Consider the following 72,089-nt stretch of genomic DNA (forward strand, 5'->3'; position numbering starts at 1 on the left):
GGGTCGGTCCGGGTCACGAGAAGTGGGGGCAGAGCAGAGCAGCCCGCGTACTGCGGAGGACAGCCCCTGCATCTCCTCGAAACCCGGGGGACACGGTACACACCCGTTATCCAGCGGCCACGAAACCCTTCCTGCCCCCACCCGCCGTCGTGCCTCCAAGCGCGGTTAGCCCCAGCGCTAACTCACCGCCATCAGCAAGGGGTTTGGCACTGCTCGGAGTCTAATTCGACCAGCTGAAGAGGCAGGTTGAGTTTCAGCCCTCCTCCGCCTGAGCGGTCCAACGGCTGATTCAAGGATGGCTTGTTTAAGTCCGGGTTGTAACAGGCAACACAGGGTTGCCTAGCAACCGGAGGGAGGCGCGGTGCTTAGGAATCAAATAGCACCTCGCTCGATTCAGGGCTGCCTGCAGGGAACAGAGAAGGCTCTTTGGTGCAAACTAACGGTGGCAGCACCCCACCCGGTAGTGAAAACAGTATATCACGGCCATATGAACCCAGCGCAGGCATCCTCAGAGCACTTTGGAGACCGTGCAATGGGGCAACACCCCTAACTAGCGACAGTCAGGAGTCAAGCTAGGCAAGTTGGTGCATACAACAGGCGGCAGCACCCCACATTCACCAAACAGCTTGGCGCACCTAACTCGGAAGAGTCAGGAGTCAAGCTATGCAAGTTGGTGCATATAATAGGTGGCAGCACCCCGCATTTATCAAACCGCTTGGTGCGCACAGCAAGCGGCAACACCCCGCATTCAAACATCTTGGTGCACACAGTCAAGCGGCAGCCCCCCACTTTGGGTCTCTCCCTAGGAGTGCACAGGATGATGCAGAGAGGCAGTAAGTGGCAGCAGAAGGACCTGGAATAGCTGCTGAGGATGATCCACGCAGCATCACAGGAGCACAGGAGCAACTGGATGGACTGCTATGCGCTGGGCGGCGCCAATGACGAGGGGCAAGCGGTCAGCAACAACCAGGCACCAGACCCCCAGCCGCCAAGAGGATAAGAAAGGCACCAGCCAAGCTCGCGGGGTGCAGCCGCACCAAGTAAAACTTCCCAGAGGAAGGCCCGACAATCTGTAGCCAGCACGGCGGTGGCGGGACCAAGTGCGGGAACCAGGGACACAGAAGCAACCGGTGAGCATATCAGTGCAATTGTGCAGGAATATATAAAATCTATGACACCATTGCTGTTAAAAAGCTTAAGTGTAGGGGCAGCAGGAGCAGCAGCAGGGGAGTAGGTATCAGGGTTACCTTGGCACCTCATAGACCCACTGCAGGCATGGATACATGCGCTATTGGGACAAGGCGTGGCAGGGCCCAGGGGGGACGGTCGGGCACCATTGGTGGCTTGGGGGCCAATCCCATGGCATCCCCAGCGGCTGACCCCCTGCACACAGCCATCGCCAGGGCTGGCATCTATGACTACAAGGGCAACAGGCCTGGCATGCCTCATACCACTAGCAGTGAAGAAGAGAATATGGAGAAAAGAGTTTATAGATATCTTCTCCCTGTTGAAAATACAGCTAGAGGGACTCGACTTGACAACATGCTATATGAAGGACGATGATAAGAGGGAGAGGTGAAGGGAGTGCAAGGAAAGAAATTTCGATAACTGGTTAGAATCATTCAGAATCATGGCCTGCATCATAGTAGAGAAATGCTCGCGCTGCGCAGCCGACCTATGACTTTATGAAGCCAACATCCATAAGGCACAAAGGCAATTTCCAGGCTATGCCTGGCTAGAATATGATAAGGGTTTTTGGCTCAAAATGCAGACACACCCCGAGATGGAGTGGAACGAGGAAGACGTGCCTGGCTTCATCAATAAGATGATGGTGGCAAAGGAGGCCAAGTACTGGGCAGGGAGGAGCGAACAGCCCTTTCGGACACCCTTCCAGAAGGGGAGGGGGAGGCCTTTTCAAAGGTTCAGGCAGGCCAGCACGTGGAACCATCAACCACCAACGGGTCCCCGACAATATGCTGGAAGTTTGAGGCAAACGAGTGTACTTATGGAGCATCATGCAAGTTCCAGCACAAATGCACATCCTGTGGAAGAGGGCACCCAGCAGCAGCATGCAAGTGTAGAAAAGAACACAAGGGGGATAAGAAAGACACAAAGAAACAGTAAGGAGCCCACAAGGACCACGGGCGGAAACAGGGGGGCGTCTTACGGGCTCGCATGGTCACCGGTCAACACACACCAGTTACGCAAGCTAGCGTACAGATATCACTACAAAACAGACGCTGAGACGCTAGTTCATGGCTTTGAGGAATGTTCCCCTATACCATTCTCAGGCCCCATTCCACCTGGCAGCACCTGGAACCTAAAATCGGCATTACTACACCCAGGGGTGGTGACTAAGAAGTTGGAAAAGGAGAGGTCCCTGGGCAGAATTGAGGGCCCACTCCCCCGAAAGGTGCAAGGACATTTATTATTATTAGCGGGTTTATATAGCGCTATGAATAAACTCCCGGAGGAGTATCTCCGCGCTTGTGACAACCTACCGGAGAAACTTGTCAAATGGTGCGATCTGGTATGAGTCATGGGGATCTCAACAGAATGCGGCACCATCACAATCAAAGGGTAGTCCATTATGATCCCCTCAATTTGTTAAAGCTAACCACTGCAACTACTTTGAGACAAGCTGGCAGTTCTGCTGCCACTGGATCAAGAGTAGGCAAAAAGTAGCTGATGGGACGATTGGTGTCTCCATTACCTTGAATTACTACTGATAAGGCCCAACCATCTCTTTCGCGAAAAAGAGCACAACATCTTTCATATAGTCTGGCATTCCAAGAGTGGGTGCACTGCAAAGCACATGTTTAAGTTCCTGGAAGACTTTTATGATTTAATCATCCCATGGTACTGGGTGACGTCCACATGCAGCAGCCTAAACAAAGGCTTTGCCAAAAGAAAAATGTGCAGTATCCATTGTTGGCAGTAGCCAACCATTCCTAAAAACATCCTCACCCCTCTCTCCATAGTCGGGAAACTTCCTTTTAAGAACAGTTGCTATGCGATCATGACACACTCATCTCATTCCGTTGCCTATCTGATGTCCCATATATATGACTTGCTTTTGACAATATTGCAATTTTTCAGTCACAACATTGTGCCATTTTCAGCATATTGTGTCTTGTTTGCAAGTTTTTTGTCAATGAGGTGATCAGATATACAGAAATAAGATTTAGCTATAGAACAAGTGCAGGGACTCTAGGTCTGGTTTGAGAATATGATTACAATAAGATTGAATCTCTGTATATCCTGGTGAGGCACAACACCACACTAGGGTTTTCTCTTTGGAACCGAAACACAAAGATAAATTGACTCTCTTCATGTGACAGGGCCAAGAAGAATTCCTGACAAAGAGCAATGACCATGAACCCCTCTGCTTCTGGGAGAATCTAAAATAGAATCACAGCAGGGGTTTCAGAGGTCTTTCAGAGGTCATGAACGTCCCTCCAATTCTTGTTTGACTTAAGGCCAGGATTTGGGAATTACATCAGCTCCCGTTGACTTCCTTTAAGATTTCTTGTTCTATTATGCTTTCAATGACAGGGTCGATTCCTGCAATGGCCTCTGGGGTCATTTTGTACGGACAAGTCTGATGAAATACACAACTGAATCAAAGGATGATCTTTAAGGGCTTAGCACCTTTGCTCAGTCCAATCTCCTTTCCAGTGAAGTCCCAAACATCTTCTTTGTCTGTCTCTCTCATGGCTATTGGCAAATCCTCTGTTGTGAGCACTGGACATAACCTAATGACAGGCTTTGGGACTTCAATTTAAACTCCGCATCGGATGATTGGGTTTCAATTCCAGCCCCATCCTATGTACCATATATGACACAGTTGTGATTGCAAAGCAAGTCACGAGCTAGGAGATTTACAGGACTGGAGTCACAAATCACAAATTGGTGGACATCTCATATTTTTACTGAGACAGGGGCAGTTACTTGGTTAGTACACTGTTGATTTGTAATATCTAAAACTTGCACTTCCTTTCCCGAGAGGGGTAGTTCGGGGACCTCAACAGTTCTAATTGTTGATCAAGTGGCTCCTGTGTCTACTAGCAAAGATACAGGATGCCCGTTGCTCTCCTTCCACATATGGTGCTCTCTGATCCACTTCCAGGACTGCCCCAAGCAGGCACTCCTCCTGCCCACTCAGGCACCATCATTGATCCTGATCTATGGATGTTTTAAACATCTTATGGACTGGGCTTCTTTGCAGGATCATCAGAGTTTGGGGCACCCAGTAGGGTGGGTGTGGAGGCAGAACAACTCTGTATTGAATTAAAGTTATTGGGCAAAGCTCTGGATCTGGAAGATTTTTGTACCGACACAGGAGGTCTTGGTATTGGGAAAGGCTCTCCCTCTCCTGCTGATGGGAATCAATCACAATTCAATCTGGATTGTACCTAAACTCCCACTTCCAATGCCCTACCACATTGGAGATTTGGCATTGTGTAACCTTCCTTAAGGCTAGCGAATTACTTTAATGACAAAATTACCCGTATCCTGACCTCTCTCCCACCCCCCGGTCCCCCCAAGCCACACGGAAAACCGTCTATCCCTCGACCAGGCTGAAAGTAACCTACGCCCTATACTGCCGACATTCCGGCCAGTAACCTGCCTAGAGGTGGAACGAACCTTAACAAAAATGAAAAGCGGATCACCTTTGGATCCAGCACCAATCAGGTTCCTCAAAACCGTAGCCACAACCATCGTACCCACCGTCACGGAACTCATCAATAGTTCGCTCACCCACGGATCTGTCCCCGACAGCTGGAAGAGTGTGGTGGTGAAGGCACTTCAAAAAAAACCTCAGCTAGACCCAGCAGACTTGTCTAATTACCGTCCAATATCTCTACTCCCCGGTATCAGCAAAGTAACTGAGAAGTTGGTAAACACACAATTATCCCAGTTCCTTGAAACTAACAACTTGCTTAGACAATCCCAAACTGGTTTCTGCCCGGGCCATGGCACAGACACCGCACTTCTTGCCGTCATTCAGGAAGCGAGGCGCATACTGGATTCAGGAGGATCAGTGGCAGTGATCCTCCTGGATCTAAGCGCAGCCTTCGACACAGTCAACCACGGTGTCCTTCTGCATAGACTGGCGGATGCAGGACTTACCGGGACGGCACTCAGTTGGATTGAATCTTTCCTCACAGGGCGCACGTTCCAAGTGTGGGACGACAATCACCACTCATCCACCCTCCCACTCTCAAGCGGCGTCCCTCAGGGCTCCTCCCTGAGTCCGACGCTTTTTAATGTTTACATGGCCCCTCTTGAGGACGTAGTAACACCATTTAACATAAAAATGATAAGCTACGCTGACGACACCCAGTTGGTCGTCTCCTTGTCCCAACTGATTGACCACCCAGAAAACCTGACCAACTGCCTTACAGGAATTCATAACTGGATGAACAACTCATCATTAAAACTAAATGGGACAAAGACGGAGGTGATGCTCCTAGGAAAACAATGGACGACCATCCCCCCAGCACTCTGGCCCGACGTGTTCGGGGAAATTCCCCCCCCCCCCCCCCGAAACGTGAAATTAAGACACTCGGTGTGTGGCTCAAACCAGAGCTTACTATGAAAACACAAGCAACCAAAACTTCGGGTACCTGTTTCGGGCTCATGCGCACGACCCGCAAGATCCTCCCCTTACTGCCACCTACTTCCAGGAAACTGCTCATCCAGGGACTAGTATTGTCCCGCCTTGACTACAGTAATCTGGTCTACCTGGGAGCCCCTGAGGCCACACTAACGAAACTCCAGCGGACACAGAATGCGGCAGCACGCCTGCTCACTAACATCCCCTCCAGAATGTCCGCCAAACCGGCCCTTAAAGCTCTGCACTGGCTCCCTGTGCGCCAAAGGGTACAATTCAAAGCGATGTGCACGACACATAAGCTGATCAACGGATCTGGTCCGGCGATCCTCAGCAAAATGATAACCCCCTACACAGCAACCAGATCCCTACAATCCCAGAATGAGAACCTAGCTAGTATTCCTAGATTCAAAAGAACTCGCACAGGAGGACGTCAATTTTCCGTTCAAGCAGCTACAGGATGGAACGTTCTTCCCCGCTCCCTAAGACTTGAACCCAACTACTTGGCATTTCGCAAGAAATTAAAGACTCATTTATTTCCCAAATAGAGTCCCTATAATTGCCTCCCCCCCTCTCCCTTCCCCTCAACAGGATCACAAATCTTATAGCGCGGGGATGCCCTTGGGTCACCAGGCGCTTTAGAAATCGTTATTAAATTAAATTAAATTAAAAATTAAAATTAAGGCTGGGTTCTAATCTGTGTCCTTGGGACATAGCATTAAATCCTTTATACATTACACTCTGGGCTAGCTGAGTCTGGGCCATCATGAACTTTTCGTTAAGCCCCTTGCGTTTCACCTCTAATGTCTCGCAGCAATACTTTGTATACTGCAGAATCCCGTCAACCAATTTACTCTGCCAACAAAAGGACACCTTGAATAATTTGAATACTGATCCATGGTTTTCATTTACATACGAATGAAGCTATAAACCCTCCCATGTCTTCTGCTAATGGATCATTCAACCCACTGTGCTCCCTAAACATCTGCATCAATCTCTAGAAATAGGCATTCACTTATTTCTTAGGCTCTTTAGAGGTTCGGTAAACCTTAGGCCAATTAATCTCTCTGTGGGGAACCTTCGTCTTTAAATACCTTATGACTTCATCATATTTGATCCTAACAGGGGGTGAAGGTTTTTTTTCCCTGACACCTGAGGCAGTCCTTGTGTAGGCCACTCAACGACTCTCTTACATTCTGCCCACAAATCCTTTGGAACTGCTACCTCAAACAAGACATCCAGGTCTTCGCACAAACCCTTAGATATAGTACCAAGGTGCTCCATCTGAATGTACCACTTGTCTGGATTTTCTCCAAACGTTGGCAATGAGTTAGTAAAATAGAAAATATCATATTTGGACCATGCAAAATGTACATAGGCACATCCCTGTACTTTGCGTAAAAGAACTTTTTTTGGCATTTTGTCCTGTTAGTGAAAAAAATTTCAAACCACCATCATGTAAAGATGCTAAATTAGAAGGAAAACTAAAATGGAGACAAAATGTAATCCCTAAAACTATTCCATTCCCAAATATTTTCAATCAACTTCCTCACATGCGTTCTTAGCCCTCTCTGGTTCATCAACTGCAATTCTTTCTCATTCATTTCTAGCCATACATTCTGTTGCAAGGATATATCAATAGCACATTTGTCTACCACTTTCTCCATTTTGGCCTCGCTTGCCACTCTCACTGCTTCATTGCACATATAAAACAAATAATTTCCCCCATAAAGTCCCAAGTAGACTATACCCACACGTCCCTTCACAAGCTCCTCAAATTTCATTTTGAGCTGTTCTAAGTTTATCTTCAGGGTGATTTGACCTGCAGCTGTTTAGCTGACAGATAAATCCATGCTGGTCGTTTAACCTACCAATACTTCGGTAACTGCATTACCTTAGTGGTAAGGAACTATTGCCATAATGCCTGGACTAGGTGCAGGGTCTTGAGGTAAACTCAGAGACAAACTGCCCTTGGACAGAGCCAATGGATGCCTGGAATGGGAAAAGGATATTTGGCCAAGTCAGGGTTCTTATTACAACAGGGGCAGAGGTCTGATTAAAAGATGGAACTGTTGTTCTGGGGTGCGTGCACTTCTGAAAAAGTCCTGTGACTATTCACAGATGAAAATGGTGCAGTAGCATTTAGTTAATCCGCTGTTGCTGCGTTATATGGGGTGGTCTTGCATTAAGGCATTCTTCTGTTAGGGCATCTTCCTCCTGGTTCTTAGTGTCTGGCTCCTTCCTTGGCTTTCCCTTATTCTCTTCTTCCTTCTCTAGAATTGGATAGACTCCAACCATTTGAATGGCGTTCTCCTTTAACTCTCTCTGTTTTCCTTTTCTTGCTCTCTCCTGCATAAGTGAGCCTTACTGTGACTCTTTAGTTCAATTTTTTTTATTTCTTTTCAATTGCTGTTTGTTCCAAAAGACGTATTGCTTCAAACTGTGTAGTACTAGGTTGGGGTTTTAGATCATACATTCTCCTCCTTAAATACTTTATTCGAGGGTTATGGAAGGTTCCACTTCATGGAAATCGTAGCTCTCCTTCCTTGGATGTCTCTTATATCGGAAATACAGGATCATGTACCTTCTGTACCGCTTTTGGCTTTTTAGACTGGTAGAGGAGCTTACTACGGACTCCCTCTTTGATGCTTATTAAGGCCGCCGGCTTCTTAACACATGGCAAGTGCTACTCACTTCCTTTTCTTATGGATAGTGGATATCCCCTACTGAAGGCCGTATGCATGGACTGCTATCTAGCAAGTGATCCAGAAAAATATTGGGCCTCATTTATGAGGTGGTGCGTCACTTTTTTTGACGCACCAGCAGCGTAAAAAATGTGCCTTGTTGCACCATATTTACAAAGTGACGCATCTAGGTAGATGCGTCACTTTGTAAACCCCTGCGCTACATTATACCTGCGCCAGGTATAATGTATGCAGGGGGGCATTCTGATGCAGGAAAAGGTCATAGAAGTGACGCAGTGAAATCTATAACTTCTGCGCCACTTCTAGGTCACTTTTGCGCCACACAGATATGTCAGAAATACTGACGTATCTGTAACTCCTTGCGCAATGATGCGTCATACTGTAAATATGACGCATCATTGGTGTTGCAAGGAGGGCGCAATGAAAAGTGACGCATTGCTGTTTTCACGCAGCAATGCGTCATTTTTCATAAATGAGGCTCATTGTGTTTAACCATAATACGTAGATGGCCTGGGTATTCGTGTATGAGACTTTACTCGCATCTCTGTGGCGTTTTTCGTATGGATTTAGTGCAAGGATTTTTAGAAGAAATTGTACTATACCAGTGACCATTTGACTTACCTGCCTTGTTAAAGTCAAGATTGACAAAACACTTGTTGGCTGATTTTTCTCTTAAGGCGTTGTTTCTTCAAAATAACCCAACTTTAAATTGAAACGGGTTAGTGTTCATTGTGACGACAGACCATTGACTGGACTCATATATAACAACTGTGTTCTAACAAGATGTCACTAGTATAAAAATGATATGAAGCACATTGTCGTATGACTTAGTATCCAATACTGTTCTGGATAAAGTGACTTTCTTGAAGAGTGCTTGTTGCAGTTCCTATATAAGATCATATTTTACACATTAGTGTGACTAATGTGCAAGGGCAACATTGGGTAGTAGGCTGCCGGAACTATATTAACACCTTTGTATATTTATGTGTACACATTAAGCATTGGCATTTAGTGTTTCACACTGTAAAATTGCCTTTGGATACAAATGTTAATATGAAGTGCGATAATTCCCATACTTTTGGGCCAATAACACCCCATTCCATTTTTTCACATCTTTGGATGTATATTTGTGTCACTAGTTTATCCACATTTACGTGTGTAACCCTTTCTTTACTGTCATCTCCCTTGCTGGAGTACCTTCAGGAGGAAACATCTCTTCCCTGTTTGCATGCTTTTCTTTTTTGACAAGGGATTCCCCATTCTGACAATCTCTCACTCGCTCCTCACTACAACCTCTTACTTTTTCGCTCCAACAAACTCAGGGTCCATTCACCAGCACCAGCTCAACTCAGTCAAAGGTCACCTTATCACAGCTCCGTTACAGCATCTGTAAGCCAATCACTGCACAGGGCCTTGGTGATGCAATGCTCTGGTGCCTCCTGACTCAATTTGAGGAACCTCTCATTGAAAGTGTAAGAACATCATCAGATCTACAATAATTACCACTCCAACACACTTGACAATCAGAACCACATAATATGTGTTCTCCATTATCGTCCAATGCATTCCCTTTCTTACTACAACTCCCAACGTATACTGTTCCACTTTCACTTCATTTAGCACATAATCTCTATTGATACTCACAACATCGCTCATCTTCAGTCACTTCAGCTCTCTCCGGCTCCAGGATCAGAATGGGACGAGGTCAATTTAGATCTCGGGGCAAACAATCCAGACCATAAAGGTATCATTCAGTTCAACAGCCAATTAATCTATCAGTCTTATGGATCAGCGTCAATCAGAATCATCCTCTGCTACAAGATCTGTTGGCGCATGAATAAGTCCTCAAACGCTAAGCCTTTGGCCATGCCAACAACTTGAATAAGGAGCGGTGTAGTCCCGATATGGACTTTGATGCTCCCCGGCTGAAGCCTTCTCTGATTGATAGTTTATAAGGCTTTATTTCGATAAAACATATCTTAAAAAGCATAACAAGAACATCAACTTTGAATCCACAACTATAGGTCCACAACTGGTACAATACTCGAATGACAAGTTGGTTAAAAATAATGTACATGTGCCATTAAAAATTCTTTAAAAAAGTTTAGATATAAGAACACTGATTATACAATGTCATTAAGCCTTTTAGATCTGATGGACCAAACCCATCTTAAAAATTTTGACAGTCCGCATACAAACAGAGGCTGAGTATCTGACATCAGAATTCGCAGTGCTACAATGTGCTGTCTAGTGCCTGGTTCTCTACATATTGATTTTAACCAGCAGTTTTTCGGTGGTTTGTATGCCGGGCATTCAAATAGAATGTGGGCAACGGACTCTACTCTGGTTGTACAAATTGGGCAAAATGGTGAGGTTGGAAAGGGAATTTCCAGCGTGCAGTCAGTTCACCCACTGGAAGGGTTCCTACCCTGGATTTAAAATACAATGCCCGATCGATTGGCTTCATAATGCTATCACGTAGGGTTCCCGAACTGCCACATCCTTAATCCTCAGAAACTCAGCATTTACTCTACCCTGTTTTTGGTCAAAGCTACTTTTGCTGGGTACCCAGCTCCAGTAAATGTTCTTAAGAACGGCTTTGGGGGGAGCAGATCTTGATACCCAGGCATCCTCTAGCCCTAGCTCGCCTAGCAGGAATTTAACATCTTTGAGCCACCTGATTTTGGACCAACCCGGCCTGGACAGTACTTCCAACAACCCGTCCGCATAATTGGCTAATTCTGGGACTCGCCATAGACGGGCCCATAATAGTAGCGGTCAGATTTGTGCCTGGTCCTTGATTGAACGGCACCCCATGTCGAAGAGCAAAGGTAACGTGGGGGTACTCTGTGGGAGGGCCATCAGATCCTTCAAGAATGTATTCTCAGATCTGGATAGGTGGTCTAAATTACATGATCCCCATAGTTCTGCCCCATAAAGTGCCCCGCTAACTCCTCACGCCTTGTAGATATCTATGACCGGGGCGATTGGTTTAGTTGAGGAGGAGCGCTGTTCTTTAAGAAGTGCCCCCACTACCCTTTTGTGGCTTAGTAACATCTTCTGAGGGTGCGAATTCCACTGCATTGTGTCTGATAGGCAGATACCTGGGTAGTCAAATTCCGCAACCGTTTACAGGGGCACAAGGTTCAGGGCTGGTGGTCGTCCAAGTTTTTTAGGGGGGTTCAGCACCAGGTATTTGGTCTTGTCAGTATTAATTATAAGCCATCTGCAGGTACAGAAGGACTGAAACCTGTCCAAAAGACACTGTAGACCCACAGGGGACTTGTAAATGAGGAGGGTGTCATCAGCGAATAGGAGGGTTGGTATTCGCTTGCACGCCAGGGAGGGTGCATCAGATGGAATTTTCAGAAGGTGCTCCACCACTCCGTTCACATAAAGTGGGAAGAGAGTGGGGTGCAAGGACATAACCCTGGCAGACACCCCTATTCACTGGATTGTTATTGGTCTTTTGGCCCTGAGTTCCCCACCTCACCTGGGCGAAATTTCCAATATGGAGCCTCATCAGTATTGACAATATATAAGCGGGCATCCCCATTTCGTACAATACCCCCCACAGGCGATCCCTGGGCACTAGGTCAAAGGCAGTCTTTATGTCAAAAAAAGCAAGATAAAGACTACCTTTGCCTAGTACGATTATGTTTAGGTACAGTTCACATGGGTACACTGAAACATTCTGGTAAGAATGGCATGACAAACTATTGCGCCCCGGAATGTCAGGTTTTTTTGCGTTCTGGTGGCGCAATGTGCCAAAGCATATTTATAAGGCCGCTTAAAGCCATTTATAAATATGTGTCCCTTTCACACTGAGAATGCGACAGTGGTGTCAGGGAGGTGCAACAAAGAGAAATTAAAACATTTCTGATTGTGCTTACATTTTTCTATGTGTGCTTGTAGGAAGGTGGATACCTGACTATAGTTACCCCAGATTTTTTGCCTAGTGTTTAGGTGGTTTTCGACTTAGTTGGCCTGACCCCCTGTAATCAGGGCCCCAGGCTATCTGCTCTTTCTGTAAAATGGACTCCCTGTACCTTAGGTACATCTCCAATTGGATATTGGGTCACCTTATCAGCCCCTGTACAGTGTACTATAGGTACCCAGGGCATAGGTGCATCCAAGGCCCACCAGGGGCTGCAGCATATCTTTTGCCACCCCTGGCTGGCCATCCAAAATGACACAACTGGCTGATCACTCAGCTGGGGCAAGGTGGTGTAATCACCCCTTGCTTAGTTATAGTTTACCTATATCTACACCTATATCTGGACAGATATGCACCTGTAAGTCACTCCTATGGCAGTCCTTATCAATCCTGGAGGCAGAGTGCTTGGTTTTATGTGAGATGGTGCTCCAGCATGAGCTGAGCCTGTCTACAGCTTTCGGGACCAACTCCCTTAGCTGTTCCGTGATATTGCCAAACCATATACTCTTAAGTGCATTATAATCCTCGCGGTTACTTGCTAACTTTGGTTTGGCTTTATCAAAACATGTCGTGTAAGGTGTCATACACTTTGAAATACTACCCCCTTGCCAGTTCTGGCGACGTGGGTAGCATTCCACCCTTCTAGAGGGAGAAGACATGTTACTTTGCTTAAACACGGTTAAATCTAACCAGAGCCCCAGCATCACAAAATGGATGCTGCTGCCACAGACACAAGTCTGGCCTCCTGCTGCTGACCAAAACTCCGGCAGGGAAGGCCTGGACAAATGGTATCCTGTCACAGGGAGGTGTTACACCACACCAGATAGGAGATAGTGGATTGTAGCAGGGAGGGTTGAATGAAACTAGACACTGCCTGGGGCGCACAAGGCATCCCATGCATAGCCCAGTTCAAACTGGTGCTGGGGCACTCCAGCCCCAGCTCTGGCGTGAAACTGGACAAAGGGAAAGGGTGTAACCACCCCCTTCCTGGGTCCCACCCATAGGAGGGACCTAACAGGTGATCCAGCCCCTTGATTAGGAATAAAGGTAGGAGCTGTGCCAATGCAATTTATATCATCCTGACTGAAACTGTGAAATGAAACTCTGGACCCTTCGACATCCTACTCAACTTAGAAGACTGAAGAATCTCCCTTGTGGTCAAGGAGTGGCCACCCAGTGCAAGCAGGCACCATCAGCGCAACAAGACTTTCTTTGCCGTTGCTCCCGCCGGAGCTCGAACGACAAAGACTGACAAGACCTAGACTCCTAGACTTCCAACAGCCCGATCCACAGTCCTAGCAAAGCTTAGACCCGTGGAGGCGACGAGAGACGTGGGACCGGCCATCTTGAAAAGTCGACAAAGTGCTTCCAGCGCAGCCCCCGAGGTACTCTCGATGCTGTGCTTTGAGGTTTGAGAAGCCCCAGCTCCGAGCAGTCGGTGCTCTAAAGATCACTTCTCCACACTCTCCAAGTGCTACGTGGGGCCCTTTTGCCCTTTTCCTGCTCGACGCGTTGTCCGGTTGCTTGCCCATTGGCTAGTGGCCTCTGTGACGATGAAACCTCAAAACTACACTGCTGGTCTGGTTGCTTTAGACTGGCCCAAGCTCCCCTGAAAAGGAGCCATCGATCTGACCTTCCCGGTCTGATCAAGAAGACATCTTCGCATCCTGCATGGGTTGCCTTTGCCAAGGCTTAGTGACTCTGAATCAAATACCGATACCGCCGACAGCAAGAGCCTTTGTGGGAAAGCTTGTGTTCACCAGCTGGTCATCTCGATCCCTCCTGGTCCACATGGCAGCGGAGCCAAACACCTCGACATCACCTGATTGCAACCCGACATCGCCTGGTTCCTTCCTTGTTCCTCGCTGGTCACTGGCTAGTGACCTGAACATTGTCCCCTCTGCTTTCAGGTACTCTACATCTTCGATCCACCCTTGGATCCAACCGGACTCTTCTCTCCTGGCCGCCTGCAGCATCTTCATCTCCAGGCTCCATAGAACTTCACGACGAAACCCGACACACTTTGGCACCTATGCACCCGCTTCCTGTGGGTGAGGTAACAATATAACTCCGGTGCTCCTGTAGTGGCTTACACCTCTAGTGTCCTAGTTTCAAGTGGCTAAGTTCTAGTCCAGTCGGAAGCCTCCGAAACCTATAACTTTCAGATTTTTACGCACATTTGACACGTTTCTATTCCCTTGCCTGTAACCCTCCCTTGTCCTGTCCCCTCCTCAGACCAGGATCTGGCTTTCTAGCGCCGGGACGCCTCATTGCTGGGGCAGCTGTTGCGCTCTACCAAAACTATAGAATAGAATAGAATAGAATGGTAAACACGGTTGCCTATAGACTCTGCACCCGTATCCTGTGGGCCTCTCCAGACCTAACCTTCGTTAGTCCAGTGTAGGCCCAGCGATTCCCAAGGCCCTAGGCCTTTTCATTCTACGTGACATTCTACTTATGCCACTTTCTTAATATATGGTTTGAGTGGCCACCCGGCCTATCCATAATTGTGCAGTTTATTGTATGTTATACTGAGTTCTTTGTTTAACGCTTGTGCTCCTGTGCTCATAAAGAGTTAAGGGGATTATTCTAGAAATAATTACATATATTTTGTAATATATAACTTGTGTGGTGTCCTTTCATTTGGTATTTAAAAGGATTGCATATGGTAAAACAGCTGGCTTCACATGCCCTCTTGAGTTTAGCCTAATACTGCTTTTGTCCATGCTACCCCTAGGATAGCTGGTCTATAAGGTTGACTTACAACCAATCACCATAAGGGTCGTTTGGACTGGTGCAAGGTGCTCACTAGAATAGTGAACACCACATACCAGGCCAACTTCTCACATTGGTGGCAGCGGTGGGATTTGAGCTTGCTGTTGTTTTACCAATTGTAATGTTTGACAATATAATTTGAAAGATCACATCAAGTACCTTGGTACATATAAACACAGCTTAGCATACTTAAGTTCTACTGAACTTAGTGGTTGTAGACCAAAGGGCTTAGCACACCCTGACTACAACCTCTAGAGAGGTTCCAGTAGGAAAACAAATAGTGTAGGTAAGTGCATCACTTGCACCTCACTAGTCATGCCTGGCACAGGTGAACCCTCCAGTTCTCTACCTGTGGGTGACTCTCACAAAGCACCATCCAGTTATGAAAAACTCAGCCACAAGGACTTGACGGCCCTATGCCCTTCAAGGGGGCTGAAAAGGGGTCACAACCCCACCACCCCTATCCTCATAGCAATCCTAGACAAAGCTGATCTTGAGAAGGAATCTGCTTCAGGTCCTTCAAGTAAGATAGGAGAGGGAAACCCACCTGATAATTCTGATGCCCCAGAAGTTAATCCTGAAGAGGTAGACGAGGATGAGGATGGAAATGAGTCAGGAGATCAGGGGGAGGATGACCAGGTTCAAGTTAGAATGTTGCACCAGGCCAACTTAAGCCTACATGGAAATGGAGAAGGTGTCCACCTTTCCAGGCCCAATAGTAGACTTAACCCTGGCAATATAAGGGTTAGATCTCCTTCCAGGGAATCTAACCAGTCTAATGCCTCCAGGGGATCTCAAAAGGGAATGACTTCACCCCAGAGAAGAGAACATGAGGCTAGGATGATTGCTGTCCAACTCCAGATTGAAAAGGAAGAGGTAGCCCTGGCCCAAGCTAAACTTGCTTTAGCAAGGGAGCAAAAAATTGTGTGGATTAGATTCCACTGGTGGCAGCATTATCCCCAAGGATAAAGGCAGGTCCTATGATACTAGAAACCTGAGTTAAATTGTGCCCCCCTACAAAGATGGAGATGACATCCACAAATGGATGACTGCTCTGCAGAGTGTCTGCATGGTACAGCAGGTTCCCCAAGATCAGTGGGCAGCAATCTTGGGGCTCTCCTTTTCAGGAAAAGGGAGAGACGAGCTCCTCACTGTTAGACAGGAGGATGCAAAGAACTACACTGTCCTGAAGAGTGCTCTAATGGATAGGTTTGGCTTATCCACTGAACAGTACAGGTTAATGTTCAGAGACACCCAGAAGACACAGACTCAGGACTGGGCTGATTTTGTAGATTGTTCTACTAAGGCTCTGGAGGGTTGGTTGCATGGCAGCAAAGTACATGACTATACAGGATTGTAAAATTTGATTATGAGGGAGCAGATCCTTAGTAATTGTCAAAACAAGCTTTTACACCAGCACCTGGTGGACTCAGGTCTGACCTCTCCACAAGAATTAGGTAAGAGGGAAGACAAATGGGTCAGAACCAGGATTAGGCCTAGAAATCAGGGTAATGACCAGAAGAAGGAGTCTACCAAGCCTCAAGAAAAAGGTGGGGATACATCTAAAGACAAGACTTCCCCAGGGCCCCAAAACTCCAAGGATGGGGGTGGGTCCCAAGACACTTCCTCTATTCAGAAAAAGCCTTATTGTCATGCTTGTAAAAAGCCTGGCCATTGGAAGACTGACAGCAGTTGCCCTAATGCCAACAATAAGGAGAATATTCCTCCAGGTAATACTCCAACACATCCTGTTACTAATAGTAGTAATCCCCCAGGTGGTGGGAGCACCCCCAAAAATTTGTCTGGGTTTACTTGGGGAACACAGGTGGACTCTGGCCTGACCAGGTCCCCTACCACAGTTACTCTTGTCTGTGAAAATGGCATGGGGTTTGCCAACTTCACTGCTTGTCCCAACACTTTGGACAAGTACAGACAGGAGCCCCTCATCAATGGTCTGAAAGTTGAGGCCTATAGGGACACAGGGGCTAGCATCACTATGGTGACTGAGGGCCCGATTCACAGAACTAACTTAAGATAAAATCCTAAACTTACTACTTTTGGTATTCACAGAAGTTAGGATTTTGTCTTAAGTTTGTCTTAAGACAAACTTTAGACAGACTTAAGACAGACTTAAGTTCGGATTTTGTCTTAAGTCTGTCTTAAGTCTGTCTTAAGACAAACTTAAGACAAAATCCTAACTTCTGTGAATACCAAAAGTAATAAGTTTAGGATTTTGTCTTAAGTTAGTTCTGTGAATCGGGCCCCAGGAGCCTAGTCCCCTAAGGCAACTTTTACCTGGAGCCACATACCAGGTGGTCAACATTGATGGAGTGCAGAAAGACCATCCCATGGCAGTGGTAAATCTTAGCTGGGGAGGTGTCACTGGCCCCAAGAGAGTGGCAGTGTCATCAAACTTGCCTGTAGATTGTCTACTGGGGAATGATCTGGAAATCTCAGCCTGGGCTGAGGTGGAACAAGAAACCCATTCTAAAATGGTAAATCACCATGGAAAGGTTAGTGGGGCCGTGATGGCCACAGCCCCAATCCAAGATGTCCCCCCCGAACAGGTCAGGAGGGCTGTGCCAGTCTCAGCCCAATCTCAAGCAGATTCCTTCCCTGAACAAGTTGACAGGGCTGTGATGGTAACAGCCCATACCCAAACTGAGTCCCTTCCTGCAAAGGTTGGTGGGGCTGTGATGGCCCCAGCCCAAACTCAAACAGATTCATGTGTTGTGAAGCCTGAAACTATGGATCACTCCACACAAACAGAGAGCATTGAGGAGGAAGAGAAATCTCCCTCCCACCAGACTTTAGGAAAGGATCAGCCTCCTCAGGGAACTGATCCTACCCCAGGTAAAGGAACTGCCCCAGAGGTGGTTAGGCTTAGCCTGACCGAGCCCCTGATGTCAGTGGACCCTTCCCAGGTGGGACCCAGTCTGGAGCAGGTAACCTGCCCGTCTCTACCCTGCCTCAGTCAGCCCAGGGCTGTAGAGGTCAGGGAGGTCAGTGGTGGACCCCAAAGGGCCCGCTTTCCAAAAGAACCACCCTTATCAGCAGATTAGGGGCACCAAAGCTAGCAGCCCTAGCAAGGTGAAAAAGTTAAAAACTCCTCAGGGAACTCCCTTAAACTTAGTTAGGAGCCTCCCCCAGATGGATTTTGTTGGGCACAGCCAAACCTGGGACCCAAAGGCCCCAAACCTGAACTGTCCCTCCAATAAGCTAACAAAAGGGACCTAGCCTTCAGCTTTAGGTAGCCAGAGGTTTACCCTGAGAGCACAGTGCAACCCAGTCATGGAAAGAAAGGCATCCATGGTGGATAGTGATTGGAGGAAGCTGAGCCCTACATTAGTGGAGCCTCACTTCAATACTCCATTCCCACACCAGACTTTTACTTTGCCAAAACACACCACAGGTAGTGATTCCCTATGGTGGAGACCCTCTGATACCCCTAGGGTGAGGCATTGCTTACTGGAACATGAGACAGGGGGTAACCATGCTAGTGCAGGTAGTTCCTTATATGGCCACTTAGGCAATATAGGCTTACCTGGTCAAGGATAGCCTAATCTCCTTTCGTTTGGGGGGGGGGGGGGTTGTGTAGGAAGGTGGATACCTTACTATGGTTACCCCAGATTTTTTGCCTAGTGTTAAGCTGGTTTTCGACTTAGTTGGCCTGGGACCCTGCTAATCAGGGCCCCTGGCTATCTGCTCCTTCTGTAAAATGGACACCATGTACCCTAGGTACATCTCCAATTGGATATTTGGTCACCTTATCAGCCCCTGTACAGTGTACTATAGGTACCCAGGGCATAGGTGCATCCAAGGCCTACCAGGGGCTGCAGCATATCTTTTGCCACCCCTGACTGGCCATCCAAAATGACACAACTGGCTGATCACTCAGCTGGGGCAAGGTGGTGTAATCACCCCTTGCTAGGATATAGTATACCTATATCTACACCTATATCTGGACACATATGCACCTATAAGTCACTCCTATGGCTGACCTTATCAACCCTGGAGGCAGAGCACTTGGTTTTATGTGAGATGGTGCTCCAGCATGAGCTGAGCCTGTCTGCAGCTTTCGGGACCAACTCCCTTAGCTGTGCCGGGATATTGCCAAACCATATACTCTTAAGTGCATTATAATCCTCGCGGTTACTTGCTAACTTTGGTTTGGCTTTATCAAAACATGTCGTGTAAGGTGTCATACACATTGGAATACTATCCCCTCGCCAGTTCTGGTGACGGGGGTAGCATTCCACCCTTCTAGAGGGAGAAGACATGTTACTTTGCTTAAATGCGATTAAATCTAACCAGAGCCCCAGCATCACAAAATGGATGCTGCTGCCACAGACACAAGTCTGGCCTCCTGCTGCTGACCGAAACTCCAAACAAAACAGGTGATGGACAGAATGTGGATCAATGTCACACATTCACCCCAGTCCAAAGATCTGGGCCCAAATCCATCGTTTTTTTGCACTCCACACCACCCTGGGATAGACAATGGCGATATGCAAATCAGCTCTGACCCTGTGCCCCATGGGAACAGTCCAGTCCAAACTACAAAAGCCATGTCCTTCCCAGAACGGAATCAAGCATCCGAGGACCGGACCGGTTTCGAGGTAACACCTCTCATCAGCCCGGCTAGCTTGACTCCAGTGGTGTGGAGTGCCTGGGACCCACGTCTGAGCATCCCCAGCGCACTTATGGCGGCAATTGCAAACAAAACAGGTGATGGACAGAATGTGGATCAATGTCACACATTCACCCCAGTCCAAAGATCTGGGCCCAAATCCATCGTTTTTTTGCACTCCACACCACCCTGGGATAGACAATGGCGATATGCAAATCAGCTCTGACCCTGTGCCTGTGCCCCGAAACTCCGGCAGGGAACGCCTGGACAAATGGTATCCTGTCACAGGGAGGTGTTACACCACCCCAGACTGGAGATAGTGGATTGTAGCAGGGAGGGTTGAATGAAACTAGACACTGCCGGGGGCGCACAAGGCGTCCCATGCATAGCCCAGTTCAAACCGGTGCTGGGGCACTCCAGCCCCAGCTCTGGCACGAAACTGGACCACCCCCTTCCTGGGTCCCACCCATAGGAGGGACCTAGCAGGTGATCCAGCCCCTTGATTTGGTATAAATGTAGGAGCTGCGCCAATGCAATTTAGATCATCCTCACTGAAACTTTGAAATGAAACTCTGGACCCTTCGAAATCCTACTCAACGTAGAAGACTGAAGAATCTCCCTTGTGGTCAAGGAGTGGCCACCCTGTGCAAGCAGGCACCATCAGTGTGACAAGACTTTCTTTGCCGTTGCTCACGCCAGAGCTCGAACAACAGAGAGCAACAAGACCTGGACTCCCAGACTTCCAACAGCCCGATCCACAGTCCTAGCAAAGCTTAGACCCGTGGAGGTGACGAGAGACGTGGGACCGGCCATCTTGAAAAGTCAACAAAGTGCTTCCAGCGCAGCCCCCGAGGTACCCTCGATGCTGTGCTTTGGGGTTTGAGAAGCCCCAGCTCCGAGCAGCCTGTGCTCCAAAGATCTCCTCTCCACACTCTCCGAGTGCTACGTGGGGCCCTTTTGCCCTTTTCCTGCTCAACGCATTGTCCGGTCGCTTGCCCGTTGGCTAGTGGCTTCTGTGACGACGAAACCTCAAAACTACACTGCTGGTCTGGTTGCTCCAGACTGGCCCCAGCTCCCCTGAAAAAGAGCCATCGATCTGACCTTCCTGGTCTGATGGTATGCACCTGTTACAACGCATTCGTTACTCCGCACTACCATTACAACGCGACTTTTATAACGCATACCATTACAACGCATTGCGCTGGGGGGGGCGCTATAGGATAGGGAATAAGTATAATTTACTATCCAACACCTTCCCTAGGGTCCACGGGGACTGGAGTTAGAATAGTAAATTATACTTACCACTATCCAGCACCCCAAAGCGCTATGCGTTGTAATGGTATGCGTTGTAATGGTCGCGTTGTAATGGTAGGTAGTTGTAACGGTATGCGGAGTAACATGGTACATCCGGTCTGATCAAGAAGACATCTTTGCATCCTGCGTGGGTTGCCTTTGCCAAGGCTTAGTGACTCCGAATCGAGTACCGACCCCTCTGACAGCAAGAGCCTTCATGGGCAACTCGTGTTTACTAGCTGGTCATCCTCGATCCTTCCTGGTCCACGTGGCAGCGGAGACAACCACCTCGACATCACCTGATTGCAACCAACATCGCCTGGTTCCTTCCTGGTTCCTCGCTGGTCACTGGCTATTGACCTGAACATTGTCCTCTCTGCTTTCAGGTACTCTACATCTTCGATCCACACTTGGATCCAACCGGACTCTTCTCTCCTGGCCGCCTGCAGCATCTTTATCTCCAGGCTCCATAGAACTTCACGACAAAACCTGACACACTTTGGAACCTATGCACCGCTTCCTGTGGGTGAGGTAACGATATAACTCTGGTGCTCCTGTAGTGGTTTACACCTTTAGTGTCCTAGTTTCAAGTGGCTAAGTTCTAGTCCAGTCGGAAGCCTCCAAAACCTATAACTTTCTGATTTTTACGCACCATTGACTTGTATGGTAAACGCGGTTGCCTATAGACTCTGCACCCGTATCCTGTTGGCCTCTCCCGACCTAACCTTTGTTAGTCCAGTGTAGGCCCAGAGATTCCCAAGGCCCTAGGCCTATTCATTGTTCGTGACGTGGTACTTATACCACTTTCTTAATATATGGTTTGAGTGGCCACCCGGCCTATCCATAATTGTGCAGTTTATTGTATGTTATACTGTGTTCTTTGTTTAACGCTTGTGCTCCTGTGCTCATGAAGAGTTAAGGGGATTATTCTAGAAATAAATACATATATTTTGTAATATATAACTTGTGTGGTGTCAATTAATTTTGTACTCAATTATTATTTTATTATGATTTGGAATTCCATGGAATTCCACATAAAATACAGAATAAAAACAACTTTTTCATACAAAGCAAAAAGATAAAAAACTATTTCACAATTACACCTGTTGATACGATATAGTTAGCCTCGTAAATCTGGTTTACTAAAAACATCAGTTGTTAAAATACAAAAATTAATACCTCATTTTCACTAAATTTCAACTGCGAGGGTAAGTAATCTAATACGTCACATTGCAGGGCAAAAGTAACATATTAATCGGCTTTTAGTCTAAAAATCATCGGTTATCAACAAAGATAAACATTTCGATTTTTTTTTTTTTTTTTTTTAATAATTAGGAGATGATCTTGTCAAGAAGAAAATCGAAAATAGCAGCAATTATTTTCAACAGTACTAACTAAAGTGCTAATGCATTAATTAGAGTGCAAATGCTTTACTAGTACTTTGTAATGCAACATACATAGTTAATTAACATTCATACAAATATGATCTGAAGCAGTAAAAGTTGAATGGTATTATTATTTTTAACGGTCTATCAAAGTGCCAATAGTGCTTTAGTAAAATACTGATACAAAAAATGATTACACACAATATTGTTTAAAATATCAACAATTCACCCATACCCATTCATTTTTCTTTTAATAAACATTTTAAAATTCTTTAAAAAAGCAGAAAATTTTAAAACACATCAGTTCGGATGGGGAAAACATAAGAAAATTGCGGGCCTGTTCTTCCGTTGCAATGCTATACTTTAAAAAACCATGCCTTAAATATTTACGGCGAATTAGATGGAGTGCTGGACACACTATCAGAACATGATTAAGGTCTTGTACACCGCCATTGCATAGATTGCAGCGTCTTTCATTTTTGGGGATACCCTCCCAAGCACCTGTCACAATCCTCAAAGGCAGCATGTTCAATCTCAGTAATAAGAGCACTCGGCGTGCTCCATGATGCAGGTTCCAAAGTACATATGGCTGAGGTTTTTTGACAATAAAGCTCCCCATAATGCAATCCAGCCTTCCATTCGCATTACATGTTTGCTGATCTCTTCTACTTGAGATCAAATATATAGATTTTTTAATAATAAGCTTTAGAGCTGATTTATCTAAACGGAGTACTTCTTCAAAATCAAGATCATAAATACTTAAAGATTTTAAATAATTTCTAAAAATTACACTTTTCTTTAGCAGATTAACAAAAATTTCCTTATACAATGCAGCCCTTAATAGGTTCTCCTGCCCATTCAGCAAAGCCTTACACCACCGCAAACACGCTGCCATCGAAAGCACATATGTAGAAAGAAGGCCAAATTCAAGTCTAAGAGCTGCAATGGGCGCGGAATAATTTAGATTACATATTTGGCGCCAGATTTTTCCTTCCACCATCTCAAACATTGCCCACTCACCTTCATCTATTGTTTCAATTGCATAGTTTAGAGTCGGAGGAATCTTTATTTTATATACTGCAATAGTGTGAGAAAAATGTCTTTTTCCACATTGCAAGTAAAGGCGATTAATACCAGATGCTTGCGAGATGGCTTTAATTTTGCAATGGTCCAAATGTCTCTTAGCAGAGCACCTATTTGTAAAAAAATTTCCTAAGTACTGATAAAATGTTACTATTTCCATTCTTTCATCTCCTAAGAACCATTTCAAGTTTGGTCTAACCTTACAGCCACTATGACTGAAAATCATCACTTTGCTCTTCGAAATGTTTATCTTTAAAAAATAATCCTTAGTATACCTGACCAATTCCGTTAATCGCCTCTGGAGTCCAATTGGGGTTAGATCCATTAATATTGCATCGTCCGCATATAGCAAACAGCTTATTTTTAGATCTCCCACTTGTGGAGGATCCCCCTTACATTCCCCTAACCGGCTTGGTAGATCATTTATATAAATTGAAAAAAGCAATGGGGCTAATAGGCACCCTTGCTTCAGGCCTTTATTAATGAGAATTATTTTTGAAAGGCCCTGAGTCCCTCCTAGCAAGACTTGAGTCCATGTTGATGAGTGGAGTGCTATTATTACTCTTAACAAGTTCCCGGGTATTCCCATAGCAAGCAATTTCCTCCACAGCGTCCCTCGGTCCACCCTATCGAACGCTGTGGAGAAATCAATAAATGCAGTATACAATGGGGACCTCCGACCCACAGGATATTTATTGATCAGGGTCTGCAGGACAGATATATTGTCTAACGTACCACTGTTCTTCCGGAACCCTGCTTGTTCAAGAGGAATTAAATTATTTCCAAAAACCCACTCTTGAAGGTGTACCAAGATGCTTTTTGCAAATAGTTTTCCAGTTGCATCTAGAAGTGAAATTTGCCTGAAACTTGCCAGAGAGTTTTTTGGGCCCTTTTTATATAGCGGGACTTTAATACTTCCCTTCCAAGAGTAAGGGATGACCCCAAGATTGTAACAATGGGCAAACAGTGGTTGTAATAATTTTGCCCAATCGTCACAATCATTCTTTATGATGGCCACGGGGACATCATCTGGCCCCATTGCCCCAGAATATCTTGCCCCCTTAATATATCCTTCAATTTCCTTCGTTGATGGGGCTTCAACATCACCTACCAGTTGAGAGATTTTACTAAACCCGTCATCGTCTTCAGCCCCTGTATGTGTGGTGTCCTTTCATTTGGTATTTAAAAGGATTGCATATGGTAAAACAGCTGGCTTCACATGCCCTCTTGAGTTTATCCTAAGACTGCTTTTGTCCATGCTACCCGTAGGATAGCTGGTCTATAAGGTTAACTTACAACCAATCACAATAAGGGTCGTTTGGACTGGTGCAAGGTGCTGACTAGAATAGCGAACACCACATACCAGGCCGACTTCTCACAGTGCTGCATTTTGTGCAGGAAGGGTCCCTTCCTGCTTAAAATCAATCATCCCCGCAACGCAGGCACCCTTGCACCATGGTGCAAAGGTGCCTGCGTTGGTGCACAGCAGCCCATTGTGTGCCGGTGCAGGGGAATAGGACAGGAATACTCTGTGTCATATAGATACAGCACATTCCTGCCCTTTCCTTTTGCCATAGGGCAGAGCCGCAGGGAGGCCTGCGGCGCTGCCCTACGGCAAAAGCCCATAAATAAGGCCTCGGGTGTTTAAAGGCTTTATATAAAGAATTAATAGGCAAATTACAATAAACATGCCATAAGTAAAGTTAGCAGCAAAGCATACAATCATAAGCACAAAAAAAGCAGTACAGTTCTAAGTGAAATCCAACATATATCCACCTTCTAAGATCAGGGAAAAGGAGCTCTCTCTGGTTACATAAATTCATGGCCTTTGCAGGGCTTTAGAAAACGACTCACATACATTCTATAGGAATACATACTTCTCAGGATTTTGTAGCGAAAGGCTAGAAGAAATACGGTAATGCATAATACATTCGAGAATTTTCTCAGGATAGGAATACATTGAGATTCCGTCGTTCTCACAGCTTGCAGTTGAACGAGTGAACAGATACATTGTTTGAACAAGAATCAGAGATGATCTGATATGTCCTTGATAGAGTACGGTGAGAAACATCTCTGGGAACACACTCTGCCTAGTCATGCAAACATTGGTAATACTTTATTTATAATAAAAATCAGCAGTAGCCATCACATGGTTTACTGTGACTTTGAGGCAAGAATGGAGACCTAATGTTAGCGCAAACCAGCTTGCGATGTTCTTTGTTATTTGAAAATCAGCTCTCACATTGGCATAATGCAACATTTGAGAATGTTTGTAAATTTCTCTGATGTAATTAAAATTTCACCCAGACATACCCAACACAGTAATTACTGTGACCTAGGAAATAAAATGAATTTACTACAGGATAGAACTGCCACAGCCTGCCTAAATGTCATAGATAAACAATGATCTCGATCTTGCTTAAACATTGACTGTTCTCCTAGTTTTGAATCTTTACAAATAAACAAAATGAAATGTAGGGCCTCATTTGCTAGTTTTTGACACAGGGCACCAGTGCAAGTCACGTTTCTGCATTGCCCTGCTTCAAATGAAAAGTGCGGGGATGCGCTGTATCTATGAGATACGGCACATTCCTGTCCTCTTTCACTGCATTGGTACACAAATGGCTGCCTTACGTCAACGCAGGCACCGTTGCACCATGATCCAAAGGTGTCCGGGTTGTAGGAATGACTGTTTGTGTGCATAAAAATAATCAAATGGAGGCATTTTCCTCTTTCTATGTGTGCAATGAGGCTCACATGGAAAGACAAAAAACATTAGGAGAAATAAAGGTATTTTTCCTCATTACCCCACCCCCTAGGGAGGAGCATGCTTTTGACGCCTTCTCAGATTCATGCTATATTAATAATATGGGAATGTGTCAAAATCCATGGGCATTGATGGGAGCACCCAAAGCAACGCTCATGGCACGCCTCCCTGAAGCAGTGTGAGGCAACTCAGTGACTTGCATTGAGTTGCCTAACATCGGATCTACGATGCCATGAAAAGCCACCCAGGGTGGCTTTGCGTCTCTCGTAGATATGGGTGTGCACTCTGCACTGCTGCAGTAGCCAAAAAAAGTGATGCTCTGGCAGGGCACGGAGCTTGAAAACAAGCCCCTCGGTGTGTGCCCCAGAATTGCCTCCCAGCACCAGCCTCAAGACAAATGCTAATGAGAAAGGTTACCAAAGCAATATTCCTCTCATTAGAAGTGCTGGATCAAGCTTCCTTGTCATTCATTCCTTTTTTCTCCATTATTTTACTGTACTTGCTTATTATTGTTTCATTTTATATTGATAACATTTGTAATCCCTTTGTTTTTTCTACGAGAAAGCCTGCCTTCCCTATAGGTCTATGATTTTGTAATTACTCAGACATATTATTATTCTTACCTGTTAATGTATTCCTTTTGACGTGCTCTCACGCTCTGTATTGACACCTTGCTTTTTTCCCTAATAAAACTCTTTTTGAACTTAAAAGAAGTGCTGGATCACTTCAAGTAGGGCAGATCAAAAGTGACTCATGTGGAAACTTGAATTGTTTGGAGTTGGAGGAATACAAGAACATTGAAGTATAAAATATTTCACACAAATATAGAGGTGTTTCATTTAACCCTGAATGAGAAGAGAGGTGAAGAAAAAGCAGTGCAGCAAATGGTATAAAAAAAATAGCAAAACTACGAGGGTAATCAAAAGAGGATAGAATTAACTAAAACAAAAATTTGTAAATAAGTATACAGTAGTCAAAGTGGTATCCTGTATGAATGAATGAATGAAGGAACGAACAAAATAATGTATGGAGGATGGATGGATGGTTGGATGAATGAATGAATTCAATACTGCACGATGCCACCATAATGCTTCTTGGTGCTTAAGCAGAAAAATGTATTTGTAAAATTAACCACTTTGGGAAGTTAGACAGAAATTTAATACTATTCTAATTTTTTTCTAAGGGTAGATTACAAAATAAATGCCACCTCCATTTGGAGATATATATGCTCAGCGTGTGGCAGAAATAAACTGAGTAACGATATGTTTAATTCAGCATATCCAATAGAGCAACATTAGCTGTGCAAGATTAATTGGCAATATCTAATTTCCTAGGTCCTTTTTTTGTGATGAGGGGCTCCCCAACACCTATATTCACATAAACTACAATGGAGGTGGAGGAAGGAAAACATAACATTGTGCTTTGTCCTGGTGTCAAATCTAAAATACTGATATATCTCTGAGAGCATTAGAGGTAATAGTATAAAAATACAAATGAAACATAATTCACCTTGGAAGCCAAGCTCCAAGATTAGTTCCACATCAGCGTGCTTCGTCAAAGATAACCTAGTCCAAGTCAGAACTGACAGGAATCTAAGGTGTGGAAAGCAATGAGAGGGGAAATATGTGGGAAACCAGAAAAAAATGGAAAAAAACATTATAGCCTTATAGTCTGCAGTAGTGGGCTATACCAACCATTAAAGGCCTGCTCCAGTGATAAAGGCCAGAGCCGAAGATGGGAGCGGGACTTAAATGCCATCATTGCACAGCTGAGGAGGGCTGTAAAGTTATTAGAACATTCTGCCACTAGATGACAGAATGTTCTAACAAATAAAACAAAGGACTCACAGACCCTGAGGGATTGAAATTCCCTCAGCTTCCGTGAGCCCTTTGTTCACCAAAACAGCTTTGAAAAACATTGGAATTGTAAGTAATTGTATTGTAATTGCATTTATATAGTGATTACTACCCCTCACGAGGCGTCGAATCACATTTTTAGCAAGTAGCACACTACCCCAGACCCCATAAAGGATTAGTGGTGAATTAGTATAGTGAAATATGAAATTCGTTTAAGTGGTGGACATGTCAGTCTGTTATTTGGATTGAAAAGGACAGTGGAGGAATAGAAGGGAAGGATTTCGATTTTTTTGGGGAGCTCATAGTACTAGGAGGAGGTTTGGGATGAGTAATAAAGAGGTGGAGGGGTGAGTAAAAGGGAGGTGGAGGGGGAAGAGTCAGAGGGAGGGTTTGGAAAGGCTTGTTTTGGTGGATCGTAATTGTAAAGAAGACGTATGAGATAATGCAAGCAGGGGAAGAGCTTTGAAAGGGTTATTTCAGGGGTCATGGTAGTGGTATGGGGTTTGGGATGAATGAGAGAGTGGAGGTAATAGATATATTGATAAAGGTATAGGATGAGAAATAGGCTGGTGCATTGGAAAGAGTAGTAAAAAGAGGTTTGAGATGATTGAAAGCATTGACCTAGAGGATATATTGAGAGCAGTATAGGGTGAAAAAAAGGGTAGTGCATTGGATATGCTGAGTTAGAAAAAAAGTAATAAATAATAAAAAAGTAATGAATATATAGAACCAAAAGTAATAAAGACATAGATCCATAAGTACATGGAAGGTAGATAGATGCATCAAGGAAGATAGTATATGCACATTAAAGATGCATTAAATGAACTCTTGCTTTCAAGTGTTGGTGTACTTTAAATTAATTATTTTTTAAACATAAATATTTGTTTTGTAGATCAATAGTGAAACAATTGTAGATAAATAGTTATGATAAAAAGATTTGCTTATTAATGCAGTCACGTATATACATGCTAAAAAATAGAATAATGTAACTATCAGTAATATGTACATTTGTTAAGCAAAACTAATTAATATCTATATATATTATACATATATATATTTTTTTAAAACACACGTATTCTACACATTTATACAAAGCAATACACATATATAGGTACATATCTATAGTACAAATAAATGTTTATATACAGAGAGATATGCTGTATATGTGTTTGTGTATGGTGGTTATGTGGGGAAGAGCCAATTCTTGCGTAGTTTTCTGAAGATAAGGTGGTTTTGGTTTTGAGTTGAGTTTTGACTGTTGATGCTCTGGTCTTCTACCGACAATACGAGCCCAGAGTACTCCATTGTTTTCAATGGAGCTCCGAACATTCCAATGTGGAAAAAGGGGAATAATGAAAAACATTATTGGAAGTTGTGAAGAAGATTAGTATAATAAAATACAATTAGTAGAGGGGTACTCCGTTCTGTCCCATGACAAAGTACAACAGAGGAAATACCCATTTAAATTCAGGTTTTAATGAATAAGGGTCAAACAAGTTAGGGTCTGATTTAGAGGTCGTAAGACAGGATACTCCATCACAAACCATATAGATATCCTGTCCGCTGTATTACAAGTGCATTATAGTCTATGATACTTATAATACAGCAGAAATGTTGGGACACCTATGACATTTGCCCTAATTTGAATAATTGTTGCTTATCTGTTTATAATATTTACTATTATTATAAAACACAAGAGTAGTAGACAAATAATGCATAATACATAATCAGCATTAAAATGCAAATTATTGTGTGTGTATTGATTTCAAGGATAAGGGTACAGATCTATGTGAATGAGAGATTCTCCAACTGGTTTGTCTGACTCTAAAAACACATTTATCCATTTGAGGTTAACTCACTGAGGATTTTATGAAAACACCTGCCAGTTCTTCTTTTCTTTGAAAAAGGTTTAGCTACTTTTAGGGATTAGAGAATATAATGAGTGTGACCCCCCCCCCCAATAAATTGAGAGTTAATCAAGATCTTAGAAAATACAGAACTCTGATGGTACTCACAATCCCATAGTGCAGGGGAGGATGGTGTTTGGCAAAATATTGATTTAAAAATGTTGGTAGACCAAAATATCGGAAATTAAATATTGTGACACAAATATTATGATGCCAAAATATCGTTGACAAGATTATCGTTTTTTGAGGTAAGTAATGTCATTGAAAATAATATTGATGTTTTTAATATAATTTTCACTATTATTGTGGTTAAAACATTGTTTTTATTTATTTGAATGTGTTTAGGTTGATATAATATTTAATGTGTTACTGTTGTTTATTTAAATTTATCTAATTGCTTTTAAAATATAGATTGTAATTTTAAGTGAATTACAATTTTTTTTATAGTAATTTATAGTGTCTTAGTGGGTTGTTGGGTATCTAGGGTAGAGAGATAGTGTTAGGAGCTAATTAGGTAATACATATTTTGGAATTATTTAATACATTTTATTTAATTATATGATTGATATTTATTATGTAATTTATGTAGTACTGATTTGTTTTATTTATATGTTTTGATGGTTCATTTGAAGGTAATGAATTTGAACATCAGGGGATTAAGTGGAAGCATTCTGGCTTCTCTAACTGCAAGACCAAAAACGTTATTTATGTCATCTTGTGCCCATGTCACAAGATCTACATTGGGAAAGCGAACCAGCAAGTCAACCTACGCATCAGTCAGCATAGGTCTCGAATAAAAAGGAAAGTTGTAACTGCTCCCATGGTTGAACACTTCATGGAGAAATCCCATTCTGAATTAGAGTTCAAATGGTCGGTACTTTTCACAATTGGTACAGTACAGCGCCCAGCAGATGTTGAGAAGGCGTTACTACAAAAGGAAGCCTACCTGATTCTCAAATTTAATAGCACTCTCACAGGTTTGAATACTATGTCTGAATTATCAAGGATTTAACTTCGTTTTCGACAATAGCTTCCTTTGAATAATAAAACGACCCCAACCCCCCCCTTGTCTTGAATACAGTCCCCCTGTACACAAATAAGGTGGACACCCCCGTCTCATAAATATGTCTTCCAAAACTCAGCTCTAAATAATGGCGTTTGCTTGCCTTATCATTTAGTGCATTCTATTTTCTTGGCATCAACTCATAAACACAGGAGGTACGACATTGCAGGATTCTTCCAGTAATTATTCGTTGCCTTCAGTGTAAGGTATGGGACTACATATACCAGAATGCATTGAATCACACTCGCGTTTAAATTAGACAAAGATGGCACCCGCGATATGTCAGGCATTCGACTAGAAGCCTCACACTGGGGACATCGACCGCCCTGCCGCAGGTAAGAACAAGCTCCGCTTGCTCGCTTGTTAACTCTGAAAACAATCACTCGCGGTCCCCGCAATCATGCTGTGTTACATATTTTTTACACAGCGCGCCACGAACTAGGGAGAAAAAGTAAAAAGCCTCACATACAAATGCCTGGGCAACAGACACACGCCCTTAACCCAGGTAGGCCTGAGTCCGCCCTTATGAAATCATGTTGACATTACTGCGTCACACGCACTAGTATTGGTATTCAAAACTGTTCTGATTTTCCAGGTCGAGATAATCACGTAATTCACTGCCACAGATTGGAATCGTCTTTCCATCCCAGGATCAAGACGCAAGGTACGGCGTCACTCAAAACTATTCCTCATTCTCTGAGAAGCTATATCATCGCACAATACTAGCCTGTCGTTTTCTCAATTAGGAATCCAAGATTAGCGACCACAACCTCCTCCCTCTAAGAGCTGCCGGACGATGCACGCAGAGGTAGGTGGCATTCAATGACAATAAGATTCCCTTTTGATAGGAGAACATATCACCAAAATTCTAAAACAGTGTATGCTCTATTCATTCTACAATTTTAAAAAAAACCCGGGTGCCGTCCCCCAGGTCCACCACTCAAATCTAAGGAGCCTGATAATTACAGGTACAATTCCTCATAACCTGATTTATTAGAGGCATCCATTAGAGAACTTGGCTTTCAACAAAGTGTTGTTGTTGTTTTATGTTTCACACAGACAACTTACAAAGCCCTGATGAGGGTTCGAAAACGTGTCATTCGAACCTGAAACGCGTCGGCAATCCGCAAGAGCCAATCGTTGCATTAAGTGTCTCTGTTAAAAAGAAAAACACAGTTTGTGCTCTTGTTTTTCACTTAGCTTTGGTTGTCATGAAACAGGAATTAATTTGTTAACATTCATGAATTGATGTGTTAATGTGTATTGCTCTGTGTTTCCCTGTGTTGTATTGATTGTTTTTCTTTTTAATTTTGTACGAGTTGTTCAGTTATTGTGATGATTGGTAAAGTGCATCTTTTTCTGTTTCTAAAAGAAATTTCATTAAAAAAACAAAAATATGATTAATGGGTATAAATAAAATTACCTTTTCAGATGCTAATGATTTACACTTGTTCCTTTCCAAATAATTTTATAAATAATCACTATTTCAAGATTTCAGGTGTGGGCACTTCTCATTGTTTCTCATAGCCCAGTTATGTTGTCATCCAGACCAAAGATAATTAATGGCAAGCTGAGGGATATCGATATTTTGAGAATTAACTCCAAGGTAACCTTAACTTCTTCCCAAAATGTGATGATACTGGGGCAGTCCCAAAACATATGAATATCGGAGGCTGCTGGGAGGTGGCACTTGTTACACCACTTTCCTGGCTGGAATTTAGATAGCCTTTGGACGGAAAGATATGCTTGATGCACAATAAACAGGTGGTTACGCCTTAGCCATGCTGGCTTAACAGCTTTGTAGAGGAGACTAAAAGATCTAGACCATAGGTCCTCACCCTGTGCCCCCATGTCACTTCCCCACAACTCCATCAGGAGATTAAATTCGCTGTCTGCCTCCTCCATAATGGACCAGTACCAGAAGGCCACTTCCTTAACCCAGTTTGCCTTTCTACCAGATGTTTTTCCAGACAGCTGCACCTCCCAACCTGGTCGTTTTTGCTTAACTGCTCCGGGACCAAATGACCAGTTGTAAATATTTGAATCTTGATAGGGCTGGGCCGACCCTCAAAGAGCATCTCCCATTCTACCAGAGAACCTCCTGCCATCAGCTCTCCCAATCTTAGGATCCCTGCCTCTAGTAGGGGAACTGCGAGGCTATCTTTCAGACAGGGGGGGAGCCCAGGAGAGTCCCAGATTGGGGCGAGATTGGAAAAATATGCCAACCCAACTCTAGCTTTTATTTGAACCCAAACTTTCGCCAATGATTGTAAGATCTTTAGCCTCGCCTTTTTAAAGAACCTCTGGTGTCCAAACTTAAATAACAATCCGTCAAGTGGAAGGTTAACCCCGATTAACATGGCCTTAAACATTTTCCCGTTTGCGGTGTCTGCTGGGGTCTTCAGCAACATCCTGGAGTGAAACAGCTGAAATGCCCAGGCGTAGTATTCTAGGTCTGGCAATGCAAGCCCTCCCTTTTCCCTCCTCCGCCTTAACTTTTTCCATGCCAGCCTTACTGTTTTATAGCTCCAAAGAAAATAATTTATTTCCTGCTGACATTTATGGAGCTGTTTGGGGTCAAACGCTAGTGGGATGGAGTTGAAAATAAACGTAAATTTGGGGAGGATAGACATTTTCACCAGGTTTATTTTCCCAAACACAGTTAGGGGGAGGAAGGACCAAGCTTTCAATAGTGCCTTAGACTCACGAAAGACCCGGTCTGAAATTGGTCTGAGCTAGGGTACCGATGTCATGGGTGATTTTAACTCCCAGGTAGCAAATTGAGGGGATCACTGGAAGATGTATGTTGTCAATGTTCCAAGTCATGAGCTCCGTTTTCCCCACATTAATTTCGTACCCGGAGACCCACCCAAATTCTTCAGCCCTCTCTACAACCAAAGGGAAAGCCTGATACAGGTCTGTGGTATAGATGAGAATGTCATCGGCGTAGAGTCCAACCTTCTTCACCCAACCACAGAATTCAAAAGACGGGATGTGGCACTCGTCTCTCAAGATTTGGACGAAGGGTTCGATATAAATGTTGAATAAGAGGGGAGAGAGCGGACAGCCTTGCCTAGTGCCCCTCATGATTTGAAAGGGCTCGGTGCAGGTACCATTGACCAGAAGACTAGCCCTGGGATCTCTATATAGAAGGTTGATGGCTCAACAGAACTTGGCCCGAGTTGAAACTTCCTCATTACTGCGGCCAGATAGGGCCAGTTTACCCTATCGAATGCTTTAGTAGCATCGAGGGTCATAATGGCCAAAGGAATGGCAAAGGTTGAGGCGATATCAATTGCACCAACCAGGTCGTGGGTGAGGTCTGCTAACTGGAGCCCCTGTATAAATCCCTTCTGATCTTGATGGATAATCGTGCCGATCTCACTCCCAAGCCGTGGAGACAAAATAGCGGCGAAGATCTTATAATCGTTGTTTAGGAGCGAAATCGGCCGATAAGACCTACAGTCAGCTGGGTCCTTGCCTGGTTTTAGAATCAGTGCGATGTTTGCCTCACCCCACGACTCGGGTGGCACCGCTCCGTTCAATAAATAGTCATTGAACAGGACAGTCAAAACTGGGACAATGGTTGAGCCCAGAGCACGCTACAGCTCACCAGGGATACCATCTAGCCCGGCGGCCTTCCCCCGCTTCAGTTGTCTGATAGCGTTGATGACTTCTGCCTCTGTTATTTCCTTGTCCAAACGATTGCTCTGTTCCAAGGAAAGCGCAGGAAGACCAGCCTTCTCTAACCACACTTCCCTAGCTCCTCTCCTCTTTATATATACTCTGGAAAAACTCCTGAAATGCCCTTCTTATGTCGATGTTTGAGGTCCTAGCTGTACCTTCCCCCTCCACTCTCACTTCCCTGATATACTTTTTGGCCTAATCTGATTTAATTTTCCAGGCTAACACCTTGCCTCCGTACTCAAAGTGTGAGAGCTTGCTAGCCTCCCACCTCTTTGCCACCCTTTCTTGGAGTATTTTATCCAGATTTGCTTTTAGCTCCACCTGTCTCTCTTGGTCTACTAAGGGTATAGTGCCAGAGCCTAACTTCAGGTATAGGAGTGTCAATTCCTGCTCTATGCTTGATATCTTTTCTCTGTATTGCTTCCTTTTATACGAGGCTCGGTTGGTGATACATCCTCGTAAGTAGGCCTTAAATGCCTCCCATACAGTCGCATAGGAGGCCGAGTTTAAATTGCATTCTAGAAATGAAGTAGACTCTACTATAAGGAAATCCATCTCTTCTTCCTCAAGCAGAATCGTCCGGTCGAAAAACCAGGAGCTGTATTTAGTCTGCTGATCCAGAGTTAGGGAGAAGAGAATAGCTGAGTGGTCGGACAGATGGGAGGGGAGGTAGACCAACTCCTTCAGAGCATCCTTAAGGATGTAGCTAAAGAGAGCGTAATCGATTCTGGATTTATGTTTGCATTTGAGGTTGTGAAAAGACACCCCCAAGGTGATGCCCGCTCTCTCCCTCCATAGGTCCGCTAACCCCAGGTTTGTCATGCATGCTATAAGGGTTGACCTGGATTTGACGTGAGTCAATGCTCTGGAATTGGGCAATTTGTCAAATTTAGGGTTTAGGTTAAAGTCTCCCATCCATATCACAGGGTCCTGGGAAGTTATCAGATGGCTCTGAATTTTATTAAGATAGGAGGGGTCATCATGGTTAGGGCCGTAATAACCCACCAGGGTGAAAGCCCTCCCATATAACAAGACATTAGCTAGTAGCCATCTTCCACTAGGGTCCTCCTTATACTCTATGACCTGAGCCTTGGCCTGTTTCTTAAAGACGACGAGGATCCCACGAATGTTGGCATTGTGGTCTGTGCAAAGAAATGTATCCACCCATTTCAGGTTTTTCAGCATTTCATTGACCTCTTGTTTTAATAGATGCGTCTCCTGGATGACAATGACCTGCGCGGGGGAGTCTCTCAGATATTGTAAAATTTTATGTCTCATACCCCTCACACGCAGGTCATTGACATTCCAGGATAGAAACTTTAACCCACTCATTTTCTTTCCCTACCCCTTCCGCCCATCAAGCCTATCGGGCCACCCTCGCTAGGGAGCCAAGAATGACCACTCTTGACCTGGCTAATGCTTCTCTTGCGGAAGTGAAAGTGGATTCTGATGTGTACAAAGAAGACGAGGACCGGCTTAAGAGGACTTTTTAATGCTTTAACCCCTGCCCCCCCACCCTGGAAAACCCACTCATACTTAACCTGGCCAAATGAATTGCCAGATTTGCGTCTCTAAAGTGACCCTAACCTAGCCCTGTCTACTCTAAAAACGATTAGGACCGGCAAAAAGCCATAGCATTTGAGGGCTGGATATTCGCCCAGAAAGGCGTAGACATAATCAAAGAGTCCCCGTATTTGTGTCACAAGAAAAACTCAAAAAGTGTATACCTTAAATAGTGTGTTATCTTTTTTTTTTTTTAAATACCTTTATACTTTACTTTTTTTTCCTTCCTTGTTCCCCCTTTCCCCATTCCCTTTTCTTCCTTTTGTTTTATTTATATATTTTTTTCCCCAGACTTTCTGTTTACTGTGTTCTGTTTTCCAAATCATTATTCCTGTATACTTGTCAATTATTTATTGATCAATACTGAGTTTGTTTATACCTTACTTTCCTGCATTCCAACACTGGTTCCGGTCAGGAATGGTGAGCGGGTAAGATAGTGAAATAGCAGAGTGAAATTTGGGCTAGCGTGGAAGTGATCTAGATGCCCCCCTGTGCATAGTTACTAATGGTTGCTAGGACATCGTCAGCCTCCAGGGGCGAGTGGATATTATGCATTTTATTATTGAACATTACCCTCAGAAATGCAGGGAACCTCATCTGCACTGTTGCCCCCAGGGCCCTGAACCTATCCATTTTCTGACCGAGCTCCCACTGTCTGTCTAGCGTGGTTTTGGACAGGTCAGATCGGACTTCAAAGGAGAAATCCGGGGCCTTCAATGAGTTGGCCTTGAGAGCAAGATTCAGGATTTTCTCTTTGATGGAGTAAGTCAGAAAGTTCACCAGGATTTTCCTGGGCTTCTCTCTCCCGGGGTTCAAGCGAAGGGGGTCATGGTGAATCCTCTGGATATCTCTCTCTAACTCCGCAGCTGTCTCATCCAAGTTGAGGGCGTTCTTTAATAGGGAGACTACATACTCCTTGATTTCACCCCCTCCTTTCCTTCCGGGATCTTCAAAAGTCTGAGGTTATTTCTTCTAGAGTAATTTTCCAAGGATTCGACCCTGTCCTTTGTTGCATCCCCTTCTCTCCGTAGAGACTGGATCTTGACCTCTGCGGACTCCAGCTTAGCTTTTAACTCCCCCACTGTACCTTCCAGGCTCGCAGTTCTCTCGAAGAGACAATCCACTTTCTTTTCGAGGGTCTCACACACGGCCCTGATCTCGTTTTGGTTTTGCTTAGATTCAGCAAACCCTCATTTGATCTCATTCCTCATTGCAGACAGCAGTGTTTCGAGGGGACCACCCTTCCTGCTGCTCCCAAGTATTGGATCACCGTTCTCACTGCTCTCTCCTTCAGCCTCTCCTTCAGCCTCTACCAAAGCCGGCTCGGACAACCCGGGAACTCCTGCTGGCACCACCTTGGTTACCTCCATTGTACCCATGGGACCAGGAGACACGAGCCCTAAGGAGATAATGGCATTGGTGGTGTTGGGGGTACTCATACTCTTGGTCTGGGTGCCTCTTCCCCCCTCTAAGCTTTGCACAATGTCAAGCACTTGGGGTAACACCCTGAAGTAAGATCTTAGTGATGGTGTAACTTGAGATGCACTCTTTCGCGGCCCCTTGGATTTTCCTTTTCCCACCGTCTGAGTATTAAAACTTGTGTTAGATTTAGGGCGAGCAGTCCTCCCTCCTGCCGTGACCCCTTGAGAAGTCCCTGGGGTGGCTGATTGAGACTCTCCTTCCACCGTAACCTCTCTCCCGGGTACTCCTTCCCCCCCTTTGCACTCTCCCATGGACACGCTACTTTGTGGTGTCTTCCTGTCTCCTCTGTGCTTGTCAGGCAAGGTACTATACCCAGAGCCCTTCCCCCGTCTCCTGCTCTACCCGCCACAGTTTCCCGGAGTTTTGCTGGTCCCAACGCAAGCTTTTGGGCACTCACTTCCCTTCGAGCAACCCTGTGCATTCTCACTGTTCTCAGGCGCTTTGTTTCTCCTGGCCGCCATTGTAACACACTCTGCTTTGACTGGCCATGCACCTACACGCTCCAGAAAGGGATCCGAATCAGAGTCTGAGTCAATGTCGGATTCAGGTTCGACCGGGAGCAGCCTTCCGAGTAGCAGCGGTTTCCTCGCCCGTCCTTCCACGCTTTTCCGCCGAGCACTCCCCCTGAGCAGTCCGCAAGCTGCCGCCTGCGGCTCCGCCGAAGCTCCACGGCTGCTTCCGACCACCATAAGAGAGAGGCGGGGGGCGGAACCAAGCTGACACACATCGGCCGCACCGCGCTGGGTCTGGACAAGCCGAGTCAAGCCGAGTCCCCGTCCGTCGCACCACACGTCAACGAGCCTGAGAAGGGGCTGAAAATTAGATGGCAGCGAGTCCTCGCCTCCAGGGACCTCCAGGCTCCAACTACGATGAACAGCCGGCAACGGTACACATTTCCCCCGTATCTGCAGGGACTAGGAGAGGTTCATTAGAGACGCGCGCACCTCCCTAACCAGCAGCCGCCATGTTTTCCCCCACTAATTTTCATTTTATTTTAAATGCAATATGCTGGTTAATGGGGTTTTAGGGTGGGAAGTTTATTCAGTAATAATTCATTAACAATTAATTATCAATTAGTTACATTTTTGGTGTGTGCTGCTAGGTTTCTTGGGACACAGGGTGGTAAGCTGATTAATTAATAATTGAATAACAAGTATTTATTAATTGATAAATATTTTTTATTATACATATCCCTTATTATAGTTAGGTTGCCTGTTGTATAGGAAAGGTATTTTTATTGTTGCTAATAGCTTTAGCACCATTTAACAAATATCCACAACACTTTCTAAAAAGGTGCTACTTTTTGACTAGTGTGTACATGGAAATTATTGGGGTGATTCATTGAGTGGGTGCCAAGAAAAAACTTAAGTGGGGTCTCAAAACCCCAAATCCCCATATACTTCTTTAGACAAGGCCACAGAAAAAAACTGCCAAGCAAAATTACACCAAATTTGGCAGGAAGACTGTCAATGGTCTGCGGATAGTGCTTTTTGGTATTTGGTGTAAATCCATTTGGCAGTTTTTGAGAACTTAACGTTCAAAAATAATTGTACATCAAGACCAGAGGTCTTCAAACTTTTTGATGCCAGGACCCCCTTGTAAAACCTTTTTAGGCGTAAGGACCCCCTTCCGACAAAAGATTTTAGAAACTGGTACTCCTCATCATCAACAACTATCTACAACCATAAATGCGCCTGTTAGACCTCATCACATCCATCCATCCATCATTCATCCACCCACACTTCCACACACCCATCCACCCTTTCATCCTTCCTTCCATCCATACATCCATCATCCATCCATCCTTTCATCCTTTCATCCATGCATCCATCCTTTACCTATCCACCCGTCCATCCATCCACCCATTATTCATCCACCCGCCTTTTCACACATCCATCCATCATTCATCCATGCAACCTTTTATCCATCCATACATCCATCCACCCTTTCATCCTTCCATCCATACATCCATCCTTTACCTATCCACCCGTCGATCCATCCACCCACCTTTTCACACATACATCCATCATTCATCCATGCAACCTTTTATCCATCCTTCATCCATCCACCCTTTTATCCATCCTTCATCCATCCACCCTTTCATCCTTCCATCCATACATCATTCATCCATCCTTTAATTATTCCATCCATATATCCATCCACCCTTTCATCCATCCATCCATCCTTCATCCATCCACCCTTTCATCCATCCATCCTCCATCCACCTTTTCACACATCCATCCATCCTTCATCCATCCATCCACCCTTTCATCTTTACATCCATCCACTCATCTTTACATCCACCCACTCATCATTCATCCATCCACTCATCATTCATCCACCCACCTTTTCACACATCCATCCTTTCATCCTTACATCCATCCATCCTTCCTTCATCCTTCCTTGCTTCCATCCATACATCCATCTACCCTTTCATCCTTCCATCCATCCTTCATCCATCCACCCTTTCATCCATCCACCCTTTCATCCATCCATCCATCCATCCTCAATCCACCTTTTCACACATCCATCCATCATTCATCCACCCACCTTTTCACACATCCATCCATCCTTTCATCCTTCCATCCATCCTTCATTCCATCCATACATCCATTCACCCACCCTTTCATCCTTCAATCCTTACATACATTCATCCTTCATCCATCCATCCACCTACCATTCGTCCCCCACCTTTTCACACATTCATCCATACAATCTTTTATCCATCCATCCTTCATCCATCCACCCTTTCATTCATCCATTCATCCTCCATCCACCCACCTTTTCACACATATATCTATATATCTATATATATCTATCTATATATATATCTATCTATCTATCTATCTATCTATCTATCTATCTATCTATCTATCTATCTATCATATATATATATATATATATATATATATATATATATATATATATATATATACATATATATATATACATATATATATATATATATATATATATATATATATATATATATATATACATACATACACACACATGTACACACACACACATGTATGCATGTGAACAACCCGAATGTCAGAGTGCGGGCAGCTAATGTGCGTGTTTATTTAACACTTTTTTATGCACAAAATGCATCTTCCTGTCTAAAGCTACAAACATCATCAAATGCCAGTTTTGAATTCCGAACACAATTGCTGAAATTTCGCATAATTGTGCAAAGGAAGTTAAGCAGACTTTGAACACCCCCAGTTATAATGCGGAGAGGCTTGCAAAAGGACCACACATGTTTGTCTCACCCCTTTTGCAGGCAATGTCATGCAACAGACAATCCAAAGGATGATTGAAAGGTTTTCTCCATGTCTGTTTGTTTCAAACGAGTGTTGTCATTCTCACACAGAAATCCCAATTATCATGCGGGCGGGGGGGGGGGCAAAAAATCACGGACAGCGGAGTGCTGGCAGGGGGAGGGTGGTGCGAAATCCATCCAAGGACAGCAGAATGCGGGCAGGGGTGTGCGAAAATGCACAGACAACGGAGTGCGAGGGGGGGTGGGACCCAGGAGAGGTGGCAGAAAGCAGGCGAGACCAGCAGCCACCATTCCACTTGCACACTAAGATACCTACAGGTTAAACTAGCGCTATATAAAACGTTACAAATTAAAATAAACTCCACAGCGAAGTCCATTGAACTCAAAGGGCTACAGCCTCCTCCCCCAGCCCCCCCAGCTCGTGAATGTGAGCCCTGCTGAAACAGCCTCAGGGACATATACAAAGGCGCACCAGAGTACTTCACAGGGCTTCAAAAGACCTTTACTTGTTAATGAGGCTTTAATGTTTTTCACACCTTGGTGTGAATAAGGCCTCCGCTGTGAGCACCCTCAATCAGCCCAACGCCAGGAACTGCACTCTGACAGAATCGGCGACCCCCTTCCCAGGACTCCACGACCCCCCTGGGGGTCGCGCCCCACAGATTGAAGACCTCTGATCTAGACAGTTAGGTCCTGGAAAGTGAGTGCCAATTAATAAATAGAGCACTCTTATTGGCCCTGGGAGCTTTATTTCCCTTGGGCCATCTCGCTCTCACTTGAGTCAGAATCCCCCCAGTCCGAGCACTCAAATTGGCTGCCAACAACTTGTGAATAATATTGCTGTCAGCTATTACAGGACTAGAGGACTTAGCCCCTGCCCAGAATGAGTAAAAATAAATATATATATAAGGGGGCAGGTAGGTATAACTTGAACACTAAGGCTCTAATGGGGGATCCAGAGGGAGCCCCTTGGGCCAAACAGTAAATAAAAGTCCTGCTGCCTGAGTGAAAGGATTGGATAAGAACCTTGATCCCAGGACAACCACTCCAAGAGCTAGTTTGCTGGCCTCCTGATCAGAGTCCCATGGACATAAAAGATCCAACCATCTTGAACCCAGCACCTGGACTCTGTTTGCTGTGAGTTCTAACCCCCCCCCCCAAGCCCCAAAGTGGTGCCATGCCAGTCTTGGTACATTGACAGAGGGCCTCAAGGTGCTCTGCCAACCCAGCTGTAGTCCTGTTAGTAGAACGTAATGCACTCCATTTCTTATCAACCACTGTGGAACAGTCGCAGTGTGATACATCCCTGACGTCGAGCCCACAGTCTCCTCTGAACCGAAGAGTCTTGCAATGCATATTTGACTCAGCACATTGCCTTACAGGCCCCTCTTTGACGGCATTCTTGACAAGGATGCAGGACTCTATTTCACAGCATTGCAGCTCTTCAGAACCACTGCTTCCTAATGCAATCTCAAAGCAGGATCTCACACCGTTCCTTGAATCAGGATATAAGGTACTTTGCTCAGAAATTAAATGTTTCCCCGACTGGCATTTGAGGCATCAGTTTGACAGCCATATTAGGATACAGGTGGTCCAACTGATGCCTGCGGGGGGAACTCACTTTGCCTCCAACAGGCTCAAGGAGCCAGTTGAGGCAGAGGACAGAGCGGTAACCCCAAAATGGAGGTGGTGCTCAGGTACCCCCAGGATGATTATGATGCACATTATTACAGCTTTTCTATGGTAGCCCGACTTCCATAGAAAGGCTGTTGGGAACAGACTTTGGGGTCCCTAGCAGGGCCCCTATGAGGCCTGGGCCGCACCTGTGGTATCCCCTAAACATCCATCTTAAACATCTATGCACTGTGTGGCAAGCACCATATGGTGCCTGCCACATGGTGCATGGATGTTTAAAAAGTGTCATTTTCCTATTGTGGCTTGTGCTGCAGCCCGCACTACACAAGCCTCAATAGGAAATATGCACTTTCCGACCACCATAAAGGCAGTTGCATCATAATTAGGGATGCGGGATCACCGACTCCTTGTCGGGCGATCCCAATTCTGACACGATGGTGGTAAGACACTCATCGCGCCGCATCGTAGTAAGGCTCTTAGTTTCAGTATTCGGCCTGCACTCCATTGTGCTCGACCTAAACTTGTGCTTTTGTGCCAATTGGGTGAAACCAGATAACCATAGTGGTGCTTTGTGCTTCTAGCCACTATTTTTGGAAAAAAAAGTTTAAATTGAATATCCCTGGTTCTGCTAATTGGATTTTTTTTTCATTTTGCTCGAAACTAATTCATTCAATTTTGCTCTACTTTTTAAAATTGGTGTGGGATATTTCTTGTGTTATGTTTTCACTTTATCACTATTTTAAGAGCTGCATAAATACTTCAAACATTGCCTCTAAGTTAAGCCTGACTGCTTTAGTGCCAAGTTACCAAAGGTGTAAACACATGTTAATTTGGTGTTTGCTTTTGTTTCACCCTGACAGAGATTGTGGTTGGTGCTTGAGTAGGGGTTCACACCTTCAACCAGTAACCGAATTTACAACACATGTAATATGAATAATTTTATTGAAAATTACTGAATATATGGCTTCACTTGAGGGGCCTTTGTATACAATTGTCTCACGAGAAATGGTTGCAAGCACGTTCTATACTATTTGTAAAGTGAAGTGGAAACGTTGCTAGCATAACACTTGGATGTAGCAGAGTTTCACACTTAGGAAATACTTTTTTCTGCTCCAACCACTCTGCCTCATGTGAAAATTGCATGAAAAGCTAACAGGCAAGAATAATAACACATACACGAGTTATGCTGCGTCCAATAATTGGGATTTGTCCTTGGAAATGTACAAATGTATGGACTGAATTTCGTTCATCCTACCTGACATTGGATTTTTCCCATCACTCGAAAATCATACAGTTACTTTCCAGGTGCAAACAAATATTACTTTTTCGCTTGCTTTTTTCAGGAAAAAATATTTTTTCCTTGTAGATATAATCTTTAGCTACTTAAAAAAAAAGAATCCGCACGTTGTATACTTCACAAATGGTGGCAACATTTTAAAATAAGATTTGGGATGTCGCTCTGGGTAACGTTTTGTGTTGTCGGTCATCATTAATCTTTATCCACAGCGAGTGCTTTTCTGCGAAGCTCTGACTGATTGCAAGATATTGTCAATCCAAGCAAAAGCGCTTCTTGTCTGTCCCGCCTATCGGCCGACGACCTTCTCTTTACAAGGTTGAGTGAGGTGTGGAGATCCCTGCGCTAGAGACGGAAATAATAGTCGCCTGTGTAATGAACATCGTCTTCTTGATCAGCTGCTGGCAGGAGGACGAGCCTCTCTCCCAGTTTTAAAACTGTATTTAAATTTGCTGCAGACTGCTGCACACGTGGCCTTTCCATTACTCGGGCAGCAATACCGTCCACAGGTCAGACCTGCCAACATAATGGAAAGTTATGGACGTCCTCGACACGGAGAAGCAGGTACGCAGAGGTGAACTTTGTCACTGAGCCTGAAACGAAGGAGATGACAGGAATTTAGCACGGATAATGAGCAGCGGAGTGCCGGGTTGTCACCCGTGACGACTCCGCTTTGGCAGCCGAGTCGACTCTGTCTGTCAGAATCTCTCACAGCTGAATGGGCACCGGTCCCATCAATGGCTTCTGGAAGAAGGGGCAGAAGGAAGACAAGAGGCCTGAAATGGAGTGGCGGAGAGGCGCGTTACAACGTTGTAATACCTATTATTGGTAGACTAAAAGTTTCTTCTTCTCTTTAAGTTGTCATCTTTATAAAGGACACATTGGTCCTTGATATAACATGTGAACTGTCCTATCATTTATATCCTTTTCAATCTTTCTATTTTTTATATATAATAGAAACGTTTTTTTTATTAGTTTTTTTACGCTAGTTGTGCATTTGTTCCCTTATTCTAACGTGATGTTGCGCACTGCTTAATTCGAGTCATTGAATGCAGGTGCCGTTAGGGCTCATAACGAAAAACCACCACTGGGTATGGGCTCCCAACAGCAAGGCCAAGCCACTGACTACTGTCAAACAAAAATAATGCCAATACTGTTCTCCTTGTTCTTGTTCAAATTCACATCCACGTACGATTTAAACAATATATGTAATCACAGTTTATTGCCAGAATAAATCTATTTTATTTTTTTATTTTTAGTTTTGATTCATTATTTTGCACCGTCAACACCTCCTGCAGAGCAGTCCCAGCCACTCTTCACTGATGACGAGGAGGACAACACCAGCATTGACACCCAAACCATCCAAGACATCATTAACCTCTTCCCCCACTCACCTTCAGGACCAGGGCAGCCCAATTACTTTGAGGAAACCCCACCCACAACCCAAAGCACCCAACAGGAGGCACCCACAGCGTCGGCCATCCTCCAAGACCCCCAGGAACAACACATGGCCTTCCAACGCAGGAGTGCCAGAGGGAGACCGCAGAGCAGGTGTGGTTGGGCTTCAGCATCATGGCAACCAAACTTGACTCCATCCTTGGCTGTGTAGGCCCGTTCCATGGTCTCCAACGAGCCCTGACTGACATCACTGGAGTCATGACGCAGAAAAAAGAACACCTGTTCTCTCAGAGTGGCTCCAGCGATACCCGCCGTTAGCTGGCACACATGCGAAGGCTCATGGAGGACATGGTGCAGATGGAGGCGGAAAGGATGGCAGCCACTGCTGTACATCAGCGGAATGTAGCTGGGATCTACCATGCCCTGCAGATCCTCATCATGGCATTGCTGCCAGAAGGCGTGGCAACGATGAATGCTGCTGCCCCCACACCATCCACATCTCCGCCCCCTGGTGTGTCTCTGCCTTTCAGTGCGGCAGGCCTAACCACTCTGGAACCTGATGTGTCAGTGGCACACAGTGCAGCTGACAATCCACCTCCGGCCCCTGATGTGTCAGTGGCATACAGTGCCGCAGCCGGTACAGCAACACCCACAGGTGGGCCAGAGCACACATCCGGGGATGAGAACGTGGATGTGCCTGTGATCAGATGGACTCAGTAGCATTCATTTCTGCCACCTGGTCTGTTTCTGCTTGGTCCGGCACATGGCTTCATGACCTTCCACTGACCCCTGATTCACTCAGATGCATTCACCTTGGACAGCGACATGGACTGCAACATGCTGTTTGATGACCAATGAGAGGGCGACCAGATTGCAGACTGTACCCTTTCTCTTCCGCATGACTTTTCATCCCCAGATGGACTCTGGCTGGCCCTCCATCGGCCCATATTGTGTAGTGTGCTCATCATTCCCTGTACCGCTCCAGCTGCAGGAACGCACTGGATGTGCAATAAACATCCAGACACGCACTGCTGTGTCATGTCTTTCATCATTCATGTATGTATGTGTGGATGAATGTAGGGACAGTGATTTCCCTAGCATCAATGATGCTCATCCTGTGGGATGCCGGTCAGAGGGTGCTACATAGCAAATTGTGGAACAGGTCCTGTGGACACCACAACAGGGACACACGCATCAGTTATTTCCTTGTCCGGACATGAACTGAACCACGCCCAGTGCCCATAAGTCATTTCTGTAAGCCCTGCTTTGTTCTGACGTACGGCAGGCCAGACCACTCCGCTAACACTCCGGGGAGGGGGCCTCATTGCTACCCATCGCTGGCATACTTTGTGGTGTGCAGGTCACTGGTCTAGTTGTCAGCGTTTCACAGCCACTCCCTGAGGGCAGGTTTACATGCACACCACACACATCTGGCACAAGCGTCACAGGCCACGTGACCCTGTAAATATAAGGGGCCGACAACATCACATACCCCTCTGCCGGTGGGGACTGGATGAAGGAACCGAGGCCTTGAGGCCAGCACGTTGCACTGACTGGGGTTAAACAGGGTTTATGGCACACACTGCATTGCAGCCGGCACAGACACCCTGCCACGGGACGCTGACTGGGGTTGAACAGGGTTTGTGGCACACGCTGCATTGCAGCCGGCACAGGCACCCCGCCACAGGACACTGACTGGGGTTGAACAGGGTTTGTGGCACACGCTGCATTGCGGCCAGCACAGGTACCGCGCCAAAGGACACTGACTGGGGGTTGAACAGGGTTTGTGGGACACACTGCGTTGCGGCCAGCACAGGTCCCGCGCCATGGGACACTGACTGGGGTTGAACAGGGTTTGTGGCAAACACTGCATTGCGGCCGGCACAGGCACCCTGCCACAGGACGGTGACTTTGGGTGCACTGAGTCATTGGCACCTTAAGCTGCTGAGCGGGTGTGCAGCCTGTGATGATGCCCCATCCTGGCGGTCTGGACTGCTCAGGATTTGTGAGCCTTTCTGGACCGCAGTGTAGGCCCAGCAAGCAGGCTGCGTGGGCCTACCACAACGTGGCCTCACTTCCGGGTTTACAGAGTTGGTGGCACTCATTGGGCTGAGCGGGTTTGCAGCCTGCGTTGGTGCCGGGTGCCCTCGTATGTCCTATGCCATGAATTAATCAAGACCTAGCACCAGACGTAAGACCTTGTGGCCTGCGCAGCATGGCTGCATGGTGTGGAGGATGCCATATCCACGGGACCCGGGCTTATGGCTTGCAGTGGCACATGGTGGGACATCCAGTCTACATGCCGGTGGCAGAAGGTGAGCAGTGAGGCCCGGGTGTGCATGGGCGGGCATGCTCCGATGTGCGGCGGGAGGGGCTGGGGTGCCTCTGCCTGGGTGTGCATGTGCGATGTGCGGAGGGAGGGGCTGGGGTGCCTTTGCCTGGTTGTGCATGTGCGGGCGGGCGATGTTGTCTTGTGCAGGTGTGTGTACTGAGCCAGTCATGTATCTGGACTCTGTTTCAGATGACGGCTCTGACTCTGATGTGTGACCTGGTGTACTGCTATTCATACCAGCAAGTGGTTGGAGACACACCGGTGGCAACAGGTGAGCAGTGTGGCCTAGGTGCGCAGGGTAGGCACTCTCTCTCTCTTCCCTTCCCTTCCCCTCTTCTCTCTCTTTCTTTCTCCCAACTCTTCTTCTCTCTTTATCCCCCTCTCTTCTTCTCTCTTTCTCTGTCTCTCTCTCCACCTCTCTTCTTCTCTATCTTTCCTCCGCTCTCTCTCTGTCCTTTGATGTGCGCAGAACACACCTTCCCATCATGTTTTTCGTCTTGCAGGCTGTGACCTACGGATTGTGTCGAGGGGTGCCACCATGTGTCTTCATTTAATTTCTGTGTTAGTTTCAATAAAGTTTCATTGTTTGCTTCAAAAGTGAATTTGTTATGCTCATTTCTGTGATAACACATGTATGTCAATATTAGGGGGATTATTTAGTACATGTTCAGGTGTAGCTGATGTGGCATGTCTTTGGTCGGGGTGCAGGGAGGGGTGGTCCTAGGGGTGGTGTCGGTGGGTGTTGTGACCCTCTTAGGTGTCCGTACTGCATGTTCGGTTGCTCCATGGCATCTGTTTGTCTTCAGGTGTGGCTGTGGGATGGGCTCCCTTTTGTGCAGGCTGTGGTACGACTTTACAACAGGTCAGAGCAGGTGTTAATTTCCTGATCATAACGCGCCTTTTGTGTTCTTATCGTAGATCTGGCTGGTCGTTGTGAATGTTGAGGTGTCATGTTTTTGCTGCTTTTTGCACGGGAAGGCCAACTCATGCTTCTCATTAGCGATAGTTGCGGAGGTCCTCTGTAGCAATGTTTTGTTAACTGGTGCTGTGTGCTGTTAACATCAGCTTGTGAATGGAGAGGTAAAATTATCATTACTTTGGCTGCGATAAAGTGCCTTTAATTTAGCAATAGCTCCTTGTGAATATGCCTCTTGGAGTTTAGGAGCAGTGGTTATTAGTACATCTCTGAATTTGTGGGTTCCCGCATTAGCATATGATGTAGAGGGCATTTTCCCAATCTCTTCTTTCTTGCACACTGGTTTACATTTGGAATGCCCAAATGGAGTGAAATCTAATGGGTAATAACCAATGTTCTACTATTCTATGCTCCTGCATGTCTTCTGATAAATATGGCACCTCACTTGTGCTGGTAGGTCTAGTGACAGCAAACGGCCTAAAACACAACATCGATGCAACACATTTTTCCACTGAAAAAGGACCCTTTTTTTCCAATGAAGTTTATTTTTTTTGCATGGCTAATTAAAACTTTTGCATTATTAAACCATAAAAAATGCACAGGTGACTAAAAACTATTTCCCAGTGCATGATCAGAATGAGCATAATAATTGACAAAAAATCATTCCCTGTTGTCAAAGTTAGACAATATTAAATAAAATGAATACATTGCCATTATGGTATGGATTAAAATATCATATGTGCAGAATAGTAAAACATTTTAAGAAAGAAATATAATCCAGAGACCTTTGAGGTATCCTATGTGTAAAATGACAAGTTGATTAAAAAAATTTCCACAGTGCAATGATCAGAGTGAGCATAAGAATTGACAAAGCAATTGCACTCGGCTGTCAAAGTTAGACATAATAAAAGATTAATACAGTTTCTTTGCAGGGTACATTAAAATATACTATGTGCAAAAAAATAGTAGATTTTCGAATACATTTTATGGCAAAAGAAAAAGAATCCAGAGACAACTGAGGTAACCTTTGTGCAAAATGGCAAGTTGTTAGGCAAGGAGAGACATTCCCTACCCGACAGTTAATCATGGTTATTTATATTACAATGAATTGTGCATATAGCCAGTATTCATAAGGAAAGTAGTACCGAATAGGGGTCATGTTAAATTATTGAAGTGACCTGTGTGCAGTTAAGCAAGAAGTTTAGAAAGGAATCATTTCTTGACCAGGCTGCCTGTCCTGGTTGATTACTTTTCAGTTTGTGATCAGCTGGTGAGCTTGCAGGGTGTCTGCAGTTTCCACTGAAGGATCAGTCCAACTGTAAGCAAGCAGTCAATTCAGAAGGATTTCCAACTTAACCTCGTGTGCCTCCGCTGTTTCTTGTTTGCTGTAATAAAGAATCTCACAAAGCAACAATTCAGCTGTAGGTCTGTTGGCATAATGCAAGCCAATACTGCCTGCCTGCATGTTTGGATCCCTATTTGGTTGAGAAATGAACGTAGCAGTGCTCTTCGCTCTACAATGAATTCCTTGCAGGTACATACCAAGTGCACCTTATCTTCTTTCCCCTTTCCACACGGATGTATGACGGTACAACGCGTACCGTCACAACGCATCCCTTTACCACGCATCCCTTACAACGCAAGTCGTTACCAGGACTTGCGTTGGGGGTGCGGATTTCGAATAGTATAATTTACTATTCGAACACCAGTCCCCGTGGACCCTAGGGAAGGTGTTGGGATAGTAAATTAACTATTTTTAAACCGTTAGCACCCTCCAGCTCAAGTCGTGGTAACGACTTGCGTTGTAAGGGATGCGTGGTAAAGGTACCGCGTTGTCAAAACGTCGTGGTAAACGATGTTTACCTTTCCACACAGCCGACAGTTAGTCATGGCAGACTTGCGTTTCCAGGGTGGGTGGTGTAGTAGTGTAGCCTTGAGGCTCTTCTGTTCGTTGTTAGTTGCAACTTTTGCAAGCAGAGTTGGGAGCAGAAGATTTAATTTGCAAAGTTTTAATTTGTCTGGTAGTGCAGTTGCTGGCACATGATCGCAGAACAGGTCAGTGTCCATCCTCTGGCTTCTTGCTTGCTCTGTCTGGGTAGCCTCCGGAGCTGTTGCATGACATTTGGAGCTTTCTGGGTTGCTTGCCTAGGAAAGTTTGTGACTAGGAGTTGCTACAGCTAAAGCCTCAATGAGTCCTTCCATTGTTCCATTGCTGTGGGCTATGAGGTGGGCTGTGGTGTGTTGTGTTGCTCCACTTTTTCCATGCTTTCAGCATTCTCTCCAATGACTATTGATTCTGAATTGACACTGGTGGAGGGCCAAGGTGTGCAGCCTGGATTCCCCTCCAAAGGGAAGTCAATAACTTTGGGCTTCAGAGCTGATGGTAGCCCTATGATCTCTTGTTGCTAGAATATAACACCAAACCAGCGTATTTAAATACGAAACATTTGTGTAATATATTTGGTTGATTGTTGCATGACATTGCCCTAAATGTGTTCCCCTCTGTGCTGGTTGCTCCTGCTCCTATTGTACGTCTGGCTCCTATGTGGTTACAACTAGGGGATCCTCAACCTTTTTGGGCCTCTTTGCATTGGTGCTTTGTCAAATTCCTTTCCTTTTGCTGGCTGCGGTGGAGATCGGTCCTCTATCCTTGCCCGTCCTCATGACCAGATTGGAACTGAGTTCTGGCTTCTATGCTTTTTCATCCCCTGCCCACTGGAGGATTGCTATTGCTATGATGTGTTTGTGATGAAGCTGGTTCAATTAGCTACAGAAGTAGGGTAGTCCATCGTCGGTTGGTATCTGCTGTCTAGTGCTCTTGTTGATATCTACAATGCTCAAGTAGGCTGCCTAATATTTGTTGTCTGTTATATGTTGTACTGTGTGTGGCCCAGTGGTACTGCTGACTCCCTCTGTGCTGCCTCACCCCTTGTGTGAAGTCAGGCCTGAGGCCAGCAGTGGCATGAGCACGAACATCTTAGCAATGAAAGGGAGGAAGTGAGAGCTTCAGTGGTCAAACCAGGTGGCTGCGGGGACTTAAGAACATGCTAGGTCCAAGCTTGGCGGCATTCGCTATCATCGCATGCACCGCCTGGGAGGGCCCTCTGCGTGTCTGTCTGCCATGCTGGTTGACCTTGCTGACCATCGTTTTTTCAACCTCACCTCACCTTAGTCACAGGTGCGGCTGGAGCAGGCTGGGCAAGCTTGAACAAGGGTGTTTCATACACCAGCGAGGGGAAGTCAGGGCAGCTCTCTCCCATTGCTGGCTTTTAGTGGGCTTTAGTGGGTTTGGTGGTTCTGGTAGCTACCTGCCTGGCCTGTGGCAACCTGTGGCCTGCTGAACTATGGTGGCACTGCGTCTGTAATCAGATTCCATGGCCTTGCGGTTGACAGAACCTCATGCACCGTGGCGGGGGCCTGCTTGCTCGTCAGCGGGTTCCAAGCACCTTGCTCATTGTCTGCTGCTGTGTAGTATATCAGCATAGTGACATCACACTACATATACATGTCTGCACAATCATGTGGATTTTGAGCCCTATCTCAGCCGGCATCTAGGTAAACCTAGAAAACCTGTATATTATTAGAAACTGGACACCTAGGGGAACCCAGGTTGTGGCGACTTGTGTGGCTCTCACCAGGTTTAGTTACACAGAATTCCTTACAAATCTCAACCTTTGTCTAATATCATATTTTCCTCACAAATCTTTGATGGAAAGTTCTGGAATATGAGGGAGCCATAAACGTCCTTTCATCCATCATTCCCCCAGGTCTCCCAATAAAATGGTATCTAACTTGTGTGGGTAGGCCTAATGCCTGCAACACCAAACAGCCTAAAATGCAACATGGATACATCACATTTTCCCACTCAAAACTGATATTTTCCTTCCAATGTGAGTAGCTGTGGATTTTGGTCTCTAGTTAAGGTGGCACCCAGGGAAACCTAGCTAACCTGAACATTTTTGAAAATGGGGAATCCAATGTGGGATGACTTGCATGGTGCTCACCAGGTTTTTTTTTTATCCAGAATCCCTTATAAACATCGAACCTTTGAAAAAAAACCACATTAAACTAATTTTTTTTGTGATGAAAAGTACTGGTATCTGCAGGGACTCACAAACTTCCATCCACCCGGCATTCCTTCATGTCTCCTGATAAAAATGGTATGTTACTTATGTGGGTAGGCTAGTGCTTGCGACAGCAAATGGCCCAAAAACAACATGGACATTTCACATTTTTCCACTCAAAACTGATCCTATTTTTGCAAATTGGGTAGCTGTGGATTTTGGGCCCTAGCTCAATTGGCACCTATGGAAACCTAGGAAATGAGCATATGTTTGAGAACTAGACATCTGGGGGTATCCAGGCTGGAGTGACTCGTATGGCTCTCCCTGTTTTCTTACCGAGAATCATTTGGAAACCTCAAACTTTGACTAAAAAACAAAGTCCCCCTATATTTCTGTGATGGAGACTTCTGGAACCCACGGGAGCTAAAAACTTCCTTATACCCAGCATTCCCCTAAGTCTCTCAAGCAAAACGGCACATCACCTGTCTGGGTAGGTATAGTGCCCACAACAGGAAATGGTCCAAAATACAACATGGATACATCACATTATCCTTCTCAAAACTGACCTTTTTATTTCAATGTGGGTAGCTGTGGATTTTGAGCCCTAGCTAAGCTGGCAGCTAGGGAAACCTAGCAAGCTTGCACTTTTTTAAAAACTAGGCACCCGAGCAAACCTCAAATTTTGAATAAAAAAATAAATGTTATGCACATTTCTGTGACAAGAAGTTCTGGAATCTGCAGGGAGCCACAAACTCCTTTCCACTCAGCATTCCCTCAAGACTCATGAAAAATGTTCGCTCATTTGTGCGGGTAGGCCAAGCTACTGTGAGAGGAAATGGCCAAAATATGACATGTATAAATCACAATTTCCCACTCAAAACTGACCTACTTTTTTGCTCAGTGGGTTGCTGTGCTTTTTGAGCCCTAGCTCAGCTGGAACCCTGGAAACCTAGAAAACCTGCACATTTTATAAAAATAAACACATGAGGGAATCCTGGAAGGGGTGAATTGTGTTGCTCTCACTCGGTTATTCTACCCAGAATCACTGTTCTGACATTACTGTGATGGAAAGTTCGAGGATCCCTGGGGAGTCACAAACTCCCTTCCAGGCAGGGTCCTTGTATTTCGCCTGATCAAAATGATACCTCACTTGTGTGGGTGGGCCTAGAGCCCATGACAGGAAACGGGCCAAAACGCAACATGGATACATCCTATTTTCCCACTCAAAACTGTCCTTTTTCTTCCCATGTGGGTAGCTTTTGAGTTTGGGCCCTGTGACAGAGTCAGCCAGGAAACACAGCTGTTGTGTATGAATTCATTTATTGGAGCTTACAATGCTCTGCTCTATACTCCTCTTAATCTACTTCTTAACTGCCTAAGTTTTCCTTGAAAGTCCACCTTCCTTCCATTCCAGAACACTCTCCTTTCACTATTCCATATGACATCATAGTGTAACCAAATATTACATTATCAGATTTCTCCCCTTCCCCCTTTTAAAAAAAACAAAAGTAAAATCCCAAACTAAAAACAACAAGATAATAAGAGGAGAATGGGAAAAAAAACAATCTCAGCAATGTTCAATTAATTGCTTAGTTTTTCTCAAGGTCCTTCCATATTTTTTGAGTATTTGTTTATCTTGTTGAATATTTAATTGCACACCATCTTGTTCACCACTTGCTTTGATTTTTAAAAAAAAATCTTATTGCTCGTTACTGGTTTGTCGTCATTCTCCGCTGTTAATGATGTTCCTTGAACCTTTATTAACTCCGTTGGTACGGGTGAAATCGACTTTGTGATTTTTTTTACCTGTGGCTGATGAACCAATACCAAATCATCTATTTGATATTCTTGACTTTTACATTTTCTTCAATTTTCTGCATATTATCTTATTTTATCCTTTGCCTCTTTGTAAAATTTCTTAATGATCTCTCAGTGGATCTGCTGGTAGGTGTGGTGGACACGTTTGTCTTGACTGACCAAACATCAATTCTGAAGAACATTCTCCAGTTGATGTATGTGGAGTGTTCCTTAAATCCTGCAAAACGTGTCATATTGCTTGATTTATTAATATCTGTGACAGTCTTGTTCTATGCACTGCCTTTTTAACTGTGGGCATCAATCTTTCCATCAGTCCATCCCGAACTGCCAAGCCATGTCTTCCCTGGACCGGAATCAAGCATCCTAGGACCGGTTTCTAGCTATCAGCCATCTTCAGCCAGAATAGCTTCACTCCAGTGGTGTGGAGAGCACGTAACTCATGTCTGAGCATACCGGTCCAGGAAAGACATGACTTAGCAGTTTGGGCTGGACTGTTCCCATGAGGCACAGGGTCAAGACTGATTTGCATATGGCCATGTCTGAACTGGGGTGATGTGGAGTGCAAAAAAACGATGGATTTAGGCCCAGATCTCTGTACTGGGGGGAATGTATGACATTGTTCTGCATTCTGTCCATCAACTGTTGTTTTTGCATTTGTCACCCCGAGTGGGACGGGTATGCTCAGACGTGAGTCCCGTGCTCTCCACACAACTGGAATCAAGCTATTCTGGCTGATGACGGCTGATAGCCAGAAACCGCTCCATAGGATGCTTGATTCCGGTCCAGGAAAGACATGGCTTAGCAGTTTGGGCTGGACTGTTCCCATGAGGCACAGGGTCAAGACTGGTTTGCATATGGCCATGTCTGAACTGGGGTGCTGCGGAGTGCAAAAAAAATGGATTTAGGCTCAGATCTCTGTACTGGGGTGAATTTATGACATTGTTCTGCATTCTGTCCATCAACTGTTGATTTTGCATTTGTCACCCCGAGTGGGACGGGTATGCTCAGACGTGAGTCCCGTGCTCTCCACACCACTGGAGTCAAGCTATTCTGGCTGATGACGGCTGATAGCCAGAAACCGCTCCATAGGATGCTTGATTCTGGTCCAGGAAAGACATGGCTTAGCAGTTGGGGCTGGACTGTTCCCATGAGGCACACGGTCAAGACTGATTTGCATATGGCCATGTGTGAACTGGGTTGGTGCGGAGTGCAAAAAAACAATGGATTTAGGCCCAGATCTCTGTACTGGGGTGAATGTATGACATTGTTCTGCATTATGTCCATCAACTGTTGTTTTTGCATCAATCTTTCCACCATTTCATTTGCCTGAGGCCACATGGGAGCTATTCTTCAATGCACAATTCCTAAGTAATTCATGATTTATTTAAACTCGCCTCCACTAAATGGTGGTCCATTATCCTTTTTCAAAACATTAGGTATTCCCCAAGTAAAAACGATTTCATCCAGAACGGGAAGTACTATTGATGTTGATGATGAAGATACCACCTTTACAATAGGGTATCAATCACGGTATTTGTAAAGCGCGCTACTCACCCGGGAGGGTCTCAAGGCGCTGGGGGAGGGGTAAGTTACTGCTCGAACAGCCAGGTCTTGAGCTGCTTCCTGAAGGAGAGATGGTCTTGGGTTTGCCGAAGGTGGGTGGGGAGGGAGTTCCAAGTCTTGGCTGCCAGGTAGGAGAAGGATCTTCCTCCGGCGGTGGTTCTGCGGATGCGTGGTACGGTGGCAAGTGCGTGGCTGGTCGATCGTAGATGGCGGGTGGGCTTGTAGAAGGTCATGCGGTCGTTGAGGTACTTGGGGCCCAGGTTGTGGAGAGCCTTGTGTGCGTGGGTGAGGAGTCTGAATGTGATTCTCTTGCTGACGGGGAGCCAGTGCAGGTCTCTCAGGTGTCCGGTGATGTGGCTGTGTCGGGGGATGTCGAGGATGAGTCGTGCGGAGGCGTTCTGGATGCGTTGCAGTCTTTTTTGAAGTTTGGCTGTGGTTCCGGCGTAGAGGGTGTTCCCGTAGTCTAGTCGGCTGGTGACGAGTGCCTGGGTGATGGTCTTCCTGGTTTCCGTGGGGATCCATCTGAAGATCTTGCGGAGCATGCGCAGGGTGTTGAAGCATGAGGCTGAGATGGCGTTGACTTGTCTGGTCATTGACAGGGAGGAATCCAGGCTGAAGCCCAGGTTTCGTGCGTGGTCCGTTGGTTTGGGAGCGGTGCCCAGGGCCGGGGGCCACCAGGAGTTGTCCCAGGCGGAGGGTGATGATCCCAGGATGAGGACTTCCGTTTTGTCTGAGTTCAGTTTAAGGCGGCTGTTTCTCATCCAGTCGGCGACGTCTTTCATCCCTTTGTGTAGGTTGGCTTTGGCGGTGGTGGGGTCGTTGGTGAGGGAGAGGATGAGCTGGGTGTCGTCGGCGTAGGAGATGATGTTGAGGTTGTGCTGGCGTGCGATGGCAGCAAGGGGGCTTATGTAGACGTTGAAGAGGGTTGGGCTGAGTGAAGATCCTTGTGGTATGCTGCAGATGACTTCAGTGGCCTCGGATCTGAATGGAGGGAGGCGGACTCTCTGGGTTCTTCCGGTGAGGAACGAGATGATCCACTCCAGCGTTTTCTCTCGGATTCCGACATTGCTGAGGCGCTTCACTAGAGTGCGGTGACAGACGTTGTCGAATGCTGCAGAGAGATCCAGGAGGATGAGGGCCGCTGTTTCCCCGTTGTCGATCAGAGTTCTGATGTCATCGGTGGCTGCAATTAGGGCGGTCACAGTGCTGTGGTTGGCCCGAAACCCAGACTGCGAGGGGTCGAGGGATCCGTTCTTCTCGAGGAAGGCAGCAAGCTGTTTGTTGACGGTCTTCTCGATGACTTTGGCCGGGAAGGAGTGAGATGGGACGGTAGTTCTTGAGGTCGGTGGGGTCCACCGTTGGTTTCTTCAGGAGGGCGGACAGCTCGGCGTGCTTCCAGCTCTCCGGGAAGGTGGCGGTGTGGAAGGAGGAGTTGATGGGGTGCGATGGTGACGTTGGCTTTATTGAAGACGTGGTGTGGGCACGGGTCAGTTGGTGATCCGGAGTGGATGGAGTTCATCGTGCGGGTGGTGTCTTCGGTGCTGATCGGGGTCCAGTTGCAGAGAGTGGTGGTGGCGGGCACTGGTTAGGTGGTAGGGTGCGTGGTCTGTGCGTCGAAGCTGTTGTGTATATCGGCGATCTTGCGGTGGAAGAACGAGGCGAGTGAGTTGCAGAGGTCTTGCGAGGGAGTGATGTCGTTGTTTCCAGCGCTGGGGTTGGAGAACTCTTTGACGATGCTGAAGAGTTCCTTGCTGTCGTGGGTGTTGTTGTCCAGTCATTCTTTCAGTGTCGTCTTCTTGGTGGCGCGGATCAGCTGATGGTGTTTGCGGATGGCGTGCTTAAGGGCGGCCCTGTTGTTTGTGGTGTGGTCGAGCCGCCAGGCTTTCCCGAGAGTGCGGCAGTTCTTCTTGGATTCCTTGAGTTCGTCGGTGAACCAGGTGGTTTTCTTGCTGCCGGGTCTGCTGGGAGGGTTCTTTAGTGGTGCGAGGTCATCGGCGCAGGCGGTCAGCCACTTGGTGAGGTTGCTGGTTGCTTCGTTGGGGTCCGTTGTGCTGGTCGGAGTGTTCCGGCTGAGGGAGGAGGTGAGCTGCTCGGAGGTGATCTTGCTCCAGCTTCGGTGGGGGGCCTGTTGCGGGTGGTGGTGGGTCGTAGTTCTTCTGAAGCTGAAGTGGACGCAGCTGTGGTCGGTCCAGTGGAGTCCGGTAGCGTGGCTGAAGGAGATGTGCTTGCTGGATGAGAAGACGGGGTCAAGCGTGTGGCCGGCGTAGTGGGTGAGGGTGTTCACCAGTTGCTTGAGTCCGAGGTTGGCGAGGTTGGCCAGCAGGGCGGTGGTGTTTCTGTCGTTGTTGTTCTCCAGGTGAAAGTTGAGGTCCCCTAGGAGGATGTAGTCGGCGGAGGGAAGGGCGTGCGGGCTGATGAAGTCTGCGATGTCTTCGCTGAATTGTGTGCGTGGTCCCGGTGGTCTCGAGAATACTCATCTAATATTGCTAACTGGTAATGTCCTGAGTTCAATGATCCATAAAAATCTGATGCCACATTAGCTCATGCAGCATTTGACAACTCTGACATGTGCAATTCTTCCATTCCTCTTTCTTTAGAAATACACTGACATATATGACAAGATTGGACCATTTCCTCTACTTGCTGATCCAGCCTTGGGAACCATAACTTTTCTCTCAAAAAATATTTGTGGCAGAAATACGTCTTGACTTTCATGTGCCAAGTCAATGAATCGTTGTGTAGGCAAAGTGGAATGATTCATTTGTTCCCTCTTAAAAGTGTTCCAGAAGAAGCCACTGACACCTCAGATTGCATGTTTTTAAATGCTGATATATCATGTTTCCTTATGTTCGACTTGAAACGACGTGCACTATTAATTAGTCTCCAATTAGTCTCATGTATAATCTTTATTACTTCTTGAACAGTGCCATCCTTACTTGTAGGCTCGATTGGCTCTTTCTCTGTATAATTCCTGGCACTGCTGATTTAATTATAAAAAAGATGTATTCCTCTGCCTCTAACCATTGATCCATCTCTGACTTGAATTAGTGTGTTGATAAACAATCTGCTGGATTATACTCCTTTCCAGGTTTGTCAATAAATCTAAAACTATAATCCATCAATTTCATTCCCCATCTTTATATTTTAGGCAGCATTTTTGTTTTTCGGTTTCCATGAATGAAAACAAGGGCTTAGTGATCTGTTATAATTACACGGCTTTCCATTTATGAAATTGTGATAATGTTCCCATGACCAAACGACTGCTAAACTCTCCTTTTTAGGCTGATAGTATCTTAGTTCATCATCAGAGAGACTCTTACTTTCATTAGAGACTACATACCTAGGTGTTTCTCTTCCACGCTTATGTTGTACTACAATTGCACGCAATCCTATAGGACTAGCATCCACCACTAACTGTATACAAATTTGGATCAAAATATATTAGATTATCTGCCATTGATATTTGTAGTTTTATCTCTTTGAATGCATGTTCACAATCATCACTCTAACAAACTCTTCCTCCCTTCTTTGTTAACTCCATGAGTGGCGAGTTCAAAGTTGCAGAATTATTAACATATCTCACACAATAACTAGCCATACCAAAAAAGAATTTTGCAAGTTTGCTACATCTTTAGGTCTTTGTGTTGCATTAAGAGCTGTTACTTTAACAGGGCGTGGCTTCATTCCTTCATGAGAAAATATTTGTCCATAAAATGTAGATTCTGTTTTATTCATTTCAAATTTTCTTAGGTTGAAAGTCAGTCCAGCTTGCAGAAGTTGCTGACATACTCCATCTGGGGCTTGATCATGTTCCTCTTGTGTTTTACCAAATACTAAAATATCACCACTATAGTTCTGCATTGGCCTTATAACATGCTTTATAATCTATTGAACATTTTTTAGCAGCTGAACAAATCCCAAAATTCCATCATTTATATCTGAATAGTCCCATATACATAGAGAACAATGCGATATATCATGAATGAATATCAATTTCTAATTGATGATGCCCTTTACAAAAATCAAGCTTTTGAAAAAATAACAGCTCCATTGATATTACCGATCATATTATTTAGAGGAGGACCTGGATAGCTCTCTCTTTCAGTGGCTGTATTTGGAATTGTCCTATTCACACAAATCCTAATGTCTTTTTTTGGAAAGATCACAATGGGCGACACACGCACATTGTTAGACCTGTTACTTCTTCAATTATATCTTTTTTTAGTAAGAACTTTATTTCTTTTTCTAACTTCGCCTGCATGTAGACTGGAAATCTCCTGTGCATTTGTGCCACTGGCTTCACCATTTCATTTATGTGCAAGGTAATTGCTTTATCCTTTAATTTGCCTAAACCATCAAACAATTTCAGATATTTTTTTAGAATTGGATGATCTGTTGTTCCATTGCAAGTCATTGCTAATAATTTCATGAGTTGAGCAGTCACATTACTTAGTAAACATTTACCTGGTAGCTAATTTGTGTGGGTAGGCCAAGTTCCTGTTAAAGGAAGCGGCCCAAAACACAACATGGATAAATCACAATTTCCCACTCAAAACTGACCTCTTTTTTGCACCGAGTGTTGCTTTGGATTTTGTGTCCGAGTAAAACTGCACATTCTTTAAAATTAAACATGTGAATTACCAACGGCATCAGGCAACAAGTATTTTTTGGTGGTAGTGGACCATGCCATAAGATGCACCGAAGCAATACCCCACAGAACAATCATTCAGGCACGGCCCGTTCCGGGCGTTATCCTGGGGTAGTGACATCAGCCAGGGGAGGGTCAGGGTGGGGGGTTGTAAAATGCGGGATATGGACCATTAGAGGTAAGTACCAATAAAAATAAATAAAACAAATTTTGTTGCCTACGCTGCATCGCCAAATGTGATGCAGCGTGGGCAACGAAATTTGTTTTATTTATTTTTATCGTTACTTACCTCTAATGATCCATATGCCACATTTTACAACCCCCCACCCTGACCCTCCCCTGCCTGAGGTCACCACCCCAGTATAACGCCCGGCACGGGCCGTGCCTGCAATCATTGCTCCTTTGGTGGCTAGGGCCCTACTTGGCGTGTTTACCTGAGTAGGTCTCCTAAAGGAGGTTGTTTCAGATAGGGGCATGAACTTCATATGCAGCTATCTGAAGGTGATATGGGAAGTATGTGATGTTAGCTACAAGTTCACCACCCCATACCATCCCCAGACTAATGGTCTAGTGGAAAGATTCAAAACCTGAAGGGCATGATCAATGGTTTGTCTGAAAACCTCAGGAGGAGATGGGATATTCTCCTCCCATACCTACTGTCTGCCTACAGGGAGGTCCTACAAAGATTTCTGGGCTTTAGCCCCATGTGTGTAGCTGCTTTGGCACCCTGTAAGAGGGCCATTTTGCCTGGTGAGAGAGTCTTGGAAAAAGCCTCTCAAGGAAGCCAAACAATGTGCTAGGCTATGTGCTAGGCCTGAGATCTTGCATGGCAGAGAACATGTACAAGGTAATCAGAAAACAGGAGGCCAGACAGGAGCTCATAAAATTGGCCTAACCAAAAGGCTACCATGCCGGAGTACACTCCAGGATAATTGGTGTGTGTGTTGGAACCTGTGATTCCTAGGGCCCCCCCCAGGAAAAGTGGGCTGAGCTCTATACAATCCTAGAGAGGAACGGTGAGGTTACCTACATGGTAGATCTAAACACCCCCAGGAACCCTCACCGGGTCCTGCATATCAAGTGGTTGAAACCCTACCAGCACTGGTCAGACATGACCATGATGAAGCTCACAGGTGAGGGGGGAGAGGAAGAGATTGAGGCAGTACCAATGCCATATCTCTCTAACAATGTTCAAGATGGGTCAGTGGAAGAAGTTGTATTCTCTCCCAAATTGACAGACCAACAGCACAGAGGAATCACCAGCTAGTGTGTACATGTCATTGACACTGATGACATCCTATCTGTCAAGAACAAGTTGTATAGGTTGTCTGACCAGGTCAGAGCCAGTATTAAAACTGAAGTAGCATAGATGTTTCAACTGGGGTAATTGAGCCCTCTGACAGTCCATGGTGGTGCTGATTCCTAAACCTAACCCCCAGGGGTGAAAGAAGGAATTGAGGTTCTGTGTGGACTATGGAGGACTGAATCCAGTCACAAAGACTGATGCTCACCCTAACCTAGAATCTATGAGCTCATTGATAGGTTAGGGTTCGAAAACTACCTGACTACAATTGATTTGACCTCAAGTTTCTGGAAGATTATCCTTAGTGAAAGAGCAAAGGAGTGGTCAACATTCTCCACACCAGAGGGAAATTGCCAATTCAAAGTAATGCGCTTTGGCTTATAGATTGCCCCTGCCACCTTCCAAAGATCGGTTAACAGGGTCCAGTCTGCGTTGGAGCAGTCCAATGCAGCTTATCCGGGCAGTTCCACCTGGTAGGATCAATTAAGCCACCTGAAGGAAGTGCTTCAGTCTCCTCAGCACGCAGGCCTGACTATTAAGTCCAGCAAGTGCCAAATTGGCAAGAGTTAAGTTGTGTACCTGGGCAACCTTTTAGGCGAGGCTATGTACAACCTCTCCAGGCCAAAATCCAAACCATTTTGGATTGGACAGCTCCTACAACCCAGACACAGGTCAGGGCCTTCCTTCATTTAACTGGGTATTATTAAAGATTTTTTCAGAACTATGGAACTTGTGGCTCCCCTGACAAAACTCCATTCTAAAATTAGGTCAAAGAAAGTCATGTGGAAGGCACAGTGTCAGAAGGCCTTTGAAACTCAGAAAGAGGCTCTGTGTTCAGCATCAGTGTTAATGGCCCCTGACTACACAAAGGAATGTGTGGTTCAGACTGATGCTTCAGAACAATGGACTGGGCAGTGTTGGTACAGGACAATAAGGAGGGAGGGTCTTGGTCAGTCAGTTGCCTTCATTACCAGACATCTTCTCCCCAGAGAACAAAGGTGGAGTGCTATTGAGAGTGAAGCCTTTGCTGTGGCTTTAGTCCCTGAAAAGTGTAAGACCATACCTATTGGTAGTCACTTCTGTCTTCAAACCGACGACAGACCTCTCAGAAGGCTCATGCAGATGAGGGGGGAGAATCCAAAGCTTTTGAGGTGGTCAATTTCTCTACAGGGGATGGACTTCAGAGTTGAACACAGAGCTGGGACTGCACATGCCAATGCAGATGGACCTTCCAGGTTTTTCCACTTAGTTAATGAGGACTATCAGGGTGTAGGTTAGTTACCCATCACCTTTAGTTTGGGGGGGCTTGTGAGAAAGTCATCCATTTTTGCCCTGATCATCCCCATTTTATTATGACTGATACTGGTGGTAACTGACTCAGACTGCACCCTGGGCTCTGCTCGCCAGGCCCCGGGCCAGTGCTCAGATTAAAAATGTATATGGCAATTAGATGTAATTACAATTGGCAATGACACCCTAGTCCCTAGTATATGGTAGGGCATGTAGGTTTAGAGGTCCAGCATCTTTGAGGCACCAATGTGTGCTCTGCTGTGTTGCCTGCTATCATTTTAAAAGTCAGCCCTGCTTTGCAAGCTGCTTGTGAATTGAAATTACATGCAAATTCGACTTTGGGTTTAAAGGTTCTTCCAAAGTATTAAACAGCTATATTTTTACATATGGCACCCCTAAAGTCTACTCTAGGATCCCCTAGTGTTGGGTGCTATGTAAAATTAAGCAGGGCATTTTCCAAGATGTTTTATATGCCCTGGTGAGAGAAGAACTACTAATTTCATTTTCCTCCTTTGCAGCACTTTTTAGCTCCATAGGCTAACATGGGAATACTGTAATACAAGGTATCTATTGGCTGGACTGAGCTAAAATAGTATTTCAAGGACTTAAAAGATTGATAACGATAAACACAACACCTTGCCACAGTTTAATTTATCATAACTATGACAGAAAGGAAATTATAGAACTTTTTTTCTGTGAGCCAAAATCCAGTCTTCTAGCAGGCTCTTCTGACGGGCCAGTCCTTAGCAGGCTTAGCCAAACTGCTTTGATGAGGTAATACGTGGGCTGCACAGAGAGAGAGGTTATCAGGTGGGGGAGCTCTACAGCTGCAGAGAACAGGCCAGGACACAAGCAGGGTAAATCAAACTGGGCTTCAAAGAGAGAAGGATAGTAAGGAATGCCAGCCAGGCCTACCCGCTCCTTCCTGTACTTGCGAGCCAGATGGCAATAGCAGAATTGGAATTTACAGAAGGTATGGAAAGGGAGAGTTAAGGAAAATGAGCCATACCAGTAGGTTGTCTTAGCCAGCTCTTACTTCCAAGGAGAGGAATTCTCCATCTTGAATTTTAAAGTGCAGTGCTTTGTGGAACAAGAATATGCCACACTTCAGAGGAAGCTGGCCTGCTTTTGGGTGGCATCCTGTACCCCCTGCTTGTTGCCCAAGAACTTGAGATAATATGTAAGAGCTGCATAGCAACTGAGATGTGCTACCTGAAACTAAAAGGAGATGGTCTGCCCTGCTGAAACCCTGGTCTGCACTCCACAGGATCGCACTCTGAAAGACTGCTCTGCTGCACACTTGGAAATACATCCCGGAGGACTTTGCCTTACTCCAAAAAGGATTAAAAAGCAGACTCTCTGAAAGCAAGAGGATTACAGAGCTCACCTGCACCATCTCCCCTAAGACGTCACCAGCCTGGAGTGCGTCTAGTGGGCATTTAAGGTGCATTGTGGAAACTGTAGTCCCAACTTCTGAGGAGCAACTCAGACACTCAGGAACCTTGAATTTATGTTGTGGACACTTTGAAGTCTCAAGAGGTACTTCAGGAAGAAGTTCCAGAAGTTTGGAACAACTTTTGGAAAAAGCTCCTTAAGGAGTGAAGTGGCACCTCACACTGTGTGCCAGCTTGGATTTCATGTTCATCCCACTGAAAGCTCCAGAGCTCAAGACTTCCAGGAGTTGACAGGGGGAACCGCTAAACCAAGATGATGAAGCCGCTGTAATTCCGGCCTGCTGGAGAGGTCTGCTCGACATCAAGAGAGAATCCTCCAGAAAAGTTTATAAGGGCAAAAGTGACATTTTCACCAGTGCCTCTCACTTAGTTTATTTGCCCAGGGCTCCATCGTGGTCAGCCTCATTTTTTGACTTTGTCCTGGTCAAGCGCGACTAGATGTCCCAAGTTGGTGCTATATGTTTTTAAGCACTAGAAAGTATTTATCCTGTGAAAATGCACATCTCTAGTTGCCTGTGTTGGATGTTTATCATTTTGTGTCATGTTAATCATAAAAATATTTCCAACTTTTATAAAGTGGCTTTGTATTTTTATTGTGTGTTGTGTCTTACTTATTTAATGTATTGGTGTTTTTAAATGCTTCACACACCTGTCTCCTAAGTTAAACCTGCCTGCTTGCAGCCAGCTACTATGGGTTGAACCAGGGGCTAATGCATTGAGACCTTGACTGAATCTTATATTGCGTTGGTGGACTTATTGCTAGTGTCAGGTGTCTACTTACCCCAACCAATAATCCACCTTCCAAAAAATCACAAATGTACATCATATCCCTATTTATATAAGCATTTCATTTGGTTATATGTATGTATCTAGATATGTGTATTTCTTTGTATAAATACATATAGTAATTATGCTCATAAATATATAGATATTCATTAGGTGTGCTTAACAAGTGTATAGTTTACTTATGGTTATATTACTAAATGTTTGAATATTCCATGCTTAACATGTATATAGACAAACGTGGTAGACAAACGTGTCACCTGTTCCATCATTCCTACGTATGACATCGAGGGTTGTGAGTCTCTAGGGTTTTCCCTTTCCCTGTCCCCTCATCAATCATGTGTTGGCCTATTAATTTATAGACCCCCTGGCCCCTCCGGCTCTTTTTTTTAGGAGCTTCTTGCAGTGGTCTCAGCCCTTTGTCTGAAAACGGGGCACTGCATGCTTTTGGGGGACTTTAACATCCACATGGATTCTAGAGCCGATGCCGATACTATGAAGATCCTCGATATCCCTTCACCATTAGCTCTCTTGCCCTATCTTGCCGTTTCTACACATAATAAGGGTCATACCCTTGATCAAGTGTTCCCTACCATTCCAATTGGCATGTCCCCCCCGTCACCTGTCCTATGGTCGGACCATTTCTTAGTTAACTTTCAGATCTCTTTGGTAGATAAACCTTCTCCTAGGCCGCAGGAAGGCCCCCGTCAAGCCTCGCGAGCTTTTCATCAAATTTCCCCAGACATGCTGGTGCTTGCACTATCTTTACATCCCTGCCAGCTATCAGGTAGTCTTGAGGCTGATCTCGACCTCCTGCAATCATGGCTGGTAGAAAGACTTGATAAATTAGCCCCAGAGACTTTATCTCGCAAACCTACAAGCCGGGCCTCTACCCCTTGGTTCACTGCCGCTCATTCTGAGATATTTACAACAAGGGGTGGTGAGGGACAGAGTCTCTGAATTAAACAGAATACTCTCACCCAGTCAAGAGATCAGGGCTAGATCCAACACCGTTTTTTATCTCACTGCACCATCCCAGTTTCAGAACCTGACTGTATGCAAATTAGTCTGTTCCTGTCCCAGTGCATGATGGGAACAGGGCAAACCAAACTACAAAAGCCAATTCTTACACTGGGAAGGAAACAAGCTACCAGGGACCGGTTTCTGGCATTTCAGCCTCTTCGGCCCGGCTTGCTTGAATCCTGATGGTGCAATGAGCAAGGGACTCACATCTGAGTATACCCTTCCACGCTTAGGGTGGACAAAAATATTTACAACAAGGGGTGGTGAGGGACAGAGTCTATGAATTAAACAGAATACTCTCACCCAGTCAAGAGATCAGGGCTAGATCCAACACCGTTTTTTAGCTCACTGCACCATCCCAGTTTCAGAACCTGACTGTATGCAAATTAGTCTGTTCCTGTCCCAGTGCATGATGGGAACAGGGCAAACCAAACTACAAAAGCCAATTCTTACACTGGGAAGGAAACAAGCTACCAGGGACCGGTTTCTGGCATTTCAGCCTCTTCGGCCCGGCTTGCTTGAATCCTGATGGTGCAATGAGCAAGGGACTCACATCTGAGTATACCCTTCCACGCTTAGGGTGGACAAAAATATTTACAACAAGGGGTGGTGAGGGACAGAGTCTCTGAATTAAACAGAATACTCTCACCCAGTCAAGAGATCAGGGCTAGATCCAACACCGTTTTTTAGCTCACTGCACCATCCCAGTTTCAGAACCTGACTGTATGCAAATTAGTCTGTTCCTGTCCCAGTGCATGATGGGAACAGGGCAAACCAAACTACAAAAGCCAATTCTTACACTGGGAAGGAAACAAGCTACCAGGGACCGGTTTCTGGCATTTCAGCCTTTTCGGCCCGGCTTGCTTGAATCCTGATGGTGCAATGAGCAAGGGACTCACATCTGAGTATACCCTTCCACGCTTAGGGTGGACAAAAATATTTACAACAAGGGGTGGTGAGGGACAGAGTCTCTGAATTAAACAGAATACTCTCACCCAGTCAAGAGATCAGGGCTAGATCCAACACCGTTTTTTAGCTCACTGCACCATCCCAGTTTCAGAACCTGACTGTATGCAAATTAGTCTGTTCCTGTCCCAGTGCATGATGGGAACAGGGCAAACCAAACTACAAAAGCCAATTCTTACACTGGGAAGGAAACAAGCTACCAGGGACCGGTTTCTGGCATTTCAGCCTCTTCGGCCCGGCTTGCTTGAATCCTGATGGTGCAATGAGCAAGGGACTCACATCTGAGTATACCCTTCCACGCTTAGGGTGGACAAAAATATTTACAACAAGGGGTGGTGAGGGACAGAGTCTCTGAATTAAACAGAATACTCTCACCCAGTCAAGAGATCAGGGCTAGATCCAACACCGTTTTTTAGCTCACTGCACCATCCCAGTTTCAGAACCTGACTGTATGCAAATTAGTCTGTTCCTGTCCCAGTGCATGATGGGAACAGGGCAAACCAAACTACAAAAGCCAATTCTTACACTGGGAAGGAAACAAGCTACCAGGGACTGGTTTCTGGCATTTCAGCCTCTTCGGCCCGGCTTGCTTGAATCCTGATGGTGCAATGAGCAAGGGACTCACATCTGAGTATACCCTTCCACGCTTAGGGTGGACAAAAATATTTACAACAAGGAGTGGTGAGGGACAGAGTCTCTGAATTAAACAGAATAATCTCACCCAGTCAAGAGATCAGGGCTAGATCCAACACCGTTTTTTAGCTCACTGCACCATCCCAGTTTCAGAACCTGACTGTATGCAAATTAGTCTGTTCCTGTCCCAGTGCATGATGGGAACAGGGCAAACCAAACTACAAAAGCCAATTCTTACACTGGGAAGGAAACAAGCTACCAGGGACCGGTTTCTGGCATTTCAGCCTCTTCGGCCCGGCTTGTTTGAATCCTGATGGTGCAATGAGCAAGGGACTCACATCTGAGTATACCCTTCCACGCTTAGGGTGGACAAAAATATTTACAACAAGGGGTGGTGAGGGACAGAGTCTCTGAATTAAACAGAATACTCTCACCCAGTCAAGAGATCAGGGCTAGATCCAACACCGTTTTTTAGCTCACTGCACCATCCCAGTTTCAGAACCTGACTGTATGCAAATTAGTCTGTTCCTGTCCCAGTGCATGATGGGAACAGGGCAAACCAAACTACAAAAGCCAATTCTTACACTGGGAAGGAAACAAGCTACCAGGGACCGGTTTCTGGCATTTCAGCCTCTTCGGCCCAGCTTGCTTGAATCCTGATGGTGCAATGAGCAAGGGACTCACATCTGAGTATACCCTTCCACGCTTAGGGTGGACAAAAATATTTACAACAAGGGGTGGTGAGGGACAGAGTCTCTGAATTAAACAGAATACTCTCACCCAGTCAAGAGATCAGGGCTAGATCCAACACCGTTTTTTAGCTCACTGCACCATCCCAGTTTCAGAACCTGACTGTATGCAAATTAGTCTGTTCCTGTCCCAGTGCATGATGGGAACAGGACAAACCAAACTACAAAAGCCAATTCTTACACTGGGAAGGAAACAAGCTACCAGGGACCGGTTTCTGGCATTTCAGCCTCTTCGGCCCGGCTTGCTTGAATCCTGATGGTGCAATGAGCAAGGGACTCACATCTGAGTATACCCTTCCACGCTTAGGGTGGACAAAAATATTTACAACAAGGGGTGGTGAGGGACAGAGTCTCTGAATTAAACAGAATACTCTCACCCAGTCAAGAGATCAGGGCTAGATCCAACACCGTTTTTTAGCTCACTGCACCATCCCAGTTTCAGAACCTGACTGTATGCAAATTAGTCTGTTCCTGTCCCAGTGCATGATGGGAACAGGGCAAACCAAACTACAAAAGCCAATTCTTACACTGGGAAGGAAACAAGCTACCAGGGACCGGTTTCTGGCATTTCAGCCTCTTCGGCCCCTTTTGTAAATCGATTTTGGCCACTATAGGTGTGGCAGGGTATACTCAGACATGAGTCCCTTTCTCACTGCTCCATCAGGATTCAAGCAAGCCGGGCCGAAGAGGCTGAAATGCCAGAAACCGGTCCCCGGTAGCTTGTCTCCTTTCTGGTAAAGAATTGGCTTGGTAGTTTAGTCTGCCCTGTTCCCATGATGCACTGGGCCAGGGACAGACTGATTTGCATATAGCCAGGTTCTGAGCTGGGATGGGGCAGTGAGATAAATAACGGTGATGGATCAAGCCCTGATCTTTGGACTGGGTAAGAGTGGTCTGCTCAATTCAGACACTCTGTTCATCACCACCCCCTTTTGTAAATCGATTTTGGCCACTATAGGTGTGGCAGGGTATACTCAGACATGAGTCCCTTTCTCACTGCTCCATCAGGATTCAAGCAAGCCGGGCCGAAGAGGCTGAAATGCCAGAAACCGGTCCCCGGTAGCTTGTCTCCTTTCTGGTAAAGAATTGGCTTGGTAGTTTAGTCTGCCCTGTTCCCATGATGCACTGGGCCAGGGACAGACTGATTTGCATATAGCCAGGTTCTGAGCTGGGATGGGGCAGTGAGATAAATAACGGTGATGGATCAAGCCCTGATCTTTGGACTGGGTAAGAGTGGTCTGCTCAATTCAGACACTCTGTTCATCACCACCCCCTTTTGTAAATCGATTTTGGCCACTATAGGTGTGGCAGGGTATACTCAGACATGAGTCCCTTTCTCACTGCTCCATCAGGATTCAAGCAAGCCGGGCCGAAGAGGCTGAAATGCCAGAAACCGGTCCCCGGTAGCTTGTCTCCTTTCTGGTAAAGAATTGGCTTGGTAGTTTAGTCTGCCCTGTTCCCATGATGCACTGGGCCAGGGACAGACTGATTTGCATATAGCCAGGTTCTGAGCTGGGATGGCGCAGTGAGATAAATAACGGTGATGGATCAAGCCCTGATCTTTGGACTGGGTAAGAGTGGTCTGCTCAATTCAGACACTCTGTTCATCACCACCCCCTTTTGTAAATCGATTTTGGCCACTATAGGTGTGGCAGGGTATACTCAGACATGAGTCCCTTTCTCACTGCTCCATCAGGATTCAAGCAAGCCGGGCCGAAGAGGCTGAAATGCCAGAAACCGGTCCCCGGTAGCTTGTCTTCTTTCTGGTAAAGAATTGGCTTGGTAGTTTAGTCTGCCCTGTTCCCATGATGCACTGGGCCAGGGACAGACTAATTTGCATATAGCCAGGTTCTGAGCTGGGATGGGGCAGTGAGATAAATAACGGTGATGGATCAAGCCCTGATCTTTGGACTGGGTAAGAGTGGTCTGCTCAATTCAGACACTCTGTTCATCACCACCCCCTTTTGTAAATCGATTTTGGCCACTATAGGTGTGGCAGGGTATACTCAGACATGAGTCCCTTTCTCACTGCTCCATCAGGATTCAAGCAAGCCGGGCCGAAGAGGCTGAAATGCCAGAAACCGGTCCCCGGTAGCTTGTCTCCTTTCTGGTAAAGAATTGGCTTGGTAGTTTAGTCTGCCCTGTTCCCATGATGCACTGGGCCAGGGACAGACTGATTTGCATATAGCCAGGTTCTGAGCTGGGATGGGGCAGTGAGATAAATAACGGTGATGGATCAAGCCCTGATCTTTGGACTGGGTAAGAGTGGTCTGCTCAATTCAGACACTCTGTTCATCACCACCCCCTTTTGTAAATCGATTTTGGCCACTATAGGTGTGGCAGGGTATACTCAGACATGAGTCCCTTTCTCACTGCTCCATCAGGATTCAAGCAAGCCGGGCCGAAGAGGCTGAAATGCCAGAAACCGGTCCCCGGTAGCTTGTCTCCTTTCTGGTAAAGAATTGGCTTGGTAGTTTAGTCTGCCCTGTTCCCATGATGCACTGGGCCAGGGACAGACTGATTTGCATATAGCCAGGTTCTGAGCTGGGATGGGGCAGTGAGATAAATAACGGTGATGGATCAAGCCCTGATCTTTGGACTGGGTAAGAGTGGTCTGCTCAATTCAGACACTCTGTTCATCACCACCCCCTTTTGTAAATCGATTTTGGCCACTATAGGTGTGGCAGGGTATACTCAGACATGAGTCCCTTTCTCACTGCTCCATCAGGATTCAAGCAAGCCGGGCCGAAGAGGCTGAAATGCCAGAAACCGGTCCCCGGTAGCTTGTCTCCTTTCTGGTAAAGAATTGGCTTGGTAGTTTAGTCTGCCCTGTTCCCATGATGCACTGGGCCAGGGACAGACTGATTTGCATATAGCCAGGTTCTGAGCTGGGATGGGGCAGTGAGATAAATAACGGTGATGGATCAAGCCCTGATCTTTGGACTGGGTAAGAGTGGTCTGCTCAATTCAGACACTCTGTTCATCACCACCCCCTTTTGTAAATCGATTTTGGCCACTATAGGTGTGGCAGGGTATACTCAGACATGAGTCCCTTTCTCACTGCTCCATCAGGATTCAAGCAAGCCGGGCCGAAGAGGCTGAAATGCCAGAAACCGGTCCCCGGTAGCTTGTCTCCTTTCTGGTAAAGAATTGGCTTGGTAGTTTAGTCTGCCCTGTTCCCATG

This window comes from Lissotriton vulgaris, chromosome 2_1 (genome assembly GCF_964263255.1).
Source record: "Lissotriton vulgaris chromosome 2_1, aLisVul1.2, whole genome shotgun sequence".
NCBI classification, from domain to species: Eukaryota; Metazoa; Chordata; class Amphibia; order Caudata; family Salamandridae; genus Lissotriton; species Lissotriton vulgaris.